The sequence below is a fragment of the Salvelinus namaycush genome, chromosome 22 (genome assembly GCF_016432855.1).
Source record: "Salvelinus namaycush isolate Seneca chromosome 22, SaNama_1.0, whole genome shotgun sequence".
In the NCBI taxonomy this organism is placed as follows: Eukaryota; Metazoa; Chordata; class Actinopteri; order Salmoniformes; family Salmonidae; genus Salvelinus; species Salvelinus namaycush.
Genome location: NC_052328.1, coordinates 16,952 through 89,040, shown reverse-complemented (window position 1 = coordinate 89,040; position 72,089 = coordinate 16,952).

The following is a 72,089-nucleotide window of genomic DNA, read 5'->3' as shown; positions in this document are numbered from 1 at the left end:
TAACTGAACTTTATCTTCAGCTGGCAGCACAACTCCTGACCAGAGATGTGTTCTGACAGACGACGGTCACATTCTAAAGAACGCCTCAGGATTCCATTACCCATAGTTCTATCAGAGAACACAACTCACTGGCAATGTCACTTTGACTGTGTGGAGCTTCACGAAGAGCTGCAGAGATATACCCCTATCTCCTCTACAGCTGGGGCCCTGGGAGTGTCCCGAAATGCACCCTGTTCCCTAGATAGTGCACTACTTTTGACCAGAGCACTATGGGCCCTGGTCAAAAGTAGTGCACAACATATGGAATAGGGTGCCATTTGGGATTCTAACCCTGGCTGCCTAGCTCAGCTGAAATCTCTGCAGTATTCCATTAAGAGTCTGTGCAGAGATGAGACATCTCACTCCTACCTTGTAGGGAATTACTTTATATCACTTGTTTTCTTCATGCTATCTGGCTTGACGGCCGGCAGTGGCTTGACACGGACACTACGTTTGCTGTAAAATCATTCTAACCACACAGTTGAGATCACAATATAAATTGATATTGTTTCTCAATCGGAGAACATATTTTCTCACTCAGGACAATTTACAGCCTAAAAACATGTATGATAGTTTTATTTGGTTGCCAAAACTGGAGTTTATCACACTCTGCCTACAGTTCTACATTTTCTATCAAGTTTTAAAACCCGAAAGTCTCCAGGCTCTGTGTGTTCTGTGTCCGTTTATAAATGGATCTGCTATTGTAATTAGGGAGTTCTCTCCTGTCCAATCAGCTGTCCAGATTGGCGGGAGACAGATATGAAACACCTGAGGCTTCTCCTCACCCACTGATTGGCTGAAATGTTCCTTCCTCCATAATTGGTGAGTTTGAATCAGAGCACTGTTCCGTGAGTTTGGGTCTTTCTGCCGTGCCGTGCCGTGGGTGGTTTTGGAACAGCCCCCAACCATACTTTAGAGAGGGAAACATGAGGGATACTCCAGTGTACATGAGCTCATTCACTCAGTCATTTCTGATTTCATGTGTGTGATGTGAGGCATTGTTTGTCCATCCATGTCAGATCTTGTAACTTTCTGTCCAATTTAGATTCAGCAGCTGGATGCTCATCAAAGCATGCCTTAGTTACCTTAGGGAGTTTCTACTACAGAGTTATTTTTCAATAGCTGGGTGCTCATCAAAGCATGCCTTAGTTACCTTAAGGAGTTTCTACTACAGAGTTATTTTTCAATAGCTGGGTGTTCATCAAAGCATGCCTTAGTTACCTTAGGGAGTTTCTACTACAGAGTTATTTTTCAATAGCTGGGTGCTCATCAAAGCATGCCTTAGTTACCTTAAGGAGTTTCTACTACAGAGTTATTTTTCAATAGCTGGGTGTTCATCAAAGCATGCCTTAGTTACCTTAGGGAGTTTCTACTACAGAGTTATTTTTCAATAGCTGGGTGTTCATCAAAGCATGCCTTAGGGAGTTTCTACTACAGAGTTATGTTTCCACAGTAGAGGATGTGTTTCAGCAAAGACAATAGTATCTCCCTAAATGAAATGATTGGACGTACTGCCAACTGCAGCAATATTATCTTGGAAGAAATATTGTATACCAGCCAGTAAAACAAGGAGTTATTCCAAGGTAAAAACAAATTGCATCTGTAAAAATCAGGTGTCCAACACCACTTTTGAAAAGCGCTTAATTTATTAGTAAAAAGTTAAGTTAGATGTTGGAGACAGACGTTTCCTGTCTTGAGTTGTTGTAGTTCATTTTGTGGCACTGCTGAGAAGGAAATCTCACATTTCTTGGTAAATAGAGGACACACTGTTTAATGGTAGATAGAGGACACGCTGTTTAACGGTAGATAGAGGACACGCTGTTTAACGGTAGATAGAGGACACGCTGTTTAATGGTAGATAGAGGGCACGCTGTTTAACGGTAGATAGAGGACACACTGTTTAACGGTAGATAGAGGACACACTGTTTAATGGTAGATAGAGGACACACTGTTTAATGGTAGATAGAGGACACACTGTTTAACGGTAGATAGAGGGCACACTGTTTAACGGTAGATAGAGGACACACTGTTTAATGGTAGATAGAGGACACACTGTTTAACGGTAGATAGAGGACACGCTGTTTAACGGTAGATAGAGGACACGCTGTTTAACGGTAGATAGAGGGCACGCTGTTTAATGGTAGATAGAGGACACACTGTTTAACGGTAGATAGAGGGCACACTGTTTAACGGTAGATAGAGGACACACTGTTTAATGGTAGATAGAGGACACACTGTTTAACGGTAGATAGAGGACACGCTGTTTAACGGTAGATAGAGGACACGCTGTTTAACGGTAGATAGAGGACACGCTGTTTAACGGTAGATAGAGGACACGCTGTTTAACGGTAGATAGAGGACACGCTGTTTAACGGTAGATAGAGGGCACACTGTTTAACGGTAGATAGAGGACACACTGTTTAACGGTAGATAGAGGACACACTGTTTAATGGTAGATAGAGGACACACTGTTTAACGGTAGATAGAGGGCACACTGTTTAATGGTAGATAGAGGACACGCTGTTTAACGGTAGATAGAGGACACGCTGTTTAACGGTAGATAGAGGACACGCTGTTTAACGGTAGATAGAGGACACGCTGTTTAACGGTAGATAGAGGACACACTGTTTAATGGTAGATAGAGGGCACACTGTTTAACGGTAGATAGAGGACACACTGTTTAATGGTAGATAGAGGGCACACTGTTTAACGGTAGATAGAGGACACACTGTTTAATGGTAGATAGAGGACACACTGTTTAACGGTAGATAGAGGACACACTGTTTAACGGTAGATAGAGGACACACTGTTTAACGGTAGATAGAGGACACACTGTTTAATGGTAGATAGAGGACACACTGTTTAACGGTAGATAGAGGACACACTGTTTAACGGTAGATAGAGGACACACTGTTTAATGGTAGATAGAGGACACACTGTTTAACGGTAGATAGAGGACACACTGTTTAACGGTAGATAGAGGACACACTGTTTAACGGTAGATAGAGGACACACTGTTTAACGGTAGATAGAGGGTCAGAGGACACGCTGTTTAACGGTAGATAGAGGACACACTGTTTAACGGTAGATAGAGGACACACTGTTTAACGGTAGATAGAGGACACACTGTTTAACGGTAGATAGAGGACACACTGTTTAACGGTAGATAGAGGACACACTGTTTAACGGTAGATAGAGGACACGCTGTTTAATGGTAGATAGAGGACACACTGTTTAATGGTAGATAGAGGACACACTGTTTAACGGTAGATAGAGGGCACACTGTTTAATGGTAGATAGAGGACACACTGTTTAATGGTAGATAGAGGACACACTGTTTAATGGTAGATAGAGGACACGCTGTTTAACGGTAGATAGAGGACACGCTGTTTAACGGTAGATAGAGGACACACTGTTTAATGGTAGATAGAGGGCACACTGTTTAATGGTAGATAGAGGGCACACTGTTTAATGGTAGATAGAGGACACACTGTTTAATGGTAGATAGAGGGCACACTGTTTAATGGTAGATAGAGGGCACACTGTTTAATGGTAGATAGAGGACACACTGTTTAACGGTAGATAGAGGACACACTGTTTAACGGTAGATAGAGGACACACTGTTTAACGGTAGATAGAGGACACGCTGTTTAACGGTAGATAGAGGACACGCTGTTTAACGGTAGATAGAGGACACGCTGTTTAACGGTAGATAGAGGACACGCTGTTTAACGGTAGATAGAGGACACGCTGTTTAACGGTAGATAGAGGACACGCTGTTTAATGGTAGATAGAGGACACACTGTGTAATGGTAGATAATCTGTCAGCGGTGTGTACCGGTCTGTCAGTGTGTACCAGTCTGTCAGCGGTGTGTAACGGTCTGTTAGCGGTGTGTACCGGTCCTCCCGGCAGACGAGGAGGAGACAGAAGCAGAGTCAGAATACAGATGGTTCAACAGCAGTTCAGTCTGACATCTTGTGTGTGTGTGTGTGTGTGTGTGTGTGTGTGTGTGTGTGTGTGTGTGCGCGTTCACCAGCAGTTCAGTCTAAGATCCAGTCAGAACCATTTGTCAGATGTTTGTTCTAAGAGTTAGTGTTTGACACACCCTGTCTGTCCTCATCCCGACAGAATGGGTGGTCTGAAATGTCAATCAACTTTAATGTTAATGCATTGCAACCCATCTCAATGTATTTCTAATAACAATATTGATACGTTACATGAATCCAGACTACAAATAACAATACTGATTAATGACATTAATCCAGACTACAAATAACAATACTGATTAATGACATTAATCCAGACTACAAATAACAATACTGATTAATGACATTAATCCAGACTACAAATACCAATATTGATACGTTGCATTAAATCCAGACTATAAGTAACAATTCTGATACATTACATTCCAACCATGTAATCCGTCTGTGTTAGAATGGCCCTGTAGGCACACACACACACACACACACACACACACACACACACACACACACACACACACACACACACACACACACACACACACACACACACACTAATGGGGGCCGCTCTCTAGATCATGAACTCCACACACCCTCCTCCCCTGTGTGCATGTTTTGTTTTTTTCCCTTAGCACTACACAGCTGATTCAAGTAATCACGGTATGTTGATGAGTTCGTTATTTGAATCAGTTGTGTAGTACTAAGGTAAAACAACAAAATGTACACCCAGTGGAGGCTCCAGGACCGAGTATCAGAAACCCTGATCTAGACAACAGTAACAGACACGACCCAGGTGAACCCTGATCTAGATAACAGTAGCAGACACGACCCAGGTGAACCCTGATCTAGATAACAGTAGCAGACACAACCCAGAGAAACCCTGATCTAGATAACAGTAGCAGACACAACCCAGGTGAACCCTGATCTAGATAACAGTAGCAGACACAACACATAGAACCCTGATCTAGATAACAGTAGCAGACACAACCCAGAGAAACCCTGATCTAGATAACAGTAGCAGACACAACCCAGAGAAACCCTGATCTAGATAACAGTAGCAGACACAACCCAGAGAAACCCTGATCTAGATAACAGTAGCAGACACAACCCAGGTGAACCCTGATCTAGATAACAGTAACAGACACAACCCAGGTGAACCCTGATCTAGATAACAGTAGCAGACACAACCCAGAGAAACGCTGATCTAGATAACAGTAGCAGACACAACCCAGGTGAACCCTGATCTAGATAACAGTAGCAGACACAACCCAGGTGAACCCTGATCTAGATAACAGTAGCAGACACAACCCAGGTGAACCCTGATCTAGATAACAGTAGCAGACACAACCCAGGTGAACCCTGATCTAGATAACAGTAGCAGTCACAACCCAGAGAAACCCTGATCTAGATAACAGTAGCAGACACAACCCAGAGAAACCCTGATCTAGATAACAGTAGCAGACACAACCCAGAGAAACCCTGATCTAGATAACAGTAGCAGACACAACCCAGGTGAACCCTGATCTAGGTAACAGTAGCAGACACAACCCAGAGAAACCCTGATCTAGATAACAGTAGCAGACACAACCCAGAGAAACCCTGATCTAGATAACAGTAGCAGACACAACCCAGGTGAACCCTGATCTAGATAACAGTAGCAGACACAACACATAGAACCCTGATCTAGATAACAGTAGCAGACACAACCCAGAGAAACCCTGATCTAGATAACAGTAGCAGACACAACCCAGAGAAACCCTGATCTAGATAACAGTAGCAGACACGACCCAGGTGAACCCTGATCTAGATAACAGTAGCAGACACAACCCAGGTGAACCCTGATCTAGATAACAGTAGCAGACACAACCCAGAGAAACCCTGATCTAGATAACAGTAGCAGACACAACCCAGAGAAACCCTGATCTAGATAACAGTAGCAGACACAACCCAGAGAAACCCTGATCTAGATAACAGTAGCAGACACAACCCAGAGAAACCCTGATCTAGATAACAGTAGCAGACACAACCCAGAGAAACCCTGATCTAGATAACAGTAGCAGACACAACCCAGAGAAACCCTGATCTAGATAACAGTAGCAGACACAACCCAGAGAAACCCTGATCTAGATAACAGTAGCAGACACAACCCAGGTGAACCCTGATCTAGATAACAGTAGCAGACACAACCCAGAGAAACCCTGATCTAGATAACAGTAGCAGACACAACCCAGCCCTAGGCCACCCCTGATAAACTCCAATAACATCTAGTTTAGTGAATCCCATTGGTATTAGGGCACCGCGTCACAATTTAAGTGTCTGTTTCTCCTCCACTATCATACACTCCCCCCCCAAATAGCCATTTCCTACACTGAGGTGGGAGGTTGGCAGTGTTTGTGTTATGTAATGTGTGTGTGTGTGTGTGTGTGTGTGTGTGTGTGTGTGTGTGTGTGTGTGCGCGCGCGCATGTGTGTGCATTCGCGTGTCTGCGTTCGTGTCTGTGATCCTGGATCGGGATGAACCCCATAGTTAAGAAGTATAGTACAGTAGGTTATATATCCCGTTCCCTGGAGGTCCAGCTGTGAGTCCTTCAGTTCTCAGTTACCTCTATATCCCGTCCCCCGGAGGTTCGACTGTGAGTTCTTCAGTTCTCAATTATCTCTATATCCCATCCCCTGGAGGTCCAGCTGTGAGTTCTTCAGTTCTCAGTTATTTCTATATCCCGTCCCCGGAGGTCCAGCTGTGAGTTCTTCAGTTCTCAGATCTCTCTATTTATCATCCCCCGGAAGTTTGTCTGTGAGCTCTTCAGTTCTCAGTTATCTCTATATGCTGCCTCATGTCATATTAGTCATGTGAATAAATATTATTCACAGTGACCTGTATGGTCTTCATGAATAAACCGTGAGACTATTTAATTCTATAGCTCTCTCCTCTCCTCTCTGCTCACTCTGCACTGTTTCTAGGTGTTGTACCACAGACCCCGTTACACAGGGAATCAGCAACGCTACCCTCGAGAGTCCACTATATTAGCAGCAGCAGGAGAGGTTCTATTGCCTGGTGCTGCTGGATGTCACAATGGTTCCGATTCAATCAGCCTTCACCTTCCAGTTAGACTCCCATCAAACACAATCTGCAGCGAGCCTATAGCTCACATAGGATGCACATGGCGTGTCCATTAGACATTAAGTAAAATATATAAACAGGTAATCTAGATGAGATTAGCAATAAACCACACCTGGGTAATTTGGCGTGAAAGTGCGAGAGAGAGAGAGAGGGGGGGGGGAGGGGGGTGTAACCGAGATAATTGGCTGAATGTGATTTGTGAATCCCCATCTGCCATTCCACCTGAAAAACAGAGTTATAGACATCTATTAGCTACTCGTTTTTGGGAGAAAGATAATAACAGCAATATATTTTCCCTGTGACTGTCTGGCTCACTGGCTGCCACTGTGCTCGTTCCCCAAGAACACTTATGGAAGAACAATTTGATTTGGGTGCCATAAAAATGCATCTCGGATAATGTGATGCAATTTTGCATTGTCTCCTAGCCACATTCTCTTTTAGGCAAAACAGCAATGATGGTGGATCCCTCATACACACCTCCCTCTGTTTCTCCACATACCCCCCCCCCCCAAACACACGCACACACAGACACGCACACACAGGCACACTATGCCTCTCTCTCTCTCTCTCTCTCTCTCTCTCTCTGTCTCTCTCTCTCTCTCTCTCTGTCTCTCTCTGTCTCTATCTCTATCTCTCCACGACTGTCAGGGTGTGAGGCAGCACATTAGCTTTAAGTGATTTACATCCAGGGAATGAGGCTGCCTGTCTACCAGTAGAACGTGAAGGAGGAGAAGGTTGTAACCGATAACGATGCTGCTGAGTGTCTGAGGCCCTGTGTCAGCGCAGGACAGGATTGTCTAAGTCATTCCAAGCCTCTAATGAATCTGCCTTGTCAGACACTGAGGCCCTGCTGATTACATATTGAAGGGCTTCAAGTTAATATGGACTCTATGCCATCTCCCTCTCTCTCTCTCTTTCTCCCTTTTCTCTCTCTCTCTACCAATTTCTCTCTCCACATCCCCTCTCTTGCTCTCTTTCTCCCTCTCTCTCCTTTTCCCTTCTCTCTCAGTGAGTCCTCTTTCTCTCTCATCAAAGATGTTCCATATAACTTGCCTGGATAGTGCCAGAGGTATCAAGGGAGAAGAGACAGAACAGACATGACACAGAAATAATGAAGTACAAAATTCAACAACCTTGCTGCTTGGCAAGTCTGTGGTCTGTGTGACATCAGGCGACTAGAATAATGTATTGTATGCATTGTCAGCTATGAATGATCCAAAATAGCTTTTATAAGTCATGGATACAGGCTTCGTGTAAATCAGATGGGTTGTTTTTGATTGACCGTATGTCCACAGAGCACTACTAGTAGATACAATACAAGGGCCCGTCCTTTAAACTGGCTGTCCTCTAATACACAGACATTGATTCCATTAAATCAGCGGTCGTCTTTGTCCATTATTTAATCATCTTTAGTGTTTTGCAGAAGGATGATAAAACTTCTGCAAGATTGAACAGCTTCAGTGCTCTGTCACAATTACTGCTTATGGAGGAACGCATCCTCATTCATCCAAACATTGACAACATGTCTGCCGCTTTCGTTTGGTAGCTAACATTTACAGGATTCAAATACAGCTTGAGACATGACACAATGACAGTTCAGAAAGAGTAAATCTAGCGTGTCATTATTTGTAATCTTGGATTTTAATTAATGCAGGAATCTAGTTAACCTTCCATTACCTATGACGGTTCAAAATAGGAAATCCAGCATGTCCTTTGTAATCATTGATTGAGTTACTAGTTCCTGTTCAGGGACCAAGATAACCATCTGTTTTTTTTAACAGGGAGTAAGTTCTCACCTGATACATGCATCTAATTCCCATCTCTTTTTATTTTACCTTTATTTAACTAGGCAAGTCAGTTAAGAACAAATTCTTATTTACAATGACGGCCTAGGAACAGTGGGCTAACTGCATTGTTCAGGAGCAGAATGACAGATTTTTATCTTGTCAGCTCGGTGATTTGATCTAGCAACCTTTCGGTGACAAGTCCAACGCTCTAACCACTAGGCTACCTGCCGCCTCTACGCTCTAACCACTAGGCTACCTGCCGCCTCTACACTCTAACCACTAGGCTACCTGCCGCCTCTACACTCTAACCACTAGGCTACCTACCGCCTCTACACTCTAACCACTAGGCTACCTGCCGCCTCTACTCTCGAACCACTAGGCTACCTGCCACCTCTACACTCTAACCACTAGGCTACCTGCTGCCTATGTGTATGATAATCAGCATCTTTAAAACCAAACCACACTGTTACACACGTCATGTGACCCAGTGACACAACTTAAAGCTGAGCTGTGATTCCATGAAGGGTCCATATTCAGGAAGTGTCTGATCCTAGATAAGCAGCACTCATTATCAATACGGGTCCCCCAGGTGATGAAGTATCTAATTAGTGTGTCTGTGTCTAATAACCTGCTCATTAGGAAATCTGTAGAATCTCTTGTCTTTTATATATATATATATATATATATATAGATAGATATTATTCTATTCCAGGGAACTGTTATTTTATAGTGTTATACATTGCATCATCATAACATCAGTTGGGGATAACGTGTTTTTCCATTATCTTTCTGCCCATTGTCTTCCCAGCCATTGTCTAGTGTCAGACAGGGCAACGATTCCGCATGCACTGTCGGTTTGAGGGACGAGCGCCACGTAGCAGTGACGCCAACTGTCTGACTCCATTTTCCGGTGTGTTTTATATTCTTGTTCTGTTCCATTGCCTGCTAGACACTTCAGAGTATGTTTGAGTGACAGGTGGACATTAGGTGCAACAGGCCAGTGTACAAGTCTCTGGTATTATATTTCAAGGTCTATTGGGGCCATGTTATCTGGCCGCACAAGGCACCCCCAACACAACTTCTGACCTGCCTATATGCTGTATCCACAGCTCCATTAGTGTATTTTAACTTGCCTATATGCTGTATTCACAGCTCCATTAGTGTATTGTAACCTGCCTATATGCTGTATCCACAGCTCCATTAGTGTATTGTAACCTGCCTATATGCTGTATCTATAGCTCCATTAGTGTATTGTAACCTGCCTATATGCTGTATCCACAGATCCAATAGTGTATTGTAACCTGCCTATATGCTGTATCTACAGCTCCATTAGTGTATTTAACCTGCCTATATGCTGTATCCACAGATCCAATAGTGTATTGTAACCTGCCTATATGCTGTATCTATAGCTCCATTAGTGTATTGTAACCTGCCTATATGCTGTATCCACAGCTCCATTAGTGTATTGTAACCTGCCTATATGCTGTATCTATAGCTCCATTAGTGTATTGTAACCTGCCTATATGCTGTATCCACAGCTCCATTAGTGTATTTTAACCTGCCTATATGCTGTATTCACAGCTCCATTAGTGTATTGTAACCTGCCTATATGCTGTATTCACAGCTCCATTAGTGTATTGTAACCTGCCTATATGCTGTATCTACAGCTCCATTAGTGTATTGTAACCTGCCTATATGCTGTATCTACAGCTCCATTAGTGTATTGTAACCTGCCTATATGCTGTATTCACAGCTCCATTAGTGTATGTTAAATGCTGAGCTGTAGTCGATGAACAGCATTCTTACATAGGTATTCCTCTTGTCCAGATGGGATAGGGCAGTGTGCAGTGTGATTGCGATTGCGTCGTCTGTGGACCTATTGGGGCGGTAAGCAAATTGGAGTGGGTCTAGGGTGTCAGGTAGGGTGGAGGTGATATGATCGTTGACTAGTCTCTCAAAGCACTTCATGCTGACGGAAGTGAGTGCTACGGGGGCGCTAGTCGTTTAGCTCAGTTACCTTGGCTTGAATGAGGCTTGACTGAGCTGTTTTGTCTTGTAGTAATGTCGTGCAGGACAATATTTATTTTATCCTTAATTCTAGTGACACACCTTTTTTTGTGTATCATTGTAACATCCTTCTTGGTCAGTAGATTCCCAACATAACACCAGGTGGTGGTGTGTTGGACACAGTAGCTGAGATACATAGAGCCCGTCTACATTCCTGATTTCTGTAACGGGTAGCTTACCATTGTAATATTGAATAAGGCTCAGAGGCACTTGTGTTTTCAAACATGGTCCTGTTTAATCAATTGATGTGCTGATCAACGGTATATAAAAAAGTATGTGGACACCCCTTCAAATTAGTGGATTCGACTATTTTAGCCACACCCTGGTGCTGACAGGTGTATACAATCAAACACAGCCATGCAATCTCCATAGACAAATGTTGACAGTAGAATAACATTACAGAAGAGCTCCGTGACTTTCAACTTGGTACCGTCATAGGCTGCCACCTTTCCAACAAGTCAGTTCATTTCATTTCTCCCCTGCTAGAGCTGCCCCGGTCAACTGTAAGTGCTGCTATTGTGGAAGTGGAAACATCGAGGAGCAACAACGGTGTCACACCCTGGCCTCTGTTATATTGATTTTCTTTATTAGTTTAGTTAGGTCAGGGTGTGACATGGGGGATGTTTGTGTGTTTTGTCTAGTTTAGGGTGTGTGTATTGTTTAGGGGGTTGTGTGTAGTGTATGGGGTTGTGTTCAGTAGAGAGGTTTAGGAAAGTCTATGGTTGCCTGGTTTGGTTCTCAATCAGAGACAGCTGTTTATTGTTGTCTCTGATTGGGAGCCATATTTAAGGCAGCCATAGGCTTTAGGTGATTGTGGGTAATTGTCTATGTCTAAACGTTAGTAGCTTGTGTGTGCACTTTCGTTTTGTAGCTTCACGGTCGTTTGTTGTTTTGTTTAGTTTGTAAAAGTGTTTCGTTTCGTGTTCATCTTCGTTATAAATAAAAGGGAAGATGTATTCATATCACACTGTGACTTGGTCCACTCTTTCACCAGAAGACGATCGTGACAAACGGCTCAGCAACAATGGCAGGGTCGTGAAGTGGTAGGCCACACAGGCTCACAGAACGAGATTCTGGAGCAGTTCTCTATAGTGATTAATTATGCTTCACCATCTGGCAGTCCGACAGATGAATCTGGGTTTGGGAGATTCCAGGAGAAAGCTAAATGACTGAATGCATAGTGCCAACTGTTAAGTTTGGTGGAGGAATAATGGTCTGGGGCTGTTTATCATGGTTCGGGCCCCTTAGTTCCAATTGGACATGATTTGGAAAGGCACACATCTCTCTATATAAGGTCCCACAGTAGACAATGCGTGTCAGAGCAAAAACCAAGCCATGAGGTTGAAGGAATTGTCCGTAGAGCTCCGAGACAGGATTGTGTCGAGGCACAGATCTGGGGAAGGGTACCAAAACAGTCCTGCAGCACCGGAGGTGACCAAGAACCCGATGCTCAAGAGTTTATCTGTGGAGATGGGAGAACCTTCCAGAAGGACAACCATATCTGGAGCACTCCACCAATCAGGCCTTTATGGTAGAGTGGCCAGATGGAAGCCACTCTTCAGTAAAAGACACATAACAGCCTGCTTGGAGTTTGCCAAAAGGCACCTAAAGGACTCTGACCATGAGAAACTCTGGTCTGATGAAACCAAGATTGAAGTCTTTAGCCTGAATGCCAAGCATCACGTCTGGAGGAAACCTGGCACCATCCCTACGGTGAAGCATGGTGGTGGCAGCATCATGCTGTGGGGATGTTTTTCAGTGGCAGGGACTAGGCGACTAGTCAGGATCGAGGGAAAGATGAACGGAGCAAAGTACAGAGAGATCCTTGATGAAAACCTGCTTCAGAGAGCTCAGGACCTCAGACTGGTTCGAAGATTCACCTTGCAACAGGACAACGACCCCAAGCACACAGCCATGACAATGAAGGAATTGCTTCGGGACAAGTCTCTGAATGTCATTGAGTGGCCCAGCCAGAGCCCGGACATGAACCCGATCTAACATCTCTGGAGAGACCTTAAAATAGCTGTGCAGTGACACTCCCCATCCAACCTGACAGAGCTTGAGAGGATCTGCAGAGAAGGATGGGAGAAACTCCCTAAGTACAGGTGAGCCAAGCTTGTGGCATTATACCCAAGAAGACTTGAGGCTGTAATCGCTGCCAAAGGTTCTTCAACAAAATACTGAGTAAACTGTCAGAATACTTATATAAATGTGATATTTCAGTTTTTTTTGTGAATACATTTGCAAACATTTCTAGAAACCTGTTTCTGTATATCGATATACATTATTTTCTAGAGTTGGACACTGTAAAGTCTATTATCCCTCTGAAGTGTTGGAATTAGGCTGTTTGAGAAGGTTTGAATCCTAATGAACCTGCCTACACATAGTTAGAAGTACAATAGCAACATAGCTACTGTAGTAGGTCAAAGCTGTGTGCTGGAAAACCTTGGTAGAGCATGGGTGGAGTAGGCATTGTGGTGCTGTAAAACCTTGGTAGAGCATGGGTGGAATAGGCATTGTGGTGTTGTAAAACCTTGGTAGAGCATTGGTGGAGTAGGCATTGTGGTCTGTCAAACCTTGGTAGAGCATGGGTGGAGTAGGCATTGTGGTGCTGTAAAACCTTGGTAGAGCATGGGTGGAGTAGGCATTGTGGTGCTGTAAAACCTTGGTAGAGCATGGGTGGAGTAGGCATTGTGGTGCTGTAAAACCTTGGTAGAGCATGGGTGGAGTAGGCATTGTGGTGCTGTAAAACCTTGGTAGAGCATGGGTGGAGTAGGCATTGTGGTGCTGTAAAACCTTGGTAGAGCATTGGTGGAGTAGGCATTGTGGTCTGTCAAACCTTGGTAGAGCATGGGTGGAGTAGGCATTGTGGTGCTGTAAAACCTTGGTAGAGCATGGGTGGAGTAGGCATTGTGGTGCTGTAAAACCTTGGTAGAGCATGGGTGGAGTAGGCATTGTGGTGCTGTAAAACCTTGGTAGAGCATGGGTGGAGTAGGCATTGTGGTGCTGTAAAACCTTGGTAGAGCATGGGTGGAGTAGGCATTGTGGTGCTGTAAAACCTTGGTAGAGCATGGGTGGAGTAGGCATTGTGGTGCTGTAAAACCTTGGTAGAGCATGGGTGGAGTAGGCATTGTGGTGCTGTAAAACCTTGGTAGAGCATGGGTGGAGTAGGCATTGTGGTGCTGTAAAACCTTGGTAGAGCATGGGTGGAGTAGGCATTGTGGTGCTGTAAAACCTTGGTAGAGCATGGGTGGAGTAGGCATTGTGGTGCTGTAAAACCTTGGTAGAGCATGGGTGGAGTAGGCATTGTGGTGCTGTAAAACCTTGGTAGAGCATGGGTGGAGTAGGCATTGTGGTGCTGTAAAACCTTGGTAGAGCATGGGTGGAGTAGGCATTGTGGTGCTGTAAAACCTTGGTAGAGCATGGGTGGAGTAGGCATTGTGGTGCTGGTGAATTTCCTTTTTTCATCTCGAGACCGATGCCTATTTTCACTTAAAATTACGTTTTTTTGTTGTTGTTTTTTAATTTCCACCGGAAGGTGATTATTCAACATTATTATACAACATTATAATCAATATGTACCCATTTAACTATTTACATGAACATGTAAAGATGCATATATAGGGCATAGAGTGCCATTTGGAATGCACACAGCCTTGCAGTGCAGTGTGGCTTTAACCCTGTGTTCTCCTGAAGGAACTGTGTTTAGCCTGGACAATAGGTCAGACTGTCTAGAGAGGCCATGTGTAACTGTGATAGTTCTCCCTATTACGATGGATGGGAATCTCCTATGCCACAGGGAGACAGCAATGGTTACTGCTCTACTGTTCAGAGAAACACCATTAACTCTTACTGTACATTAGGAGGATGTTGTTTACATTGACGTTGTTCATCTGTAACATATAATATGTGCCATTTAATAAACACCTTTATCCAAAGCAACTTAGAGTCATGCATACATTTTTTTCGTACAGGTGGTCCCGGAAATCAAACCCACTATCTCTGGGGTTGCTAGCGATATACTCTACCAACTGAGCTACAGAGGACCAATGCATGATGGAGAGTCAATATTCACTGTTAACAGACACAGTACAGTTTATAGTTACACTATATGTGTATGATACAGTACTATACAATGATTAATAGTCTAAGTATTGATTGAGAAAGAATCCTGCTGAGGCCCCAGCTAGAATTTTCTTTAAATGTTAATTGTATTTTTTTGATCACAAACAATGAGAAAATATGTAAAAAACAAATAATGAGATGTTAATTATATAAAGCAGCTGGTGTAATCATCTGGCAGAGAGCAGATTCCGGCTGAGAGTTGGGGCACTCGGCTGAGAGTCAGACCCGGCCGACGTCATGTGGCACCAGTCTGGGCCGCCTTCGGTAGTATTACTTATGGCTAAAATGCGGGGATTGAGCTCGGTCCAATTCCGGTGAGCGTTATCTGGCCCAAATGTATTACTTGGGGCTCGGACCGATTCCGGTGTGAGTTATCTGGCCCAAATGTGTTACTTGGGGCTCGGACCGATTCCGGTGTGAGTTATCTGGCCCAAATGTGTTACTTGGGGCTCGGGCCGATTGGGGCTGCTTTCTGGCAGATGATTACACCAGCTGCTTTATATAATTAACATCTCATTATTTGTTTTTCCATATTTTCTCATTGTTTCTGTGATCAAAAAATACAATTAACATTTAAAGAAAATTCTTTAAGAGTCCTGTGTAGTATTTTAGTATTTTGATACTTTGTGGAAGGCAATTGATAAGCATTCAAAACGTTGTGGCTGGAGGCTCCTGAGTGGCGCAGCAGTCTAAGACACTGCATTGCTGTGCAAACTGCGTTGCTGCAGATGCTGGTTCGAGACCCGTGCCGGCCGTTACCGGGAGACCCATGAGATGACGCACAATTGGCCCAGAGGGTTTGGCCGGGTGGGATGTCCTTGTCCCAGCCGTAGCGACTCCCGTGGCGGCCCAGGCGCATGCTCCACGGTCACCAGGTGTATGGTGTTTCCTCAGACACAAAATGTTTTTTTGTGGATGGGTATAATTTGTATGTATAAAATGTTAATAGTAATATTTAAAATTACTACATCTGGTAATTTTGTATACATTTATTTAAATTTGCCTCGGGCGCTTCTGGGGAGATTCTGGTAAGATACTGGCAAAGTCGGCTGAATTCCGCCCGGGGGGTGATTCTGGGCAGACATTCATTTTGATTCCGGGCCGAGTCCGACATCCGATTCTGGTCCGATTCAATCAGGGCCGGCCCCTTGAAGAGGGCCGCTTCTGGGCCGATTCCTCATTGCTATCTGGGGCAGAGTCTGCACCTATCCTGATACTCATCAACTTTTCCTGAAAAAAACAGAAGCCATACTTTTTCAAAACCAAGTGGACAATGCAAGGACAGAAACATGAAACGGAAGTGTCCAATAAAATATACTGAATATATCACCATTCCCGATTGGCACCATTGAGGCACATCGCCCACGACAGTCAAGCTTCAACATGGAAACAGGAGAATCATGCAGATTCAGCATCAATAACCCTGTTTTGTGAGATGATGATCAATTATTCAGTCTACTCAAGCAGAATACAAGGTCAAAGTTAACCAGGATTCTACTTTGAATGCAGCGTGCTACAGTTACTGTAAATTCATGTTTATATTAATTAAGCAGGAGTAGTATGCTATACGATCCAAAGGCCTTTATCCTTTATTTGCTAATTGAATATGCCCCTCTTATACATTAACAATCTTCTTACCTTATAAACTCAGCAAAAAAAAGAAACGTCCCTTTTTCAGGACCCTGTCTTTCAAAGATAATTCGTAAAAATCTAAATATCTTCACAGATCTTCATTGTGAAGGGTTTAAACACTGTTTTCCATGCTTGTTCAATGAACCATAAACACTTAATGAACATGCACCTGTGGAACGGTCATTAAGACACTAACAGCTTACAGAGGGTAGGCAAATAAGGTCACAGTTATGAAAACTTAAGACACTAAAGAGGCCTTTCTACTGACTCTGAAAAACACCAAAAGAAAGATGCCCAGGGTTCCTGCTCATCTGCGTGAACGTGACTTAGGCATGCTGCAAGGAGGAATGAGGACTGCAGATGTGGCCAGGTCAATAAATTACAATGTCCGTACTGTGAGATGCCTAAGACAGCGCTACAGGGAGACATGACGGACAGCTGATCGTCCTCGCAGTGGAAAACCACATATAACAACACCTTCACAGGATCGGTACATCCGAACATTACACCTGCGGGACAGGTACAGGATGGCAACAACAACTGCCCGAGTTACACCAGGAACGCACAATCTCTCCATCAGTGCTCAGACTGTCCGCAATAGGCTGAGAGAGGCTGGACTGAGGGCTTGTAGGCCTGTTGCAAGGCAGGTCCTCACCAGACATCACTGGCAACAACGTCGCCTATGGGCACAAACCCACCGTCACTGGATGAGACAGGACTGGCAAAAAGTGCTCTCCTGTCTCACCAGGGGGGATGGTCGGATTTTGTTTTTCATTGAAGGAATGAGCGTTACACCGATGCCTGTACTCTGGAGTGGGATCGATTTGGAGGTGGAGGGTCCATGGTCTGGGGCGGTGTGTCACAGCATCATCGGACTGAGCTTGTTGTCATTGCAGGCAATCTCAACGCTGTGCGTTACAGGGAAGACATCCTCCTCCCTCATGTGGTACCCTTCCTGCAGGCTCATCCTGACATGACCCTCCAGCATGACAATGCCACCAGCCATACTGCTCGTTCTGTGCGTGATTTCCTGCAAGACAGAAATGTCAGTGTTCTGCCACGGCCAGCGAAGAGCCCGGATCTCAATCCCTCTGAAATGCATTGTGCTCATTGTACTTTTTTGGACAATGGAACGGAAAACCAAACAAACATATGACTGTAACTGTTACAATGTTCCCTCTAAAAGAGATAGAGAAGGGGGAGGGGGGGGGGGGGGGGGGGGGGCACCCTTCAAACATGTATACACCCCCATATCATGTGTTCTGAATATAACGGGTTCTGCTCCCACAGTATGTTGCCTTTAAGGATATATGTATGACTGAAAAACAGCAGAATATATAACAACACTCAGTCAAAGTTTAGGTTGACAGGTGGCTGCTGTAAGTACCCCCAGGTGGCTCAATTTACCACGCGCTACAGTGATGTATTCTGAATGCTGGGGAGATTGTGCGTCATTCATGTGATTAGATTGTGTTTCCATGTGACTTGCCACACAGTACCCAAAACCCCTGGTGCCGAGAGAGGAGATGTGGGAAGGACACTATGCTACAGTAGCGCACTGGGTTGCTGCTGTTTAGAGAGGAGTAGTCCAGACTCGACTGTGGTACCGGATGATGCAGAGACAAATAGAGAGCGAGAGAGGTGCGCAGTAGGCTTCTCAGTTCACATTGGAGACGTTTTCCAGTCGCTTAGGAATGTTTTCAGGTTTTGCACTAAAGGAAGTTTTCTGAAACAGGAAAAACTGTGGCTAGTTCAACCGATCCCCTATGACTTGACTGGGGGGACGTGAGTGGAGTAAGCCGTGCCTCTGAGCGGTGCGGTGTTGCGTTCGGTGGGGAAGAGGCTGAAACGGTATCAGGGTGAGAAGAGATTATCCGTGACAGCAAAAGCAAGATCTCCATTGGGCTCGAGCTCCTCTCTCTCTCTTCTGACAAACCATCACTCACCGACCTACCGTCACGGTTAGAAGATGTCCTGCGCTTCATAAACGAACGAGTGACCTCAGTGCCTCCGTTGTAGGCTGGCTATACTGTAGCCTACCTGGCGACAAGGCTGCATGTTTTGGATATTTGGATAGGATAAACAGCGTAGTCATTTTTTGGATTGAAATTACCAACGGAAAATTAATCGATAAATTATGGACGAGCGATGTTAATAGTGGACAACTGAAGGGATTGATAGCCTACAACGCATTATAGGTGAGGTGGAGGATATCTGATCCAATGTGAAGACTGATTTTTAAATTAACTTTCCATCCAAACTTAAATTGTGCCATTCATTCCCATATTTGAATGTCAAACTAAACGCATTTTTATTCTTCTTTACTATGGAGTGATAGGCTTCCTCTCATTGACAGGGTGCATCTGGTGCGGAACAAGGCAGACAACTAAACCCGTGTATTCTTATTGATTTATATTTAAACGCAGATATTTTTGGGGTGGATTATACAATTTTCAAGGACTTTACCAACATGCATCTCCAAGTTGTAGGCTAATTTGATAAAGCTACCAGCTGGTCTCCGTTGTCTTGGTAGCCTTCCCTTACAGTAAAATATGTAAATTAACAGATGTGGGAATCAATCAATCACATTTTTCCTTATTGAAAAAAACGGTACGTCTATTAGACGAGGGGGTTTTCAAACGTCTCCTGGGTGAACCCCAGCCGTTCCAATTATTTGAACGATTACACAGCTTGCATACCTGATTTAATTTGTCAATTAATCATCAAGCCCTTGGAATAGGTGAATCAGGTGAGCTAGTTCGTCTGAGGGTCCCAGAGAAGAGGTTTGAAAACCTGAATATTAAGCGTAGTCCTAATTCAGAGTGCAAATACACGATATACTTAATTAAGCGTCTTTCATAGTCCGAAACGTGTATGTGTCTCCTGTGTTCTAGAATAGTGCACCTTTTGGATGTAATACTTTTCACATTCTCAGCGCAGCTCAATAACAGCCTCTGGAATGCGCTCTCCATAAAACCCGATAGAACCCAATTTACGGTATTCGAGAACACCTGCTAATTGTTGTTATTTTATCACTCTCCCGATCACCCCGCCGACCATGCATGGAATAAATGTGTGCATGGGCTGCCTGCATCGTGGCTTTTTATCAAACCATCTGTCATAAGTCATGTATCATGATGTTTCTTTATATTTCTTGTTTTCATTCATCCCGCCCCTCTAACTACATGTATAGTTATGAGTGATACTGCCTTGTACCTCTCAAAATCACCTCACAAAATCAATACCTACAAGTGCTGTAATTACTTGTTGTGTAGAGTATTTCCAGTGAGTGGTGTGTGTGTGTGTGTCTGCCTAGCTGCTTGTGTGTGTGTGACTGCCTAGCTGTTCGTGCGTGTGTGTGTATATGGGCAGGTGCCTCTCACCAGGTCTCCCATGCTTTATCCTTTATCAACCGGCTTGATAATAATGAAACAATGTCCTCTCTGAAGTCTAGGGTCCCTCCCAGCCTTTCCAGGTGTTGTGTGGTGGTCTAGAATGTAGGGATGATCCCTGTGGGGCGACTGAAGGCTCAGCCACAGCTGTGGCAGATAGAGAGAGATGCCTCTCCATGGCTGTGGATGCTCCCTGGCCCTGGTCCTGCTGCTGCTGCTGCCTCGGGGCTCTGCCGGCTGGGTGCCACTACCGCCCCTGTTGCCGCGTCACACCATCACCACCCCTTCCTGCTCTCCCATCACCACCCTCCTCCGTTGCTCCAAGCCGTCTCCAGCTGGCAGCTTTCCTGTGATCCCTTCCTGCCTCTGACCAGGATACCGACACACACAGCAGCTAACCCTGGCATCAGTCAGTTTCCCCTGCAGAACGTGCAGGTTGGTTGCTATCAGATAAAACTTGATATTTTCAGAATGATGGTTATTATGAATGATAAATAGTGTTTTACTATAAACCTGAAAAACATTCATGTACACTCTGATAGGGGATTACACTCACAGAGACAGACACTCACCTGCACTCGTACACATAGGCAGGCACACAGGTACGCACGCACGGACGCGTGGACATGCACGAACGGATACACTCGTAACCCCGGGTTGGTCTAGTTAGTCTGATGGAAACTGACCTGTACAGCACAGTGTCCTTGTGTTGTTACTATCTGCATACACATTTCAAAAGGATTGCATTATCACTTCAGCTGGGGAGTGTTGCTGAAGAATGAACATGTTTTTTTGGACAACTTATCAACTCCATACCCTGGTGGTTAGTATAATAGGTATGAGCGTATACAAAATCCAAATTACAGATGATTTAGTTGCAGTCAAAACACCTTTTATAAAAGTCTGTCAGTGGTATGAATACTTGGAAGAACTGTAATACAGAATCCAGCTATTCTCTGAATGTACAATCCATTTAGCACACACTGTTATTCAAAGCCACTTCCTGTCATGTGCACGTACATTTTTGTTAATGCATGGGTGGTCCCAGGAATCAAACACCACAATCCTGACATTACAAGCACCACACTCTACCAACTGAGCTACAGAGGACGTTGTCCTTCCTAATGGAAATTGGCCCATGTACCACAATGCCAAGAGTATTTCCATATGCATTGCCCTGAGTGGCCTGTAGTGTAGTGTGACTGCAGTGGGTCTCTGATTGCACCAGCGGTGCTTTAGTGTCCTCTTTGCCTCCTGATGATCAGAGCACATTCTTCCCCCGGTCCTCTGATCCCGCTCACACAGACAAACACGGCGTGACATTTAATCTGAGGAGAGCAGAGAGCGGACTTGATCAAGACAGGTCAGGCATATTGGCACTGATGTAGAACTTGACTTTTTCACACCGTTAACCATCATTCATAGGGAGGATACTGTAGAAGGCACTTACTATCGGTGGCAGGGGGGATAAGAAGAGGAGAAGAAGAGGAGAATGGAACACAGCAACAGACACAGCAGGTGTTTGATGTGATATTTTGCAATGCAAAGCTTTTTCAGAAGAAGCTTGTGATTGATTTTTAATGTGGCGGTTGGTGGGATGAGTCAGCGTATCTCACAGAGAGAAACCAACGTCTTTTGTCAGTCCGGAGCCATGGATAGATGAGTAGATTGGTAGAGTGAGACTGAGTAGACTGAGTAGATTGGTGGAGACTAGATCCATAACTCTATGCTCGGAAAAATCCACCGTGCCATCCTACCAACTACAGTTCATCGTCCACCGTGCCATCCTACCAACTACAGTTCATCGTCCACCGTGCAATCCTACCAACTACAGTTCATCGTCCACCGTGCCATCCTACCAACTACAGTTCATCGTCCACCGTGCAATCCTACCAACTACAGTTCATCGTCCACCGTGCAATCCTACCAACTACAGTTCATCATCCACCGTGCAATCCTACCAACTACAGTTCATCGTCCACCGTGCCATCCTACCAACTACAGTTCATCGTCCACCGTGCAATCCTACCAACTACAGTTCATCGTCCACCGTGCCATCCTACCAACTACAGTTCATCGTCCACGTGCCATCCTACCAACTACAGTTCATCATCCACCATGCCATCCTTCCAACTACAGTTCATCGTCCACCGTGCCATCCTACCAACTACAGTTCATCGTCCACCGTGCCATCCTACCAACTACAGTTCATCGTCCACGTGCCATCCTACCAACTACAGTTCATCATCCACCATGCCATCCTTCCAACTAGAGTTCATCATCCACCATGCCATCCTACCAATTACAGTTCATCGTCCTCTATGCCATCCTACCAACTACAGTTCGTTGTCCACCATACCATCCAACCAACTACCGTTCATCATCCATGACATGGAATGGTGAAGGTTTTATTGGTTAGAGTTCCATCATAAGAGTTTTCAGTTTTGTATAGTCAAGGATCTCCTGGAAAATGATTTTTTAAAAATTATGTCTCAATAACTGGTATAGTTTGTCTTCTTTAATGAGGTAGTGCTTGTTCGCATCTTGTTAGTTTATCTTCTTTAATGAGGTAGTGCTTGTTCGCATCTTGTTCGCATCTTGTTAGTTTATCTTCTTTAATGAGGTAGTGCTTGTTAGCATCTTGTTAGTTTATCTTCTTTAATAAAGTAGTGCTTGTTAGCATCTTGTTAGTTTATCTTCTTTAATGAGCTAGTGCTTGTTAGCATCTTTTTACTTCTTTAATGAGGTAGTGCTTGTTAGCATCTTGTTCGCAACTAGTTAGTTTATCTTCTTTAATGAGGTAGTGCTTGTTAGCATCTTGTTAAGACACCTCTGCCACAAGCAATTCAAGCTACTTCCAGAAATACAGTTTGAATCATACAATGAGATCTCTAAACCTGAATGATGTGTATTTCCTGTCCTCTATTGTTTCATTTCCTCTCAGTGGGAGCTGCCATCTCCACACCACGTGCTGGGATTTCAGCCTTCTGCCAACCTGGAGCTGGTCCCTGTATTCCCCCATCTGTACCGCTCAGTGCTGCCTCCTCACTGTGGCAAAGGATGGGTGGAGAAGCGGGTCCCCGACTACAAGGTAGACAAACCACTACAACCTGGCCTGAGTCACAAATGGCACCCTACTCCCTATATAGAGTCCTATGGGCCCTGGTCACAAGTAGTGCATAGGGTGCCATTTGAGCTGCATCCATGGTCTCAGACTTCAGCTGTATCTGTCACATATCGACTCACTGTAATCCCTGCTGTATCTGTCACAGATAGACTCACTGTAATCCCTGCTGTATCTGTCACATATCGACTCACTGTAATCCCTGCTGTATCGGTCACAGATAGACTCACTGTAATCCCTGCTGTATCTGTCACAGATAGACTCACTGTAATCCCTGCTATATCTGTCACAGATAGACACACTGTAATCCCTGCTGTATCTGTCACAGATAGACTCACTGTAATCCCTGCTGTATCTGTCACAGATCAACTCACTGTAATCACTAATGGTTAAGGACAGGGTTATCACTGTAATGTTCAATGACATTTACCACTGTAATGTTCAAGGACAGTTATCACTGTAATGTTCAAGGACAGTTATCACTGTAATGTTCAAGGACAGTTATCACTGTAATGTTCAAGGACAGTTATCACTGTAATGTTCAATGACAGTTATCACTGTAATGTTCAATGACAGTTATCACTATAATGTTCAAGGACAGTTATCACTGTAATGGTTAAGGGCAGTTATTCCTTTATTGTTGAAGGACTGTTGACTCTGTATGCACTATATATTTTTTATTTAACAAGGCAAATGTCATGCCCTGACCATAGAGAGCTGTTTATTCTATATGTTGGTTGGGGCGTGACAGTGACTAGGGTGGGTTATCTAGGTGATTAATTATCTATGTTGGCCCGGTATGGTTCCCTATCAGAGGCAGCTGTTTATCGTTGTCTCTGATTGGGAATCATATTTAAGCAGCCATTTCCCCATTGTGCTTTGTGGGATGTTGTCTATGTATAGTTGCCTGCGAGCACTACATTAGCTTCACGTTTCGTTTTGCGCTTTATTGTTTTCTTTGAGTTTCACTTCTAAATAAAGAGGATGGGACCATGCCACGCTGCATCTTGGTCCAATCATTATGACGAGCGTGACAGAAGATCCCACCACAAACGGACCAAGCAGCGTGGCCAGGAGGAGCAGACATCCTGGACATGGGAAGATATCTTGGACGGTAAGGGATCCTGGATGTGGGAGGAGATCCTGGCAGGAAAGGATTGCCTTCCATGGGAGCAGACGGAGGCAGCGAGGGAACAACAACGACGACACCGGGGTTCGCGGCCACAACGGAAGCTCGAGAGGCAGCCTCAAAATATTTTTTTTGGGGGGGGGGACACGGGGTGGTTGGCGGAGCCAGGGTTTGAACCAGAGCCAATTCCCCGTACTCACCTTGAGGAGCGTGTGACCGGTCAGGCACCAGGCTTTGCGGTGATACGCACTGTGTCTCCAGTGCGCATTCACAGCCCAGTGCGTCCTGTGCCAGCTTCTCGCACTTGCCGTGCGAAGGTGGTCATTTGTCCAGGACGCGTTGTGCTAGCTCTACGCTCCAGACCTCCAGTGTGCCTCCACAGTCCAGTAAGTCCTGTGCCTCCACCCCGCACTCGCCCTGAGGTGCTTGTCACCAGCCTGGTGCCACCTGTACCGGTCCCACGCATCAGGCCTCCAGTGCGCCTCCACAGTCCAGAGCTTCCGGCGACAGTTCCCAGTCTAGAGCTTCCGGCGACGGTCCGCAGTCCGGAACCTCCGGCGACGGTCCCCAGTCCGGAACCTCCTGAGACGCTCCGCAGTCCGGAACCTCCAGCGACGGTCCGCAGTCCGGAACCTCCAGCGACGGTCCGCAGTCCGGAGCCTCCAGCGACGGTCCGCAGTCCGGAGCCTCCAGCGACGCTCGGTAGACCGGAGCCTCCTGCGAGGTTTCCCACGGTCCGGAGCCTCCGGCGACGATCCACGGTCCGGTGTTCCCGGCGACAATCCACGGTCCGGATTCCCCGGCGACGATCCACGGTCCGGAGTCCCCGGCGACGATCCACGGTCCGGAGTCCCCGGCGACGATCCACAGTCCGGTTTCTCCGGCGACGATCCACTGTCCGTAACATCCGGCGACAATCCCCGCACCAAAGCCGTCACTGAAGATGACGGATCCGCAAGCGGAGTGGGTACTTCGCCCCGCACCGGAGCCGCCCCCGACGGTAGATGCCCACCCAGACCCTCCCCTATTGAGTCAGGTTTTGCGGTCGGAGTCCACACCTTTTGGGGGGGTACTGTCACGCCCTGACCATAGAGAGCTGTTTATTCTATATGTTGGTTGGGGCGTGACAGTGACTAGGGTGGGTTATCTAGGTGATTAATTATCTATGTTGGCCTGGTATGGTTCCCAATCAGAGGCAGCTATTTATCGTTGTCTCTTATTGGGGATCATATTTAGGCACCCATTTTTCCATTGTGCTTTGTGGGATCTTGTCTAATTATAGTTCCCTGCGAGCACTACATTAGCTTCACGTTTCGTTTTGCGTTTTATTGTTTTCTTTCAGTTTCACTTCTAAATAAAGAGTATGGAACCATACCACGCTGCAACTTGGTCCACTCATTATAACGATCGTGACAGCAAGTCATTTAATCAGAATTTGTTCTTAACAATGATGGCCTAGGAACAGTGGGTTAACTGTCTTGTTCAGGGGCAGAACAACATATTTTTACCTTGTCAACTCTGGGATTTGATCTAGCAACCTTTCGGTTACTGGCCCAACACTCTAACCACTAGGCTACCTGCCACCCCGTAATGGTCAAGGACAGGTCAATTTGAAGAGGGTCTCTGTATAAGTCCCCAGTTTTCTTTCCATCATAGTGGAATTGCCTATCGTCTCTGTGTTTCAAGATTTACAACAGCTGTCCTGAACAATATTGTGACCCTCTGTGTCTTTAGTTTTTCCCAGACACTCTTCCTTAACATACACAAGAGTCCAGTTTACCTGGTAACGCTTGCTTCTCTATGTCTCTAGGTTTACCTGACCAACAACTTGTCTCTCTGTCTCTAGGTTTACCTGATCAACAAATTGTCTCTCTGTCTCTAGGTTTACCTGATCAACAAATTGTCTCTCTGTCTCTAGGTTTACCTGATCAACAACTTGTCTCTCTGTCTCTAGGTTTACCTGATCAACAACTTGTCTCACTGTCTCCAGGTTTACCTGACCAACAACTTGTCTCTCTGTCTCTAGGTTTACCTGATCAACAACTTGTCTCTCTGTCTCCAGGTTTACCTGACCAACAACTTGTCTCTCTGTCTCCAGGTTTACCTGATCAACAACTTGTCTCTCTGTCTCTAGGTTTACCTGATCAACAACTTGTCTCTCTGTCTCCAGGTTTACCTGACCAACAACTCGTCTCTCTGTCTCTAGGTTTACCTGATCAACAACGTGTCTCTCTGTCTCTAGGTTTACCTGACCAACAACTTGTCTCTCTGTCTGTAGGTTTACCTGACCAACAACTTGTCTCTCTGTCTCTAGGTTTACCTGACCAACAACTTGTCTCTCTGTCTCTAGGTTTACCTGACCAACAACTTGTCTCTCTGTCTCTAGGTTTACCTGATCAACAACTTGTCCCTCTGTCTCTAGGTTTGCCTGATCAACAACTTGTCTCTCTGTCTCTAGGTTTACCTGACCAACAACTTGTCCCTCTGTCTCTAGGTTTACCTGACCAACAACTTGTCTCTGTGTTTGAAGGTTTACCTGACCAACAACTTGTCCCTCTGTCTCTAGGTTTGCCTGATCAACAACTTGTCTCTCTGTCTCTAGGTTTACCTGACCAACAACTTGTCTCTGTGTTTGAAGGTTTACCTGACCAACAACTTGTCCCTCTGTCTCTAGGTTTGCCTGATCAACAACTTGTCTCTCTGTCTCTAGGTTTACCTGATCAACAACTTGTCCCTCTGTCTCTAGGTTTGCCTGATCAACAACTTGTCTCTCTGTCTCTAGGTTTACCTGACCAACAACTTGTCCCTCTGTCTCTAGGTTTACCTGACCAACAACTTGTCCCTCTGTCTCTAGGTTTGCCTGATCAACAACGTGTCTCTCTGTCTCTAGGTTTGCCTGATCAACAACTTGTCTCTGTGTTTCTAGGTTTATCTAGGTTTATCTGAACAAGAACTTGCCTCTGTCTTTGTTTTTCTATGTGTACCTGACGCTCCTGCCTCCCTTGTGTTTCTAGGCGTACTTGAACAACACTCTGGAGAACACCTGGCTTACTCCGGAGGAAATAGGAATTTTCCAGCGGCATGAAAAACCATTGCTGATGACAAATCAAATGGCAATGAGCATATCTAGGCCAGCTACTGCCTCCGGGAGTCTCAACTCTCTCCTCATGTCACCCAGACCTGCTGCCTCCAGGAGTCTCAACTCTCTCCTCATGTCACCCAGACCTGCTGCCTCCAGGAGTCTCAACTCTCTCCTCATGTCACCCAGACCTGCTGCCTCCAGGAGTCTCAACTCTCTCCTCATGTCACCCAGACCTGCTGCCTCCAGGAGTCTCCACTCTCTCCTCATGTCACCCAGACGTATATCAGGTTAGTGGTGGGTTATATTACCTAGCTACCTGCTCCGTACTTTACAAGCCTGTCCGCTGCATCCTCTCAGCCACAGCCCCGTCTATCAGCTGTTCTCCTCATAATGGTTACCATATTTAATAACTTACTGATCCCAAAGTTTAATCCCCTCTTTTTAAATAGACTGGAGAGATAGCAGAAGTACTCCCACTGTGTCCCAAATGGCACCCTATTCCCTATAGAGTGCACTACTTTTGACCAGGTCCCTATAGCACTACATAGGGAATAGGGTGGAAATTTAGGATGCATCCCACTGTCAATCTGCATTTTACGCTACTTGTTAAAACTTTAGGAGGAGCCGTACCATCTGTGAGTGTGTAGGAGGGAGTTGGGTTGGAAGAGGCATGCGTGAACAGGAACCTCATTAAACACAATTGGTTTCAGATACGTTGGTTTCAGATACATTGGTTTCAGGGCTGCTGAAGTGGAACCGTTTACCAGTCAGTGGGTAGAAGCGTTCTCCTGCTTATCTGACGGAAGCGGACGGAAGACTCCAGAGGGGTTTATTCCCGCAGATAACCTAGTATGGTGATGCAAAACACTGACATATAGGGTTGACTATCAAATGGCACACTGTTCCCTATATAGTGCACTTCTTCTGGATACTCAGAGCATATATTAGGTAGGCATGGAGACTCTATTCCCTGTGAACTAAATCACCTTGGTCAAAAGTAGTGCACTATATAGGAAACAGGGTGCCATTTAGGACTCGGCCTGGGTGTCTGCTCTGCTCTGGATGTTGTTTTTAAGTCACTAATAGTTCTCTGCGACAAGGGCACTTGGTGCTCTGATGAAACAAAATGAAAAAAGGTGGGAACATTGGAGAACAAACCATTAAAGGAAAGACTGAGGTCTCGTTGTAGTTTGTCTGAATCAGGAGTTTAAAGGAGAACACTACCTCCCACTGAGCTGATCCAGGCCGTGTTGCACCCTGGGAAATGTGGATGCGTCTCAAATGGCACGCTGCTGCTTTTAATGCACTCCTTCAGACCAGGGTCCATATGACTCTAGTGCACTATATAGGGAGTAGTGTTCCATTTTGGACAAAGCCTTAGTGCTGCACTTCATAGTGTCCAGGTATCGTACTGTATGAGGAAAGTCATGGTAAAAATCTGTTGTTCCGCGCCTGGCCAAGGCCGTTAACCCACTGTTCCCCGAGCGCCGAAGATGTGAATGTCGATTAAGGCAGCCCCCCGGCACCTCTCTGATTCAGAGGGGTTGGGTTAAATGCGGAAGACACATTTCAGTTGAAGGCATTCAGTTGTACAGCTGACTAGGATTCCCCCTTTCCCTTTCTATATCACATTTACATTATTCTCATCTGACCTCCATCATGTGATGATAAAAAAAAGCCCCAAATGGCACCCTATTCCCTACACCACACACTACTTTTGACCAGAGCCCTACTTTTGACCAGAGTGCACTACATAGGGAATAGGGTGCCATTTTGGATGTAGACAAAAGACTATGTTCACTTTAGGAGATGATCCAATGTGATAATGGAGATGTCTCTATGTGATAATGGAGATGCCTCTATGTGGTAATGGAGATGTCTCTATGTGATAATGGACATGTCTCTATGTGATTATGGACATGTCTCTATGTGATTATGGACATGTCTCTATGTGATTATGGACATGTCTCTATGTGATAATGGACATGTCTCTATGTGATAATGGACATGTCTCTATGTGATAATGGACATGTCTCTATGTGATAATGGACATGTCTCTATGTGATAATGGACATGTCTCTATGTGATAATGGACATGTCTCTATGTGATTATGGAGATGTCTCTATGTGATAATGGACATGTCTCTATGTGATAATGGAGATGTCTCTATGTGATTATGGAGATGTCTCTATGTGATTATGGAGATGTCTCTATGTGATTATGGAGATGTCTCTATGTGATTATGGAGATGTCTCTATGTGATAATGGACATGTCTCTATGTGATTATGGAGATGTCTCTATGTGATAATAGAGATGTCTCTATGTGATTATGGAGATGTCTCTATGTGATAATGGGGTAGTCTCTATATGATAATGGAGATGTCTCTATGTGATAATGGAGATGTATCTATGTGATTATGGAGATGTCTCTATGTGATAATGGAGATGTCTCTATGTGATTATGGAGATGTCTCTATGTGATCCCAAATGGAACCATATTCTTTGAAGCCCCATTTATACCTGGTTCTTACAAGAGTCGTTTGTCCTGATCTTGTCCTCATTCTGATTGTGCCCACATTTGTAGACCGAGTTCCCTGGTCAAAATAAGTGCACTGCATAGGGAATATGGTGCCATTTGGGATGCATACGATATTATGGGATATGATGGGGAGTGATTGCTGGTCATCATATTGGGTCCTGTATATTGGGTCCTGGTCCTGTATATTGGTCCTGTATATTGGTCCTGTATATTGGTCCTGTATATTGGGTCCTGGTCCTGTATATTGGTCCTGTATATTGGGTCCTGTATATTGGTCCTGTATATTGGTCCTGTATATTGGGTCCTGTATATTGGGTCCTGTATATTGGGTCCTGTATATTGGTCCTGTATATTGGGTCCTGTATATTGGGTCCTGTATATTGGGTCCTGTATATTGGGTCCTGTATATTTGTCCTGGACCTGTATATTGGTCCTGTATATTGGTCCTGGTCCTGTATATTGGGTCCTGTATATTGGTCCTGGTCATGTATATTGGTCCTGTATATTGGTCCTGGTCCTGTATTTTGGTCCTGTATTTTGGTCCTTGTCCTGTATTTTGGTCCTTGTCCTGTATTTTGGTCCTGGTCCTGTATATTGGTCCTGTATATTTGGTCCTGGTCCTGTATATTGGTCCTGTATTTTGGTCCTGGTCCTGTATATTGGTCCTGTATATTGGTCCTGTATATTGGTCCTGGTCCTGTATTTTGGTCCTGGTCCTGTATTTTGGACCTGTATATTGGTCCTGGTCCTGTATATTGGTCCTGTATATTGGTCCTGGTCCTTTGTATTGGGTCCAGTATATTGGTCCTGTATATTGGTCCTGTATTTTGGGTCCTGTATATTGGGTCCTGTATATTGGTCCTGGTCCTGTATATTGGGTCCTGTATACTGGTCCTGGTCCTGTATATTGGGTCCTCTGTATTGGGTCCTGTATATTGGTCCTAGTCCTGTATATTGGTCCTGTATTTTGGGTCCTGTATATTGGTCCTGGTCCTGTATATTGGTCCTGTATACTGGTCCTGGTCCTGTATATTGGTCCTGGTCCTATATATTGGGTCCTGTATATTGGTCCTGTATATTGGGTCCTGTATATTGGTCCTGTATTTTGGGTCCTGTATATTGATCCTGGTCCTGTATATTGGGTCCTGTATATTGGGTCCTGTGTATTGGGTCCTGTATATTGGGTCCTGTATATTGGGTCCTGTGTATTGGGTCCTGTATATTGGGTCCGGTATATTGGTCCTAGTCCTGTATATTGGTCCTGTATTTTGGGTCCTGTATATTGGTCCTGGTCCTGTATATTGGTCCTGTATATTGGGTCCTGTATATTGGGTCCTGTATATTGGTCCTGGTCCTGTATGTTGGGTCCTGTATATTGGTCCTGTATATTGGGTCCTGTATTTTGGTCCTGGTCCTGTATATTGGGTCCTGTATATTGGGTCCTGTATATTGGTCCTGGTCCTGTATGTTGGGTCCTGTATATTGGTCCTGTATATTGGGTCCTGTATTTTGGTCCTGGTCCTGTATATTGGTCCTGTATATTGGGTCCTGTATATTGGGTCCTGTATATTGGTCCTGTATATTGGTCCTGGTCCTGTATTTTGGTCCTGTATTTTGGTCCTTGTCCTGTATTTTGGTCCTGGTCCTGTATATTGGTCCTGTATATTTGGTCCTGGTCCTGTATATTGGTCCTGTATTTTGGTCCTGGTCCTGTATATTGGTCCTGTATATTGGTCCTGTATATTGGTCCTGGTCCTGTATTTTGGTCCTGGTCCTGTATTTTGGTCCTGTATATTGGTCCTGTATATTTGGTCCTGGTCCTGTATATTGGTCCTGTATTTTGGTCCTGGTCCTGTATATTGGTCCTGTATATTGGTCCTGTATATTGGTCCTGGTCCTGTATATTGGTCCTGGTCCTGTATATTGGTCCTGTATATTGGTCCTGGTCCTTTGTATTGGGTCCAGTATATTGGTCCTGTATATTTGTCCTGTATATTGGTCCTGTATTTTGGGTCCTGTATATTGGGTCCTGTATATTGGTCCTGGTCCTGTATATTGGGTCCTGTATACTGGTCCTGGTCCTGTATATTGGGTCCTCTGTATTGGGTCCTGTATATTGGTCCTAGTCCTGTATATTGGTCCTGTATTTTGGGTCCTGTATATTGGTCCTGGTCCTGTATATTGGTCCTGTATACTGGTCCTGGTCCTGTATATTGGTCCTGGTCCTATATATTGGGTCCTGTATATTGGTCCTGTATATTGGTCCTGGTCCTGTATATTGGTCCTGTATATTGGGTCCTGTATATTGGTCCTGTATTTTGGGTCCTGTATATTGATCCTGGTCCTGTATATTGGGTCCTGTATATTGGGTCCTGTGTATTGGGTCCTGTATATTGGGTCCTGTATATTGGGTCCTGTGTATTGGGTCCTGTATATTGGGTCCGGTATATTGGTCCTAGTCCTGTATATTGGTCCTGTATATTGGGTCCTGTATATTGGTCCTGGTCCTGTATATTGGGTCCTGTATATTGGTCCTGGTCCTGTATATTGGGTCCTGTATATTGGTCCTGGTCCTGTATATTGGTCCTGGTCCTATATATTGGTCCTGTATATTGGGTCCTGTATATTGGTCCTGGTCCTGTATATTGGTCCTGGTCCTATATATTGGGTCCTGTATATTGGGTCCTGTATATTGGTCCTGGTCCTGTATGTTGGGTCCTGTATATTGGTCCTGTATATTGGGTCCTGTATTTTGGTCCTGGTCCTGTATATTGGGTCCTGTATATTGGTCCTGGTCCTGTATATTGGGTCCTGTATTTTGGTCCTGGTCCTGTATATTGGGTCCTGTATATTGGTCCTGGTCCTGTATATTGGGTCCTGTATATTGGTCCTGTATAATGGTCCTGGTCCTGTATATTGGTCCTGGTCCTGTATATTGGGTCCTGTATATTGGTCCTGTATATTGGTCCTGGTCCTGTATATTGGGTCCTGTATATTGGTCCTGGTCCTGTATATTGGTCCTGGTCCTGTATATTGGTCCTGTATATTGGTCCTGTATATTGGTCCTGGTCCTGTATATTGGTCCTGGTCCTGTATATTGGTCCTGTATATTGGTCCTGTATATTGGTCCTGGTCCTGTATATTGGGTCCTGTATATTGGTCCTGTATATTGGTCCTGGTCCTGTATATTGGTCCTGTATATTGGGTCCTGTATATTGGGTCCTGTATATTGGTCCTGGTCCTGTATATTGGTCCTGTATATTGGTCCTGGTCCTGTATATTGGTCCTGTATATTGGTCCTGTATATTGGGTCCTGTATATTGGTCCTGTATATTGGTCCTGGTCCTGTATTTTGGGTTCTGTATGTTGGGTTCTGTATACTGGGTCTTGTATATAGCTCCTGGGCCTGTATTTTGGGTTCTGTATGTTGGGTCCTGTATATTGGTCCTGTATATAGCTCCTGGGCCTGTATTTTGGGTTCTGTATGTTGGGTCCTGTATATTGGGTCTTGTATATAGCTCCTGGGCCTGTATTTTGGGTTCTGTATGTTGGGTCCTGTATATTGGTCCTGTATATAGCTCCTGGGCCTGTATTTTGGGTTCTGTATATTGGGTCCTGTATATTGGTCCTGTATATTTGGTCCTGGTCCTGTATATTGGGTCCTGTATGTTGGTCCTGTATATTGGTCCTGGTCCTGTATATTGGGTCCTGTATATTGGTCCTGGTCCTGTATATTGGTCCTGTATATTGGTCCTGGTCCTGTCTATTGGTCCTGTATATTGGTCCTGTATATTGGTCCTGTATATTGGTCCTGGTCCTGTATTTTGGGTCCTGTATTTTGGTCCTGGTCCTGTATATTGGTCCTGGTCCTGTATATTGGTCCTGTATATTGGTCCTGTATATTGGACCTGTATATTGGGTCCTGTATATTGGTCCTGGTCCTGTATATTGGGTCCTGTATATTGGTCCTGGTCCTGTATATTGGGTCCTGTATATTGGGTCCTGTATATTGGGTCCTGTATATTGGGTCCTGTATATTGGGTCCTGTATATTGGTCCTGGTCCTGTATATTGGTCCTGTATATTGGTCCTGGTCCTGTATATTGGTCCTGTATATTGGTCCTGTATATTGGGTCCTGTATATTGGGTCCTGTATATTGGGTCCTGTATATTGGGTCCTGTATATTGGTCCTGGTCCTGTATATTGGGTCCTGTATATTGGTCCTGTATATTGGGTCCTGTATATTGGGTCCTGTATATTGGGTCCTGTATATTGGGTCCTGTATATTGGTCCTGTATATTGGTCCTGGTCCTGTATATTGGTCCTGTATATTGGTCCTGGTCCTGTATATTGGTCATGTATATTGGGTCCTGTATATTGGTCCTGGTCCTGTATATTGGGTCCTGTATATTGGTCCTGGTCCTGTATATTGGTCCTGTATATTGGGTCCTGTATATTGGTCCTGGTCCTGTATATTGGTCCTGTATATTGGTCCTGGTCCTGTATATTGGTCATGTATATTGGGTCCTGTATATTGGTCCTGGTCCTGTATATTGGGTCCTGTATATTGGTCCTGGTCCTGTATATTGGTCCTGTATATTGGGTCCTGTATATTGGGTCCTGTATATTGGGTCCTGTATATTGGGTCCTGTATATTGGTCCTGTATATTGGTCCTGTATATTGGTCCTGGTCCTGTATATTGGTCCTGTATATTGTGTCCTGTATATTGGTCCTGTATATTGGTCCTGGTCCTGTATATTGGGTCCTGTATATTGGTCCTGTATATTGGTCCTGGTCCTGTATATTGGGTCCTGTATATTGGTCCTGTATATTGGGTCCTGTATATTGGTCCTGTATATTGGTCCTGGTCCTGTATATTGGGTCCTGTATATTGGTCCTGTATATTGGTCCTGGTCCTGTATATTGGGTCCTGTATATTGGTCCTGTATATTGGTCCTGTATATTGGTCCTGGTCCTGTATATTGGGTCCTGTATATTGGTCCTGGTCCTGTATATTGGGTCCTGTATATTGGGTCCTGTATATTGGTCCTGTATATTGGTCCTGTATATTAGTCCTGTATATTGGTCCTGGTCCTGTATATTGGGTCCTGTATATTGGGTCCTGTATATTGGTCCTGGTCCTGTATATTGGTCCTGGTCCTGTATATTGGTCCTGTATATTGGTCCTGGTCCTGTATATTGGGTCCTGTATATTGGTCCTGTATATTGGTCCTGTATATTGGTCCTGTATATTGGTCCTGGTCCTGTATATTGGGTCCTGTATATTGGGTCCTGTATATTGGTCCTGGTCCTGTATATTGGTCCTGGTCCTGTATATTGGTCCTGTATATTGGTCCTGTATATTGGGTCCTGTATATTGGTCCTGGTCATGTATATTGGGTCCTGTATATTGGTCCTGGTCCTGTATATTGGTCCTGTATATTGGTCCTGGTCCTGTATATTGGGTCCTGTATATTGGTCCTGTATATTGGTCCTGTATATTGGTCCTGTATATTGGTCCTGGTCCTGTATATTGGGTCCTGTATATTGGGTCCTGTATATTGGTCCTGGTCCTGTATATTGGTCCTGTATATTGGTCCTGTATATTGGGTCCTGTATATTGGTCCTGGTCATGTATATTGGGTCCTGTATATTGGTCCTGGTCCTGTATATTGGTCCTGTATATTGGGTCCTGTATATTGGGTCCTGTATATTGGGTCCTGTATATTGGGTCCTGTATATTGGTCCTGGTCATGTATATTGGGTCCTGTATATTGGTCCTGGTCATGTATATTGGGTCCTGTATATTGGTCCTGGTCCTGTATATTGGTCCTGGTCCTGTATATTGGTCCTGTATATTGGGTCCTGTATATTGGGTCCTGTATATTGGTCCTGTATATTGGTCCTGTATATTGGTCCTGTATATTGGTCCTGTATATTGGGTCCTGTATATTGGGTCCTGGTCCTGTATATTGGGTCCTGTATATTGGTCCTGTATATTGGTCCTGGTCCTGTATATTGGGTCCTGGTCCTGTATATTGGGTCCTGTATATTGGGTCCTGGTCCTGTATATTGGGTCCTGTATATTGGTCCTGTATATTGGTCCTGTATATTGGTCCTGTATATTGGGTCCTGTATATTGGGTCCTGGTCCTGTATATTGGGTCCTGTATATTGGTCCTGTATATTGGTCCTGGTCCTGTATATTGGGTCCTGTATATTGGTCCTGTATATTGGGTCCTGTATATTGGGTCCTGTATATTGGGTCCTGTATATTGGGTCCTGTATATTGGGTCCTGTATATTGGTCCTGTATATTGGTCCTGTATATTGGTCCTGTATATTGGTCCTGTATATTGGTCCTGTATATTGGGTCCTGTATATTGGGTCCTGGTCCTGTATATTGGGTCCTGTATATTGGTCCTGTATATTGGTCCTGGTCCTGTATATTGGTCCTGTATATTGGGTCCTGTATATTGGGTCCTGTATATTGGTCCTGTATATTGGGTCCTGTATATTGGGTCCTGTATATTGGTCCTGTATATTGGTCCTGTATATTGGGTCCTGTATATTGGGTCCTGTATATTGGGTCCTGTATATTGGTCCTGGTCCTGTATATTGGGTCCTGTATATTGGGTCCTGGTCCTGTATATTGGTCCTGTATATTGGTCCTGTATATTGGTCCTGTATATTGGTCCTGTATATTGGTCCTGTATATTGGTCCTGGTCCTGTATATTGGTCCTGTATATTGGTCCTGTATATTGGTCCTGTATATTGGTCCTGTATATTGGTCCTGGTCCTGTATATTGGTCCTGTATATTGGTCCTGTATATTGGTCCTGTATATTGGGTCCTGTATATTGGTCCTGTATATTGGTCCTGGTCCTGTATATTGGTCCTGTATATTGGGCCTGTATATTGGTCCTGTATATTGGTCCTGTATATTGGTCCTGGTCCTGTATATTGGTCCTGTATATTGGTCCTGTATATTGGGTCCTGTATATTGGGTCCTGTATATTGGTCCTGTATATTGGTCCTGTATATTGGTCCTGTATATTGGTCCTGTATATTGGTCCTGTATATTGGTCCTGTATATTGGTCCTGGTCCTGTATATTGGTCCTGTATATTGGGTCCTGTATATTGGGTCCTGTATATTGGGTCCTGTATATTGGTCCTGTATATTGGTCCTGGTCCTGTATATTGGTCCTGTATATTGGTCCTGGTCCTGTATATTGGTCCTGTATATTGGTCCTGGTCCTGTATATTGGTCCTGTATATTGGTCCTGTATATTGGGTCCTGTATATTGGTCCTGTATATTGGTCCTGTATATTGGTCCTGGTCCTGTATATTGGTCCTGTATATTGGTCCTGGTCCTGTATATTGGGTCCTGTATATTGGTCCTGTATATTGGGTCCTGTATATTGGTCCTGTATATTGGTCCTGTATATTGGTCCTGGTCCTGTATATTGGTCCTGTATATTGGTCCTGGTCCTGTATATTGGGTCCTGTATATTGGTCCTGTATATTGGTCCTGTATATTGGGTCCTGTATATTGGTCCTGTATATTGGTCCTGTATATTGGGTCCTGTATATTGGTCCTGGTCCTGTATATTGGTCCTGTATATTGGGTCCTGTATATTGGTCCTGTATATTGGTCCTGGTCCTGTATATTGGTCCTGTATATTGGTCCTGTATATTTGTCCTGGTCCTGTGTATTGGTACTGTATATTGGGTCCTGTATATTGGTCCTGGTCCTGTATATTGGGTCCTGTATATTGGGTCCTGGTCCTGTATATTGGGTCCTGTATATTGGGTCCTGGTCCTGTATATTGGGTCCTGTATATTGGGTCCTGGTCCTGTATATTGGGTCCTGTATATTGGGTCCTGTATATTGGTCCTGGTCCTGTATATTGGTCCTGGTCCTGTATATTGGGTCCTGTATATTGGGTCCTGGTCCTGTATATTGGGTCCTGTATATTGGGTCCTGTATATTGGTCCTGGTCCTGTATATTGGGTCCTGTATATTGGGTCCTGGTCCTGTATATTGGGTCCTGTATATTGGGTCCTGGTCCTGTATATTGGGTCCTGTATATTGGGTCCTGTATATTGGGTCCTGGTCCTGTATATTGGTCCTGTATATTGGTCCTGGTCCTGTATATTGGACCTGTATATTGGGTCCTGTATATTGGGTCCTGGTCCTGTATATTGGGTCCTGTATATTGGTCCTGGTCCTGTATATTGGTCATGTATATTGGGTCCTGGTCCTGTATATTGGGTCCTGGTCCTGTATATTGGGTCCTGTATATTGGTCCTGTATATTTGTCCTGGTCCTGTATATTGGTCCTGGTCCTGTATATTTGGTCCTGGTCCTGTATATTGGTCCTGTATATTGGGTCCTGTATATTGGGTCCTGTATATTGGGTCCTGTATTTTGGGTCCTGTATATTGGTCCTGGTCCTGTATATTGGTCCTGTATATTGGTCCTGGTCCTGTATATTGGTCCTGGTCCTGTATATTTGGTCCTGGTCCTGTATATTGGTCCTGTATATTGGTCCTGGTCCTGTATATTGGTCCTGGTCCTGTATATTGGGTCCTGTATTTTGGGTCCTGTATATTGGTCCTGGTCCTGTATGTTGGGTCCTGTATATCTGTACTGTATATTGGTCCTGTATATTGGTCCTGTATATTGGTCCTGTATATTGGTCCTGGTCCTGTATATTGGGTCCTGTATATTGGGTCCTGTATATTGGTCCTGTATATTGGGTCCTGTATATTGGTCCTGTATATTGGTCCTGTATATTGGTCCTGGTCCTGTATATTGGGTCCTGTATATTGGTCCTGGTCCTGTATATTGGTCCTGGTCCTGTATATTGGTCCTGTATATTGGTCCTGTATTTTGGTATATGGGTGTTTTTTATTGGCGCTTCACTTGAATGATTTTCTACACCTGCACAGGTGTTTAAATGATTTCCCACACTTTTCTAAACACCTTAGTTCTTTTGTAAGCTTGTTGATATGTCGTCAATGTTGAGAAGCTGCATACGCCCTCAGAACAAGCACAACATGCTATAAGAGTTAGTAGTCTGTAAGGTATTGAAATGAATATCTCAGAAGTAATGAATGGCTCAGGGTTTCTCTATAATTAGGACCTCAGGGACATCTTGAGGATAATCAATTTCATATTTTATCTCCAGCTTTACATCATAAAACGCTTCACAGTGGGTCATATACAGTATGTATCCTCTATACAGTGGATCATATACAGTATGTATCCTCTATACAGTGGGTCATATAGTATGTATCCTCTTCAGTGGGTCATATACAGTATGTATCCTCTATACAGTGGGTCATATATAGTATGCATCCTCTTCAGTGGGTCATATACAGTATGTATCCTCTTCAGTGGGTCATATACAGTATCTATCCTCTATACAGTGGGTCATATACAGTATGTATCCTCTATACAGTGGGTCATATACAGTATGTATCTTCTTCAGTGGGTCATGTACAGTATGTATTCTGTTGACAGTATGTATTCTATTTAAATGAACAAACTCACAGCTGTGTGATTTTTAGTTCTTCCTAAATGCTTTCCTAACAGCAGCATCATGAAAAAACAACTTCACTCCAGAGACTTTTCCTTCTAAGATACTTGACAGGAAGTTGTTTTTAAGTCCCTAATAGTGCATTTCTCCAGCCAGCCCATGACAGTCCATCCATCACTTTCACCCACCCATTGCATTTTTTCAGCTGCGCTAGCCTTCAGTTTGTAAAAGCCTCCAGGCTGGAAACTGAAATCCCTTGGACAGTGTCGACCGTCTGACAGACGGGTGGGCATGCGGTGCAGTGTTGTGTTGTAATTATACAATCAATTACTTGTCTGGATGATTGAATACTTGTCTGTTCTGTGGCTAGCACCTCGCTGTGGATCACAGGCTTATGGGAGGGATCTTCCTCTTTAATGAGACCATGTCTCTCAGCAGACTGCTGACAAGGTGAAGTCCTGCGTCTGCATCCCCAATGCTACCCTATACCCTACATACTGCACTGCTTATAAACAGAGCCCTATGGACCCTGGTCAAAAGTAGTGCACTATTAAAGGGACTAGGGTGCCATTTTGGGTCACAGCCCTACTCGACCTTATCAAACTGCTGCGGTCCTTGTTCCTTAGTTACCATCAGCTTCACTTGTTGAGTTAAGGATGCGTTGTCAGACTGACTGGAGAGAAAGGGAGAAACAGCCTTTGGTTGGTCCCTGACTGCATTTCACAAGGCACCATATTCTCTGTATTTTCATTTGATTTTAACCCTTATTCTACCAGGTAAGTTGACTGAGAACACATTCTCATTTACAGCAACGACCTGGGGAATAGTTACAGGGGAGAGGAGGGGGATGAAAGAGCCAATTGTAAGCTGGGGATGATTAGGTGACCGTGAGGTATGAGGGACAGCTTGGGAATTTAGCCAGGACACCCGGGGATAACACCTCTACTCTTACAATACGTCCCATGGGATCTTTAGTGACCACAGAGAGTCAGGACACCCGTTTAACGTCCCATCCGAAATACGGATATATAGTAGGCTACCTTTGACTAAAGCCCTATTGGCATCGGTCAAAAGTAGTGCACTATATAGGGAATAGGGTGCCATTTGAGAAGGCGACCATCACTGTTTGATTGTTGAACAATCCTCCGTCCAGCAGCTCATATCTCCCATCCCTCTGCTCCCTCTGTCTGCCACAGATCAGACTGCACTGTGTTTAAGACTGTGCTCTTCGTGTGATGTGATAATATGTCATATAATATGTTATAATATGTTATGAAAGCATCACGTGAAGCTAGAATATGTTATGAAAGTATCATACAAGCACAGGTAATTCTGTTGTTGTGTTTCTGTACATTTATATCCAGTGGGTTCCTCCTCAGCCCTTATACAGTCTACTATAGACATGAGACCACATAAATATAATCTATACAGTCTACTATAGACATGAGACCATATAAATATAATATATACAGTCTACTATAGACATGAGACCATATAAATATAATCTATACAGTCTACTATAGACATGAGACCATATAAATATAATCTATACCGTCTACTATAGACATGAGACCATATAACTATAATATATACAGTCTACTATAGACATGAGACCATATAAATATCATATATACAGTCTACTATAGACATGAGACCATATAAATATAATATATACAGTCTACTATAGACATGAGACCATATAACTATAATATATACAGTCTACTATAGACATGAGACCATATAACTATAATATATACAGTCTACTATAGACATGAGACCATATAAATATAATCTATACCGTCTACTATAGACATGAGACCACATAAATATAATCTATACCGTCTACTATAGACATGAGACCATATAAATATCATATATACCGTCTACTATAGACATGAGACCACATAAATATAATCTATACCGTCTACTATAGACATGAGACCATATAAATATAATCCATACCGTCTACTATAGACATGAGACCACATAAATATAATCTATACAGTCTATTTGGATGGATGAGAGGGCTTTATTTTCATTATGATGGTGAAGGTGGTCCTCCTCTGTTTTTTCCAGTAGGTTCCTCCTCAGCCCTCCTCCTCCTCCTCAGCCCTCCTCCTCCTCCTCAGCCCCTTCACAGTATACTGTAGACACAGACACAACTTTTTTTTTCATTTGGTGCTTAAAGTAGGTTTGTTTTTGATTGATCTCACCTCTCATCTCCTCCTCCCCTCTCGTCCCATCTCTCCTCCTCCTTTCATCCCCTCTCCTCTCCTCTTCTCCCCTCTACCTCTCCTCCCCTCTACTCCCCTCTACCTCTCCTCTCTCCTCCCCGCTCACCTCACATTTCTCCTCTCTCCTCCCCTCTTCTCCTCTCTCCTCCCCGCTCACCTCACATTTCTCCCTCTCCTCCACTCTTATCCTCTCTTCTCCCCTCTCCTCCACTCTCCTACTCTCTCCTCTTCTCTTCTCCCCTCTCCTCCACTCTTATCCTCTCTTCTCCCCTCTCCTCCACTCTCCTACTCTCTCCTCTTCTCTTCTCCCCTCTCCTCCACTCTTATCCTCTCTTCTCCCCTCTCCTCCACTCTCCTACTCTCTCCTCTTCTCTTCTCCCCTCTCCTCCACTCTTATCCTCTCTTCTCCCCTCTCCTCCACTCTTATCCTCTCTTCTCCCCTCTCCTCCACTCTTATCCTTTCTTCTCCCCTCTCCTCCACTCTTATCCTCTCTTCTCTTCTCCCCTCTCCTCCACTCTTATCCTCTCTTCTCTTCTCCCCTCTCCTCCACTCTCCTACTCTCTCCTTCTCCCCTCTCCTCCACTCTTATCCTCTCTTCTCTTCTCCCCTCTCCTCCACTCTTATCCTCTCTTCTCTTCTCCCCTCTCCTCCACTCTTATCCTCTCTTCTCCCCTCTCCTCCACTCTCCTAATCTCTCCTTCTCCCCTCTCCTCCACTCTTATCCTCTCTTCTCTTCTCCCCTCTCCTCCACTCTTATCCTCTCTTCTCCACTCTCCTAATCTCTCCTTCTCCCCTCTCCTACACTCGTATCCTCTCTTCTCTTCTCTCCTCCACTCTTCTCCTCTCTCCTCCTCTCTTCTCCCCTCTCCTCCACTCTTACCCTCTCTTCTCCTCTCTCCTCCACTCTTATCCTCTCTTCTCTTCTCCCCTCTTCTCCTCTCTCCTCCACTCTTCTCTTCTCCCCTCTCCTCCACCATCCCCCCCAGGCTCTGTTGTGTTTTATGGATGAACACAGAAACAAGATGGTTCCTGCTGTGTTGCGCTGCATTGTGGAAAGTGTTTAACTTTCAAATGAAATGTTCACGATGGGTGTCCTACTGTAATACCGGAGCAGTCAGCATCAGGCAGTCTCTCATTGAGAGACTCGGTGTGTGTAATGACATGTTAAACCCCTTAAGGTCGATGTCCTCGCCCCCGTGAAAATCGAATTAGCATAATACATAAATATGTCAGTTTATGCTAGAGACCCCTCTATGGAAAGATGAGACTCTCACGAACACGATGGTGTTCTCCGTTTTGCTCTACGACCCCCATAAGCGTCTTAGGACTCGTCTGAAGTCGGTACAGCCGATCTGCCAACTTCTGTCTGCAGCATTCAACCAGTTTGGGCTACTCATTAATATGACCCCTCTGTGTAAAGGTGAGACTCTCAGGAACACGTACATGTTGTCTGGCTATAGGACGCCCACAGACCTCACAAGACTCATCTGAAGGTCCCCCGGAAAAAATTGATGGAAGTACTGTATATATGGAGACTGTTTAATGACAAATCTCTCAGATGAAAAATGATGTTTGGCCTTAATTAATGCTATTATCCCATACAAATGCATTGAATAACATATTTACTACATGGAACAACAGATTGTCCTTACTGCTATTAACCAATAGAAACACAATGAATAACAGATAGTCCTTACTGCAATTAGCCAATAGAAACACATTGAATAACAGATAGTCCTTACTGCTATTAACCAATAGAAACACAATGAATAACAGATAGTCCTTACTGCTATTTGCCAATAGAAACACATTGAATAACAGATAGTCCTTACTGCTATTAGCCAATAGAAACACAATGAATAACAGATAGTCCTTACTGCAATTAGCCAATAGAAACACAATGAATAACAGATAGTCCTTACTACTATTAGCCAATAGAAACACAATGAATAACAGATAGTCCTTACTGCAATTAGCCAATAGAAACACATTGAATAACAGATAGTCCTTACTGCTATTAGCCAATAGAAACACAATGAATAACAGATAGTCCTTACTGCTATTAGCCAATAGAAACACATTGAATAACAGATAGTCCCCCCCCAAACATCTAAAGGAAGTGTGTTCTGAAGTGTCTGTCCTATATCTGAGAGATAGAAGAAAGACCAGGAAACTATTTATATATATATTTTTACATGTATTTAACTCCTTATTTTATGCATTAAACTCTCTCCATATATACTTCCATAGATTTTTTAAAAACTAGTTCCGGGGACCTGGGGACCTTCAGACAAGTCTTGTGAGGCTTGTGGACGTTCTAGAGCAGAGCATCCGACATGTACAGAACGGTATTCGCCAGAGACCTTTATATTAGTCTCTAGCCCAAACTGTTCAGCCGCTACAGACAGAAGTTTTCAGAAGAGGTTGTACCGACTTCAGACCGAAGAACACCATTGTGTTTGTGAGAGTCTCATCTTTCCATGGTCTGATAAACACCGCTCTATCTCTGCCACCTTTCACCGCAGATGAGGAGTTGCGATATCGGTGGATGTGGTGGATTGAGGTACAGCCCATGCAAAACAACAGGTATCTTTTAGCCTAAACAGACGGATTTTGAGGGGGACCCAAGAAATTGCAGGAGAAGGGTTAATTTACTTGCCTAGTTAAATAAAGGTTGAATAAAATGATACAATAAAATTATGATGTGGTGATGATGAGGATGATGATGAGGATTATGGTGGTGGTGAGGATGAGGGTGATGATGGTGATGATGATTATGAAGATGCAGTTTTGGATTCAGGTGTTGATGGATGGATCCTAGTAAAAGATGAATATGAAATGTAAAGTGATCTGTTATGTGAGTCAGCCAGCTGTCGTACTCTGTATATTCGATATACCCCTAACAAGTAGGCCTCCTCAGTTCAATATCTAGCAGAGCGTTCTTAGAAGCAACAACAGAAGATAAAGTGATTTAAAACCTTAAAAAGACTTGAATGGAAAGAAACTTCACTAACCTTCCTTAGCTAACTTGGTTCTGGGGAGATTCAGGGCTGATGCAGCAACATCACATTTCATTCATCTTCCAGAGTACTTCAGAAAACCTTTTGTCTTTATACTGTGTGTATTCCTACCATTGTACATTCAAGGTCATGGAGAACAAATGGACCGGTTTTTCATGTTTTGGGGTGGCAGGTAGCCTAGTGGTTAGAGCGTTGGGCCAGTAACCGAAAGGTTGCTGGATCGAATCCCCGAGCTGACAAGGTAAAAATCTGTCATTTTACCCCTAAATAAGGCAGTTAACCCACTGTTCCCCTGTAGGCCGTCATTGTAAATAAGAATTTGTTCTTAACTGACTTGCCTAGTTAAATAAAGGATACATAAAATGTTTTAAATGTTTATATATTTCCCAGAATGCTTTAGATCAAACACTGGGAACAATCTAGCAACCTTTCATGACAATGAAAAATATTGTTTGACATCTTAAAATCAAACTAATATTTGAAATCTGGTGTATATTGCTTATTAATAAGTGGAAGATCATTTTGAGAAAAGGTTTGTCACATTAATGTCGGAGTTAAATAAAAAAGGTTCTTATTAGCTTTTGATGATATTTTATTCAACTTCAGAAGTTATGTGGGATCAATATACGGTTGATTCCTACCGCAGGGGAAACGTGTTCATGTTAAAGAACTAGTGGAAATGACATTCAGATTTCATCCTTAATCCAGTTCCATAGCAGGGTGTTATTTAGCATTTTATAATTGGCAGTCATTAATCTCCACATATTGAACTGTCTTTCATAGAATATGTAATACAAATATGATCCTTTGAAGAGGACAATGTCCTTTTTTGCCATTTGGCCAATTTAAAGTGTAATAATTCCACTATGTAATTATCTCCAGCATAATACCAGTGTCTATATACACTACATGAAACAGTATGTGGACACCTGCTGTCTAACATCTCATTCCAACATCATGCCCATTAATATGGAGTTGGTCCCCTCTTTGCTGCTATAACAGCCTCCACTCTTCTGGGAAGGCTTTCCACCTAGATGTTGGAACATTGCTGCTATAACAGCCTCAGCTCTTCTGGCAAGGCGTTCCACTAGATGTTGGAACATTGCTGCGGGGACTTGCTTCCATTCAGCCACAAGAGCATTAGTGAGGTCGGGGGCACTGATGTTGGGCGATTAGGCCTGGCTCACAGTCTGCGTTCCAATTCATCCCAAAGGTGTTCGACTGGGTTGAGATCAGGGCTCTGTGCAGGCCAGTCAAGTTCTTCCACACAGATCTCGATAAACCATTTCTGTATGGACCATTATCGTCTAGAATGTCATTGTGTTCCTCCTCCACAAACTGTACAATTGGCACTATGCATTGGGGCAGGTAGCGTTTCTCTAGCATCCGCCAACCCAGATTCATCCGTCGGACTGCCAGATGGTGAAGCTACAGAGAACACGTTTCCACTGCTCCAGTATCCAATGGCGGGGAGCTTTACACCACTCCAGCCGAAGCTTGGCATTGCGCATGGTGATCTTAGGCTTGTGTGCGGCTGCTTGGCCGTGGAAACCCATTTCATGAAGCTCCCGACAAACAGTTATTGTGCTGACGTTACTTCCAGAAGCAGTTTGGAAGTCAGTAGTGAGTATTGCAACCGAGGAGCAGACAATTTTTACACCCTACGCGCTTCATCACTCTGTGATCCCATTCTGTGAGCTTGTGTGGCTTACCACTTCGCGGCTGAGCCGTTGATGCTCCTAGACATTTTCACTTCACGATAACAACACTTACAGTTGACCAGGGCAGCTCTAGCAGGGCAGATATTTGACGAACTGACTAAATTTGGCATCCTGGCATCCTATGTCGGTGCCATGTTGAAAGTCACTGAGCTCTTCAGTACGGGCCATTCTACAGCCAATGTTTGTCTATGGAGATTGCATGGCGGTGTGCTCGATTTTATACACCTGTCAGCAACAGGTGTGGCTGAAATAGCCGAATCCACTAATTTGAAGGGGGGGGGTGGGGGGTCACATACTTTTGGCCATGAAGTGTATGTGAAAACGCCAAATTTCTATGTTTTTTTTTAGAAACAATTATAAAGTTACAAAGTTCTTCCCGATTACATCATCAAAAGTAAAAACATTTTAAAAATAGATTCACAGTTACATGCGGAGCAAGAAAATACCCCGCCTCTGGCAAATACCCTCCCTCTGGCTAGAAACCCATAGCATGTTTTGAAAATCAAACTTTTTCTTGGTTTTCACACGACAAATGGGTGTGATCATTCTACAGTGGTCCCTGCAGCGTACGCTCAAACTGGTGTGATTAGAACGCTTATTTAGAACGTCCAATTTTGATTCCCGCGACAGTCAGCATTTGAGCTAGCCACACAGTTCTTTTTTCACAGAAATATTTTACACAAAGTCCTTACGAATGCAGTGGCGGTCAGTGCCATTTAACATGAGGGAGGATGATTTATTTTAATGAGCATGGCCTTATTTCTATTATCGAAATGCATTATTTGTCACCAGACCTTCAAAACATGTGAATAAAACTATAAAATACATAATGCTCCGTTTGTACATACATACATACTTCATGCTACAGTAGAAACAACAACACGATATACAGAAAATACTGTAAGGCACTTACTTTGATAGGAACGCACACATGTCCAAAGTACATTTTTGTAAGGAAATCAACAATGAAAGCAATGCGAGCGCCAGCCAGAAAATGTGCCAGTTCGTGCAAGACTGTGCAAATGTCTGCATACTTGATGTGCGGAACAAATGGGGAAGGGGTCTCCTCGAAGAGGGAAGTTTGACCGGCTCAGGAAAGACTCAAACATACAGTTGAAGTCAGAAGTTTACATACACCTTAGCCAAATACATTTATGCTGAGTTTTTCACAATTCCTGACATTTAATCCTAGTAAAAAATCCCTATTTTAGGTCAGTTAGGATCACCACGTTATTTTAAGAATGTGAAATGTCAGAATAATAGTAGAGAGAATGATTTATTTCAGCTTTTATTTCTTTCATCATATTCCCAGTGGGTCAGAAGTTTACATACACTCAATTCGTTTTTGGTAGCATTGCCTTTAAATTGTTTAACTTGGGTCAAACGTTTTGGGTAGCCTTCCACAAGCTCCCCACAATAAGTTGGGTGAATTTTGGCCCAATCCTCCTGACAGAGCTGGTGTAACTGAGTCAGGTTTGTAGGCCTCCTTGCTCGCACATGCTTTTTCAGTTCTGTCCACACATTTTCTATAGGATTCAGGTCAGGGCTTGTGATGGCCACTCCAATACCTTGACTTTGTTGTCCTTAACCTGTTTGGGCTAGGGGGCAGCATTTTCACGTTCGGATGAAAAGCGTGCCCAGTGTAAACTTCCTGCTACTCAGGCCCAGATGCTAATATATGCTAATTATTAGTAGTATTGCATAGAGAACACTCTGAAGTTTCTAAAACTGTTTGAATGATGTCTGTGAGTATAACAGAACTCATATGGCAGGCAAAAACCTGAGAAAAATCCAACCAGGAAGTGGGAAATCTGAGGTTTGTAGTTTTTCAACTCATTGCCTATCGAATATACAGTGTCTGTGGGGTCATATTACACTTCCTTAGGCTTACAATAGATGTCAACAGTCTTTAGAACTGTTGTTTGAGGCTTCTACTGTGAAGTGGGGCGAATGAGAGCTGAATGAGTCAGAGGTCTGGCAGAATGGCATGAGCTGGTCACGCGATCTCACGTGAGAGCAACCTGCGTTCCATTGCAATTCTAAAGACAAAGGAATTCTCCGGTTGGAACATTATTGAAGATTTATGTTAAAAACATCCTAAAGATTGATTCTATACTTCGTTTGACTTTTTGACTTTTCGTCTGGACCTAGCGTCATGAATTTGGATTTGTGAACTCAAGGCGCGAACAACAAGGAGGTATATGGTGCTGGAGATAATGAATATGAGGTTGAAAAGTGGCGGAATTGCCCTTTAATGACACCTGTGAAAATGATTTGATAACTTATTATTTTATAAGTATTTTTGGATACCAAGGGCTGGATTCAATCCATAAGTATCGCGTAAGACCCACGTTATAGCTCGAATGAAATTTAAAGGCAATGTTCCTGTGTTCGCGGAGACTGCATTCATGGTAAACAATGCATATGTTGGCTCAATCGGAAATTACCTTTACATTTTAACACAGGTCTTCTACAAAACAAACAAAGGTTCCCCGTGGAACCAAAAAGTATTCTCCTACAGGGACAAGCCGAAGAACCCTTTGTGGTTCTAGGTATCACTTCTACGCTCTTCGCTTACTTCATTCCCATGTGTTTTATCAGTGCATCAGGGATAGCATACACAGCCTTCAACAGTGTAGGAGCCTGAAGCAGCAGCCTAACTGTCTGTATATAACGTTAATACAGGCTTTAAGAAAGCCAAATGGCTCTGTTATTGTCCCATCAGGCTAACGGGTGTCTGCTACAGTCCTCCCTTCCAGGTTAATGTGCAGCGTACAGCTATTCCCATCCCCCTGGAATCAGCAGAGGGCTTTTCGAAGGTGACCTCCTATATTTCTGGGTAAAACGCAGAGTATTGATCTGTTTTCCACACACACTGTGACACTGCTACAGTAGTTACAGTAGTAGGAGTAGTTAGTTACAGTTACATCATGTTAGTGTTACATTAGTTACAGTAGTAGGAGTAGTTAGTTACAGTTACATCCTGTTACAGTGTTACATTAGTAGTAGTAGTAGTAGTTACAGTTACATACTGTGACAGTGCTATAGTAGTTACAGAAGTAGCAGTCACAGTTACATACTGTGACAGTGTTACAGTAGTTACAGTAGTAGTAGTCACAGTTACATAGTGTTACAGTAGTAGTAATAGTCACAGTTACATACTGTGACAGTGCTACAGTAGTAGTAGTCACAGTTACCTACTGTGACAGTGCTATGGTAGTTACAGTAGTAGTAGTTACTGTTACATACTGTGACAGTGTTACAGTAGTTACAGTAGTAGTAGTCACAGTTACATACTGTTACCATGCTACAGTAGTTACAGTAGTAGTAGTAGGAGTCACAGGTACATACTGTGACAGTGCTACGGTAGTTACAGTAGTAGTAGTCACAGTTACATACTGTGACAGTGCTAGAGTAGTTACAGTAGTAGTAGTAGTAGTCACAGTTACATACTGTGACAGTGCTACAGTAGTTACAGTAGTAGTAGTAGTAGTCAGTTACTTACAGTTACCATGCTACAGTAGTTGTAGTTAGTTACATACTGTGACAGTGCTACAGTAGTTACAGTAGTAGTAGTAGTAGTCAGTTACTTACAGTTACCATGCTACAGTAGTTGTAGTTAGTTACATACTGTTACAGTGTTACAGTAGTTACAGTAGTAGTAGTTACAGTTACATACTGTTACAGTAGTTACAGTAGTAGTAGTCACAGTTACATACTGTTACAGTGTTACAGTAGTTACAGTAGTAGTAGTTACAGTTACATACTGTTACAGTGTTACAGTAGTTACAGTAGTAGTAGTAGTCACAGTTACATACTGTTACAGTGTTACAGTAGTAGTAGTAGTAGTAGTCACAGTTACATACTGTTACAGTGTTACAGTAGTTACAGTAGTAGTAGTCACAGTTACATACTGTAACAGTGTTACAGTAGTTACAGTAGTAGTAGTCACAGTAACATACTGTAACAGTGATACAGTATGTTACAGTAGTAGTAGTCACAGTTACATACTGTTACAGTGTTACAGTAGTTACAGTAGTAGTAGTCACAGTTACATACTGTTACAGTGTTACAGTAGTTACAGTAGTAGTAGTCACAGTTACATACTGTCACAGTGTTACAGTAGTTACAGTAGTAGTAGTCACAGTAACATACTGTCACAGTGTTACAGTAGTTACTGTGACAGTGTTACAGTAGTTACAGTAGTAGTAGTTACAGTTACATACTGTTACAGTGTTACAGTAGTTACAGTAGTAGTAGTCACAGTTACATACTGTTACAGTGTTACAGTAGTTACAGTAGTAGTAGTCACAGTTACATACTGTTACAGTGTTACAGTAGTTACAGTAGTAGTAGTCACAGTAACATACTGTCACAGTGTTACAGTAGTTACAGTAGTAGTAGTCACAGTTACATACTGTTACAGTGTTACAGTAGTTACAGTAGTAGTAGTCACAGTAACATACTGTGACAGTGTTACAGTAGAAGTAGTAGTAGTCACAGTAACATACTGTGACAGTGTTACAGTGTTACAGTAGTTACTGTGACAGTGTTACAGTAGTTACAGTAGTAGTAGTTACAGTAACATACTGTGACAGTGTTACAGTAGTAGTAGTAGTAGTAGTCACAGTAACATACTGTGACAGTGTTACAGTGTTACAGTAGTTACTGTGACAGTGTTACAGTAGTTACAGTAGTAGTAGTCACAGTTACATACTGTTACAGTGTTACAGTAGTTACAGTAGTAGTAGTTACAGTAACATACTGTGACAGTGTTACAGTATCTTTTGGAGTTTAGTTTCAGCCTGCTACATCAATACAGCTCGATGAAGCAGGGGAGGAGTTATTATGCTCAATATCCATATCAAAGTATGTGTTCTTAAATGGCACCTTATTCCCTATAGGGCCCAATGGGCTCTGGTCAAATGTAGTGCACTAGATAGGGAATAGGGTACAATGTGAGACTGTACCCCTGCTCTATATCACGTTCCTCTAACATTTACAGGCAGCCAATCACAGTTTGGCATTTAATAAACAATATAGGTTCATTAGAGTGTTGGAGGGTGGTGGGTGTCTCTTCTCAGCCTGACTCTATAGCTCTATTTATAGAGGAGCTGTCTGTATCCAGGACTGATTAGATGTTATTAAATGAAATCATCGCAGGTGCAGCAAAATGCTCATGTTTCTAACTCCAACAGTGCATTAATAACTAGCTAAATATTCATGTTTCTAGTTCCAGCAGTGCATTAATACGTAGCTAAATATTCATGTTTCTAGCTCCAGCAGTGCATTAATACGTAGCTAAATATTCATGTTTCTAGTTCCCGCAGTGCATTAATACGTAGCTAAATATTCATGTTTCTAGCTCCAACAGTGCATTAATACCTAGCTAAATATTAATGTTTCTAAGTGCATTAATACCTAGCTAAATATTCATGTTTCTAGCTCCAGCAGTGCATTAATACCTAGCTAAATATTCATGTTTCTAGTTCCAACAGTGTATTAATACGTAGCTAAATGTTCATGTTTCTAGCTCCAACAGTGCATTAATAACTAATTAAATATTCATGTTTCTAACTCTCAGACCTTCTCCTTATACGCTGTCTCGTCATTGTCGGTGACCAGGCCTACCGCTGTTATGTTGTCGGCAAACTTAATGACGGTGTTGGAGTCGTGCTTGGCCATGCAGTCATGGGTAAACAGGGAGTACAGGAGGGGACTGAGCATGCACCCCTGAGGGGCCCACGTGTTGAGGATCAGCGTGGCAGATGTATTGTTACCTACCCTTACCACCTGGGGGCGGCCCGACAGGAAATACAGAATCCAGTTGCAGAGGGAGGTGTTTAGTCCCAGGGTGACTAAGTTCAGGGCAGAGTACTGGGCAGAGGCTGGCTAGTGGTGCTGTTTAACAGTCTGATGGCCTGGAGATAGAAGCTGTTTTTCAGTCTCTCTGTCCTAGCTTTGATGCACCTGTACTGTCTCAGCCTTCTAGATGTTAGCACGGTGAACAGGCCATGGCTCGGGTGGCTGAGGTCCTTGATGATATTTTTGGCCTTCCTGTGATACCGGGTGCTGTAGATGTATTGGAGGACAAGCTGACCGCACCATAGTGATGGCAATGAAGGAGAGGTTATTTTCCTTGCACCACTCTGCCAAGGCCCTCACTTCTTATCTGTAGGCTGTCACGTCTTTGTTGGTAATCAGGCGTACCACTGTTGTGTTGTCTGCAAACTTGATGATTGAGTTGGTGACATGTATGGCCACGCGGTCATGGGTGAACAGGGAGTACAGGCATGGGCTGAGCACGCACCCTTGTGGGGCCCCCGTGATGAGGATCAGTGTAGTGGAGGTGTTGTTGCCTACCTTCACCACCTGGAGTTGGCTCGTCAGGATGTCTAGCACCAAGTTGCACAGGGCAGGGTTTTAGACCCAGGGCCCCGAGCTTATTGTTAAGCTTGGAGGGCACAATGGTGTTGAAGGCTGAGCTGTAGTCGATGAACAGCGTTCTTACATAGGTATTCCTCTTGTCCAGATGATGTAGGGGAGTGTGCAGTGCAATGGTCGATTGCGTCATCTGTGAAGCTGTTGGGGAGGTATGCAAATCGAAGTGGGTCTAGGGTGTCGGGTAATGAGTAGGTGATCTGATCGTTAACTAGCTTCTCAAAGCACTTCATGAAGACAGAAGTGAGTGCTACGGGGCAAAGTCCAGTGTAGTCCATTGAGAGCCATCACAGTGTCAGCTTGGGTAGGAATATACACGTCCGTGACGATGACCAAAGATAATTACTGGAGATATTAAGCATGTATCCAGGACTGATTAGATATTATTACTAGAGGTGTAAACCATGTATCCAGGACTGATTAGATATTATTACTGTAGGTGTAAAGCATGTATCCAGGACTGATTAGATATTATTACTGTAGGTGTAAAGCATGTATCCAGGACTGATTAGATATTATTACTGGAGGTGTAAAGCATGTATCCAGGACTGATTAGATATTATAACTGGAGGTGTAAAGCATGTATCCAGGACTGATTATATATTATTACTGGAGGTGTAAACCATGTATCCAGGACTGATTAGATATTATTACTGGAGGTGTAAAGCATGTATCCAGGACTGATTATATATTATTACTGGAGGTGTAAAGCATGTATCCAGGACTGATTAGATATTATTACTGGAGGTGTAAAGCATGTATCCAGGACTGATTAGATATTATTACTGTAGGTGTAAAGCATGTATCCAGGACTGATTAGATATTATTACTGGAGGTGTAAAGCATGTATCCAGGACTGATTAGATATTATTACTGTAGGTGTAAAGCATGTATCCAGGACTGATTAGATATTATTACTGGAGGTGTAAAGCATGTATCCAGGACTGATTAGATATTATTACTGGAGGTGTAAAGCATGTATCCAGGACTGATTAGATATTATTACTGGAGGTGTAAACCATGTATCCAGGACTGATTAGATATTATTACTGGAGGTGTAAAGCATGTATCCAGGACTGATTAGATATTATTACTGGAGGTGTAAACCATGTATCCAGGACTGATTAGATATTATTACTGGAGGTGTAAAGCATGTATCCAGGACTGATTAGATATTATTACTGGAGGTGTAAAGCATGTATCCAGGACTGATTAGATATTATTACTGTAGGTGTAAAGCATGTATCCAGGACTGATTAGATATTATTACTGGAAGTGGAAAGCTTTGGTTGTTCTCATTTCTGGTACAATAATCCAGATGGACTCTGAGAAAAACTCAAGCTAGAGGTTTTCATCACACTAGAGGTGTTGCATCTGTAAAGACACACATACAGTACATGTCACTCAAGCACACGTATGTATATCGTCCGACTAGGCGGAGTCACATGCCTTCCAACCAGGTGGAGTCACAACCTTGTATTTCTATGATAAACAATCATTATCTGTTGCTGGGCAACAACTGAGTCCATTCCTTCTGTTGGTTTAATTGTGGCCCAGCCTGAGTCCGGAAACGTCGTGCTCCTCCGTGCCTTTCACAGGGCTTCTTATCAGTCATGAGAGACCTTGAGTTATTGGTAGTACACAGTCCTACCGTCTACTGTAGTACACAACACATTTACACTTCTCATACACAAAGAGCTTAAACCTGACACCAAGTTCAATCACTAAGAATTTATCAAAACAATATATTCATACTAGGAGTGTATACTGATTGAAAACAGTTAAGATATTGGACAGGGTTATAGAACAGTAGTTATTCGATCTATCAGCTCTAAGTCCTATTCAACCCTTATGGAATCATTATCGCACTCAGAGACAGACCCCCTTCGTACTTTCCCTCTGCCCAAATACAATGCACATAGACCAGCTAACCCATAACACAACCATTACTACTGCTAGGCTAATTACACAATTATAAACAGACTTCATCGGGCTCAAGTCAAATAGTGTCTAACAGCATGTATCCAGGACTGATTAGATATTATTACTGGAGGTGAAAGGCATGTATCCAGGACTGATTAGATATTATTACTGGAGGTGTAAAGCATGTATCCATGACTGATTAGATATTATTACTGGAGGTGTAAAGCATGTATCCAGGACTGATTAGATATTATTACTGGCGGTATAAAGCATGTATCCAGGTCTGATTAGATATTATTACTGGAGGTGTAAAGCATGTATCCAGGACTGATTAGATATTATTACTGGAGGTGTAAAGCATGTCTCCAGGACTGATTAGATATTATTACTGGAGGTGTAAAGCATGTATCCAGGACTGATTAGATATTATTACTGGAGGTGTAAACCATGTATCCAGGACTGATTAGATATTATTACTGGAGGTGTAAAGCATGTATCCAGGACTGATTAGATATTATTACTGGAGGTGTAAACCATGTATCCAGGACTGATTAGATATTATTACTGGAGGTGTAAAGCATGTATCCAGGACTGATTAGATATTATTACTAGAGGTGTAAACCATGTATCCAGGACTGATTAGATATTATTACTGGAGGTGTAAAGCATGTATCCAGGACTGATTAGATATTATTACTAGAGGTGTAAAGCATGTATCCAGGACTGATTAGATATTATTACTGGAGGTGTAAAGCATGTATCCAGGACTGATTAGATATTATTACTGGAGGTGTAAAGCATGTATCCAGGACTGATTAGATATTATTACTGTAGGTGTAAAGCATGTATCCAGGACTGATTAGATATTATTACTGTAGGTGTAAAGCATGTATCCAGGACTGATTATATATTATTACTGGAGGTGTAAAGCATGTATCCAGGACTGATTAGATATTATTACTGGAGGTGTAAAACATGTATCCAGGACTGATTAGATATTATTACTGGAGGTGTAAACCATGTATCCAGGACCGATTAGATATTATTACTGGAAGTGGAAAGCTTTGGTTGTTCTCATTTCTGGTACAATAATCCAGATTGACTCTGAGAAAAACTCAAGCTAGAGGTTTTCATCACACTAGAGGTGTTGCATCTGTAAAGACACACATACAGTACATGTCACTCAAGCACACGTATGTATATCGTCCGACTAGGCGGAGTCACATGCCTTCCAACCAGGTGGAGTCACAACCTTGTATTTCTATGATAAACAATCATTATCTGTTGCTGGGCAACAACTGAGTCCATTCCTTCTGTTGGTTTAATTGTGGCCCAGCCTGAGTCCGGAAACGTCGTGCTCCTCCGTGCCTTTCACAGGGCTTCTTATCAGTCATGAGAGACCTTGAGTTATTGGTAGTACACAGTCCTACCGTCTACTGTAGTACACAACACATTTACACTTCTCATACACAAAGAGCTTAAACCTGACACCACGTTCAATCACTAAGAATTTATAAAAACAATATATTCATACTAGGAGTGTATACTGATTGAAAACAGTTAAGGTATTGGACAGGGTTATAGAACCGTAGTTATTAGATCTATCAGCTCTAAGTCCTATTCAACCCTTATGGAATCATTATCGCACTCAGAGACAGACCCCCTTCGTACTTTCCCTCTGCCCAAATACAATGCACATAGACCAGCTAACCCATAACACAACCATTACTACTGCTAGGCTAATTACACAATTATAAACAGACTTCATCGGGCTCAAGTCAAATAGTGTCTAACAGCATGTATCCAGGGCTGATTAGATATTATTACTGGAGGTGTAAAGCATGTTTCCAGGACTGATTAGATATTATTACTGGAGGTGTAAAGCATGTATCCAGGACTGATTAGATATTATTACTGGAGGTGTAAAGCATGTATCCAGGACTGATTAGATATTATTACTGGAGGTGTAAAGCATGTATCCAGGACTTATTAGATATTATTACTGGAGGTGTAAAGCATGTATCCAGGACTGATTAGATATTATTACTGGAGGTGTAAAGCATGTATCCAGGACTGATTAGATATTATTACTGGAGGTGTAAAGCATGTATCCAGGACTGATTAGATATTATTACTGGAGGTGTAAACCATGTATCCAGGCCTGATTAGATATTATTATTGGAGGTGTGAAGGTTATTCAGTAGCCCTTTAACCAGCCGTTTACTGTAGGAGACATAGGCTTGCATCCCACATGGCACCCTATTCCCTATATAGTGCACTACTTTTTGACCAGCGCACCTATGTACAAAAGCAGTGCACTAAATAGAGATTAGGGTACCATTTGGGACGTCAAACAACCCTACTCTGCTCTGCAGTTACATTGCTCACAATGTAGTGGTTAATTGGTCGTGGATTGGCCTTGAGTTCCTTTGTTTGTCTTCTACCACGACCTTTTCGATTGAGAAGTTCACGTATTTGTGCTGTTCTGGGATTATCTGCAGTGAGAAGAAGAATGTTTTGTGAGTCTCAGTCGGTAGAGTGTGGTGTTTGACACATCAGGGTTTTAGGTTAAACTTTCCACTGGGGTTGTCACCCTTATGAAAATGAATGCTCGCATTACTGTAAAAATAACTTTATTCATGCTACACAGCGTGTACACAACCGAGATAGGGTTGGGATGCAGTACTTTAAAGTTCAAAGCTGTATACACAACCGAGATAGGGTTGGGATGCAGTACTTTACAGTTCAAAGCTGTATACACAACCAATATAGGGTTGGAATGCAGTACTTTACAGTTCAAAGCTGTATACACAACCAATATAGGGTTGGAATGCAGTACTTTACAGTTCAAAGCTGTATACACAACCAATATAGGGTTGGGATGCAGTACTTTACAGTTCAAAGCTGTATACACAACCGAGAAAAGCTGTATACACAACCGAGATAGGGTTGGGATGCAGTACTTTACAGTTCAAAGCTGTATACACAACCGAGAAAAGCTGTGTACACAACCGAGATAGGGTTGGGATGCAGTACTTTACAGTTCAAAGCTGTATACACAACCAATATAGGGTTGGGATGCAGTACTTTACAGTTCAAAGCTGTATACACAACCAATATCGGGTTGGGATGCAGTACTTTACAGTTCAAAGCTGTATACACAACCGAGGTAGGGTTGGGATGCAGTACTTTACAGTTCAAAGCTGTATACACAACCAATATAGGGTTGGAATGCAGTACTTTACAGTTCAAAGCTGTATACACAACCAATATAGGGTTGGGATGCAATACTTTACAGTTCAAAGCTGTATACACAACCAATATAGGGTTGGGATGCAGTACTTTACAGTTCAAAGCTGTATACACAACCAATATAGGGTTGGGATGCAATACTTTACAGTTCAAAGCTGTATACACAACCAATATAGGGTTGGGATGCAATACTTTACAGTTCAAAGCTGTATACACAACCAATATAGGGTTGGGATGCAGTACTTTACAGTTCAAAGCTGTATACACAACCAATATAGGGTTGGGATGCAATACTTTACAGTTCAAAGCTGTATACACAACCAATATAGGGTTGGGATGCAATACTTTACAGTTCAAAGCTGTATACACAACCAATATAGGGTTGGGATGCAGTACTTTACAGTTCAAAGCTGTATACACAACCAATATAGGGTTGGGATGCAATACTTTACAGTTCAAAGCTGTATACACAACCAATATAGGGTTGGGATGCAGTACTTTACAGTTCAAAGCTGTATACACAACCAATATAGGGTTGGGATGCAGTACTTTACAGTTCAAAGCTGTATACACAACCAATATAGGGTTGGGATGCAGTACTTTACAGTTCAAAGCTGTAAACACAACCTAGATAGGGTTGGAATGCAGTGTGTTCCATTTCATGCATCAACAAGCAGCAGCAACAGTGTGTAATAACTAGAGCTGCCTTCCTGCCTAAAAGCCTATTCTATGTATAGCTCTATAATGAACTATTCATGGACATGAAAAACATATTTTGTTTTTTGTTTTTTTGCCATGTTATTTCCTCCTTTCCCTATTATGTGTTCTGAGGCTCGCATAAACAAATCATAATAATGTTTTCGTAAAAAGGTACGTCACAGTTTAGAAAGTGAATAGGGCAGATACGTCAACCCTCATCTAAAATGGTCTGTTTCCAACTGTGGCCCAAACTCTTTATTTTCCTTTACAGGAATCTGAAAGTAAACTGGTCTTGTTGATAGACAGTGACCTAATGGAATGGGAAATGTTCCCCCTGGAGTCCTGGTCCGGACACAAAGTGACATCCTATTCCCTAGTGCACTACTTTGGACCAGGACCCATAGTGCACTATCACAGATGCTGGAAAACAGAATGTCGATTTGATTGGTCTATTTAGACCTATAGCAGTGAAGCAAGCAGAGGGAGCGGCTCCTCTCACGTGAAGACCAGAGTTGTGTCTCAAATGGCTCTCTCTTCATATTCATACATCTTTATAGTATACTGCTTTTTACTAGGGCCCATAGGAAGCTAGTCAGAAGCAGTGCACTATAAAGGTGAAAAGGGTGCCATTTGTGACTCAGCCCAGGTTTATAGGCCTGCTGGTTTATAGGCCTGCTGGTTTATAGGCCTGCTGGTTTATAGGCCTGCTGGTTTATAGGCCTCTTGGGCTTCATAATTGGACAACTAGATGGCCCAAATGTCTTCACATGTATCCCTTTCAGACTGTAAAATTGTCCCAGAGAAAATGGAATATACAAAGTGTGATTGATTCTAATAGAGCAAGAGCAAGAATGTTATTCAATCGATAGGAGAATATATATATTACTGTATATATAGTGCTGAATAAAGAGAAAAGGGAGTCATACATAAATAAATAGATAAAGTGTGAAGAAGCTAGACGAGAATATTGTTACTGTCTCCTCTAGTCTTTCGCCCCACGACAGCAGACACCTGTGGTTTAGATACTAACAAGATGTGAATATTGTTACCTTCCCCTCTAGTCTGTCCCCCACGACAGCAGACACCTGTGGTTTAGATACTAACAAGATGTGAATATTGTTACCTTCCCCTCTAGTCTGTCCCCCACGACAGCAGACACCTGTGGTTTAGATACTAACAAGATGTGAATATTGTTACCTTCCCCTCTAGTCTGTCCCCCACGGCACGACAGCAGACACCTGTGGTTTAGATACCAGCAAGATGTGAATATTGTTACCTTCCCCTCTAGTCTGTCCCCCACGACAGCAGACACCTGTGGTTTAGATACCAACAAGATGTGAATATTGTTACCTTCCCCTCTAGTCTGTCCTCCACGGCACGACAGCAGACACCTGTGGTTTAGATACTAACAAGATGTGAATATTGTTACCTTCCCCTCTAGTCTGTCCCCCACGGCACGACAGCAGACACCTGTGGTTTAGATACTAACAAGATGTGAATATTGTTACCTTCCCCTCTAGTCTGTCCCCCACGGCACGACAGCAGACACCTGTGGTTTAGATACCAGCAAGATGTGAATATTGTTACCTTCCCTTCTAGTCTGTCCCCCACGGCACGACAGCAGACACCTGTGGTTTAGATACTAACAAGATGTGAATATTGTTACCTTCCCCTCTAGTCTGTCCCCCACGGCACGAGAGCAGATACCTGTGGTTTAGATACCAGCAAGATGTGAATATTGTTACCTTCCCCTCTAGTCTGTCCTCCACGGCACGACAGCAGACACCTGTGGTTTAGATACTAACAAGATGTGAATATTGTTACCTTCCCCTCTAGTCTGTCCCCCACGGCACGACAGCAGACACCTGTGGTTTAGATACTAACAAGATGTGAATATTGTTACCTTCCCCTCTAGTCTGTCCCCCACGGCACGACAGCAGACACCTGTGGTTTAGATACCAGCAAGATGTGAATATTGTTACCTTCCCTTCTAGTCTGTCCCCCACGGCACGACAGCAGACACCTGTGGTTTAGATACTAACAAGATGTGAATATTGTTACCTTCCCCTCTAGTCTGTCCCCCACGGCACGAGAGCAGACACCTGTGGTTTAGATACCAGCAAGATGTGAATATTGTTACCTTCCCCTCTAGTCTGTCCTCCACGGCACGACAGCAGACACCTGTGGTTTAGATACTAACAAGATGTGAATAATGTTACCTTCCCCTCTAGTCTGTCCCCCACGGCACGACAGCAGACACCTGTGGTTTAGATACCAGCAAGATGTGAATATTGTTACCTTCCCCTCTAGTCTGTCCCCCACGACAGCAGACACCTGTGGTTTAGATACTAACAAGATGTGAATATTGTTACCTTCCCCTCTAGTCTGTCCCCCACGGCACGACAGCAGACACCTGTGGTTTAGATACCAGCAAGATGTGAATAATGTTACCTTCCCCTCTAGTCTGTCCCCCACGACAGCAGACACCTGTGGTTTAGATACTAACAAGATGTGAATAATGTTACCTTCCCCTCTAGTCTGTCCTCTACGGCACGACAGCAGACACCTGTGGTTTAGATACTAACAAGATGTGAATATTGTTACCTTCCCCTCTAGTCTGTCCCCCACGGCACGACAGCAGACACCTGTTGTTTAGATACCAGCAAGATGTGAATATTGTTACCTTCCCCTCTAGTCTGTCCCCCACGGCACGACAGCAGACACCTGTGGTTTAGATACCAGCAGGATGTGAATATTGTTACCTTCCCCTCTAGTCTGTCCCCCACGACAGCAGACACCTGTGGTTTAGATACTAACAAGATGTGAATATTGTTACCTTCCCCTCTAGTCTGTCCCCCACGACAGCAGACACCTGTGGTTTAGATACTAACAAGATGTGAATATTGTTACCTTCCCCTCTAGTCTGTCCCCCACGGCACGACAGCAGACACCTGTGGTTTAGATACTAACAAGATGTGAATATTGTTACCTTCCCCTCTAGTCTGTCCCCCACGGCACGGCAGCAGACACCTGTGGTTTAGATACTAACAAGATGTGAATATTGTTACCTTCCCCTCTAGTCTGTCCCCCACGGCACGACAGCAGACACCTGTGGTTTAGATACTAACAAGATGTGAATATTGTTACTGTAGCTTAAGGTTTATTCTCCACTGAATCAGACAGTGAAGGAACTAGGCCTCGTGTATGATGATGTGTTGCAGCAGACAATGTTACATTAAACCCCATCCACCGCTTCCACAACACTCGGCAATATTTCTGTTTACTTTGGCTCATCTTCATCTGGTGTTTGCCTGGGTATTCTCCCAATGAAGCACATGGCTCACATATGGTAAGTGCCAGTTAGTTCAAACGGAATTAGTTTCCAATTCAACAGAAAAGTGTTAATTAAACGTGTTCTCTTTGACGCCTGTCGTGTGTTGCTCATTGATTGGGAACATATACATTTGCCTTGTTTTGTGGATTACCCCCTAGAAGACCAACTGTGTGGAGTGTGTGGGGGGGGGGGGGGGGGGATGGTTTGATGAGATGGTTGTGGCCTAGTATGTCTGACAAACCACGTACAGGAAGTGTTATCCCCCCCACCCTGCCCCCCCCCCCCCCCTCAAGGCAAGCTTTTAGTTCTCCCATATATTAGTGAGAGAGAAGGGGAGGAGAGAGACTCATCCCTCAGTAGGCTATTTGTGCTGATCCATTTCTACTGAACAAACAAAGGCTCTCAGCATTATTATCCCCGGTTTGTTTAGGCAGAAATATTCCACTACAGGCGGATAGCAGTGAAGAGAGTCAATAATTCAGCAAAACAAAGCTTTAGATTTCCCTGAAGAAAGTGTGAACCATTCTGGACTAGCCACTTTATTAGGCTGTGTAAATATGAGGGGCAGAGGAGGTGGATAGTGGCAGGGGATTGCATGCCAAATTGCACACTATTCATATAGGGCTCTGGTCGAAAGTAGTGCACTATATAAGGAATAGGGTGTATTTTTATGATGCAGATATGGTTGACTTGAAAAGGAAGGAGCTCTATGTGTTGTAAAACGTGTTTGGACTGTTTGTCTGGCTTGTTGTTTCAGCACCACAACACAGTGGACAGCTCCATGTTTGTTACAGCACCACAACACAGTGGACAGCTCCATGTAGTTGTTTCAGCACCACAACACTGTGGACAGCTCCATGTTGTTTGTTTCAGCACCATAACACTGTGGACAGCTCCATGTTTGTTTCAGTGCCTCAACACAGTGGACAGCTCCAACGCTTTCATTCAGCACCACAACACAATGGACAGCTCCACATATTTAATTCAGCACCACAATCCAGTGGCAGGCTCCATATAACACGTTAAGCACCACAGCATAAAGGACAGCTCCATATAAAACATACAGCACCACAAGACAGCTCCATATAAAACATACAGCACCACAACACAGCTCCATATAAAACATTCAGCACCACAACAGAATGGACAGCTCCATATATAACATTCAGCACCACAACACAGCTCCATATAAAACATACAGCACAAAGGACAGCGGCATAGTGTTCTGATTCTGTTCTAGATCTGTACGATTCCATTTTGAATTTAATTTCCTGATGCGTAACGGACTTCACACTAAAACACTACTGAAATTAAGTGAGTTTTAGATTCTCATTCTGTTATTGTACTGTACAGCCAAAGTTACGAGCTAGACAGCTGCAGATCAGTAGAGAGATAGTTAATGAGTTGAGATACTCACTTACAGGCTTTTCTACTGGTAGCTTCAGATCTTCTTCTCTCCTGGATTTCTGAGCACACTTCTGAAAGAGGGAGAGTGAGAGACATCCTGGTTGTGGAGTCAAGTGGAGGCCATTGGCTGCGTGAGTTATATCAGTCAGGAAGTAGAGATCAAATAGACAGGAAGACAGAGGTTCACGTTGTGAATGTCTTTGTTGAAGATGTTCCTTTGAAGATGGAAGTTGTGATATGAAATCATCCTTGTCTAGTTTCATGTGTTGAATAACACATTTTATGAGCGTTTTTTTTTCTTCAAGATACGGAGGCCTTGTCCCCAAAACAAACGGCGGTGTCACATTGTTTATGCATTCAGAGCATCGGGCTGTTGAAGATGTTACAGAGAAATGTTCTCCTTAAATTTTTCATCAGTGCATATCATGAACAGTCACCCCCCTTTGATTTCTTGACATTGTATTGTGTTACAAAATAAGACGTTAAAATGTATTTAATTTTCTTATTTTTTTTGTCAGTGATCTATGCAAAATACTTTCTAATGTAAAAGTGGAAGAAATATATCTATATTTTTTTAAGATCAATGCAAAAATGAAATACTAATATACCTTGATTCCCCTCCCCCCCATGAGTCAATACCTGTTAGAAACACCTTTCTCAGCAGTCTTCTTGGCTTAGTCTCATAAGAGCTTTGCACACCTTTATTGATGAAATATTTGCCCATTATTCTATTCAAAATTCTTCAAGCTCTGTCAATGTGTTGGGGATCATGGCTATACAGCCATGTTCAAGTCTTGCCATAGAGTTTTTACCAGATTTAAAAGTCAAAACTGTAATTTGACCACTCAGGATCATTCACTGTCTTCTTCGTAAACAACTCTAGTGTGTAGTTGGCCTTGTGTTGTAGGTTATTGTTGATGACAAGCATACCCATACTATGATGCAGCCACCACCATGCTTGAAAATCAGGAGGCAGTTACTCAATGATGTGTTGTGTTGGATTTGCCCCAAACATAAGGCTTTCCATTTAGGACAAAGAAAGTGTGTTGTTTTGCAGTATTACTTTAGTGCCTTGTTGCATACAGGATGCATGTTTTGGTATCATTTTATTCTGTATATTTGTCTTCTTTTCTCCATGTTTTTTTTCTTCTTCAGTATTACTTTAGTGCCTTGTTGCGTACAGGATGCATGTTTTGGTATCATTTTATTCTGTATATTTGTCTTCTTTTCTCCATGTTTTTTTTCTTCTTCAGTATTACTTTAGTGCCTTGTTGCGTCCAAATGCATATTTTGGAATAGTTTTATTCTGTATATTTTAATTATTATTTTCTCTCTGTCATTTAGGTCATTATTGTGGAGTCACTACAATGTTGTTGATTCATTCTCAGTTTTCTCCCATCACAGCCATTGCACTCTGTAGCTGTTTTAAAATCCCCATTGGCCTTAGGGTGACATCCCTTAACAGTTTCCTTCCTGTCATGCAGCTCAGTTCAGAAGGACGACTGTATCTTTGATGTGTCTGGTTTGTTTAATACATCATCCACAGCATAATTATTAACTTGACCTTGCTGAAAGAGATTTTCAATGTCTGAGTTGTTATTGTTACCTACCCATCTACCAATCACTGCCCTTCTTTATGAGGCTTTCAAAAAAGCTCCCTTTGTAGTTGAATCTGTGCCTGGAATTCAATATTTGACTGAGGCCCCTTACATGCAACTTATAATGTGATTTGTTAAGCCAAATTGTATTCCTGAACTAATTTAGGCTTGCTGTAACAAGCGGGGTGAAGACTATATTTTAGTTTAGAAATTTTTTGAAATTTATAAACATTTGTAGAATTTTCTTTTCACTTTTCTCTTATCAGTATGTTGTGTAGATCAATGACACACACAAAAAAAAATCACAGTTAAATATATTTCAATCTCATTTTGTAACACAACATCCAAGGGCGGTGAATAGTGTAACAGTTTGTGAAGTTGAATTGTAGTCCCAGCTGCCTTTCTCTTCCCAAAGGGTATTTTACTCTCCTCTACATCACTGTCTGTCTGCTGGTCTGTTCCTGTTCTGACTGGAATTATTCCTGTGGTAGATTTCCCAGGTGGCCTGATTGGGCGGATGCGTGCTCTGCTCTCTTCTCTATGCTACAGTAGATAACTTCACCTCCCTCAGATCTTCCCTCTCACAGCCATTAGATAAAGTGCTATTCGTTTTTGCGGCGTAGTGATACGTTAACTGGGATGAATTCACGAGTGCGATTTGTTTTAAAAATGTCCTCAGGACTTATCTTCACAGTGAGATTCAGCGTCTGTGGTTTCTCTGTTTCGACTGATGCAGCCAGGATGATAATGAATGTGATGACTCCTGTGTTTTTTGAGTTGGAGAATAGAGATGTTTTTACCCCTCCATTCCTCTCTCTGACATTTCCCTGGGTCAGGAAAGATGCTCAGAGAGCAGCAAACCTTTGATCAAGTGCCCTTGCATTGAAACACAGAGAGTGTAAAGACATACAGCCGCTATGCTTTTACGGGAAATATGTTTATCTTTCATAGAAAGTGAGTGAGAGAAACACAATAACATCATTATACAGTAACCCAACTGTCCAGGTAGAAACACAATAACATCATTATACAGTAACCCAACTGTCCAGGTAGTAACACAATAAGATCATTATACAGTAACCAGTAACCCAACTGTCCAGGTAGAAACACAATAACATCATTATACAGTAACCCAACTGTCCAGGTAGAAACACAATAAGATCATTATACAGTAACCCAACTGTCCAGGTAGAAACACAATAAGATCATTATACAGTAACCAGTAACCCAACTGTCCAGGTAGAAACACAATAATATCATTATACAGTAACCCAACTGTCCAGGTAGAAATACAATAATATCATTATACAGTAACCCAACTGTCCAGGTAGAAACACAATAACATCATTATACAGTAAACCAACTGTCCAGGTAGAAACACAATAACATCATTATACAGTAACCAGTAACCCAACTGTCCAGGTAGAAACACAATAATATCATTATACAGTAACCAGTAACCCAACTGTCCAGGTAGAAACACAATAATATCATTATACAGTAACCCAACTGTCCAGGTAGAAACACAATAACATCATTATACAGTAACCCAACTGTCCAGGTAGAAACACAATAATATCATTATACAGTAACCAGTAACCCAACTGTCCAGGTAGAAACACAATAAGATCATTATACAGTAACCAGTAACCCAACTGTCCAGGTAGAAACACAATAATATCATTATACAGTAACCAGTAACCCAACTGTCCAGGTAGAAACACAATAATATCATTATACAGTAACCCAACTGTCCAGGTAGAAACACAATAACATCATTATACAGTAACCAGTAACCCAACTGTCCAGGTAGAAACACAATAACATCATTATACAGTAACCCAACTGTCCAGGTAGAAACACAATAATATCATTATACAGTAACCCAACTGTCCAGGTAGAAACACAATAACATCATTATACAGTAACCCAACTGTCCAGGTAGTAACACAATAAGATCATTATACAGTAACCCAACTGTCCAGGTAGAAACACAATAACATCATTATACAGTAACCCAACTGTCCAGGTAGAAACACAATAATATCATTATACAGTAACCCAACTGTCCAGGTAGAAACACAATAACATCATTATACAGTAACCCAACTGTCCAGGTAGAAACACAATAAGATCATTATACAGTAACCCAACTGTCCAGGTAGAAACACAATAATATCATTATACAGTAACCCAACTGTCCAGGTAGAAACACAATAATATCATTATACAGTAACCCAACTGTCCAGGTAGTAACACAATAAGATCATTATACAGTAACCAGTAACCCAACTGTCCAGGTAGAAACACAATAACATCATTATACAGTAACCAGTAACCCAACTGTCCAGGTAGAAACACAATAAGATCATTATACAGTAACCCAACTGTCCAGGTAGAAACACAATAAGATCATTATACAGTAACCCAACTGTCCAGGTAGTAACACAATAACATCATTATACAGTAACCCAACTGTCCAGGTAGTAACACAATGACATCATTATACAGTAACCCAACTGTCCAGGTAGAAACACAATGAGATCATCATACAGTAACCCAACTGTCCAGGTAGTAACACAATAACATCATTATACAGTAACCAGTAACCCAACTGTCCAGGTAGAAACACAATAATATCATTATACAGTAACCAGTAACCCAACTGTCCAGGTAGAAACACAATAACATCATTATACAGTAACCCAACTGTCCAGGTAGAAACACAATAACATCATTATACAGTAACCAGTAACCCAACTGTCCAGGTAGAAACACAATAACATCATTATACAGTAACCCAACTGTCCAGGTAGAAACACAATAACATCATTATACAGTAACCAGTAACCCAACTGTCCAGGTAGAAACACAATAACATCATTATACAGTAACCAGTAACCCAACTGTCCAGGTAGAAACACAATAACATCATTATACAGTAACCCAACTGTCCAGGTAGAAACACAATGAGATCATTATACAGTAACCCAACTGTCCAGGTAGAAACACAATGAGATCATTATACAGTAACCCAACTGTCCAGGTAGTAACACAATGACATCATTATACAGTAACCAGTAACCCAACTGTCCAGGTAGAAACACAATAACATCATTATACAGTAACCCAACTGTCCAGGTAGTAACACAATGACATCATTATACAGTAACCCAACTGTCCAGGTAGTAACACAATAAGATCATTATACAGTAACCCAACTGTCCAGGTAGAAACACAATAACATCATTATACAGTAACCCAACTGTCCAGGTAGAAACACAATAATATCATTATACAGTAACCAGTAACCCAACTGTCCAGGTAGAAACACAATAAGATCATTATACAGTAACCCAACTGTCCAGGTAGTAACACAATGACATCATTATACAGTAAACCAACTGTCCAGGTAGTAACACAATAAGATCATTATACAGTAATCAGTAACCCAACTGTCCAGGTAGTAACACAATAACATCATTATACAGTAACCAGTAACCCAACTATCCAGGTAGTAACACAATGAGATCATTATACAGTAACCCAACTGTCCAGGTAGAAACACAATAATATCATTATACAGTAACCCAACTGTCCAGGTAGAAACACAATGAGATCATCATACAGTAACCAGTAACCCAACTGTCCAGGTAGAAACACAATAACATCATTATACAGTAACCCAACTGTCCAGGTAGTAACACAATGACATCATTATACAGTAAACCAACTGTCCAGGTAGTAACACAATAAGATCATTATACAGTAACCCAACTGTCCAGGTAGTAACACAATAACATCATTATACAGTAACCCAACTGTCCAGGTAGTAACACAATAACATCATTATACAGTAACCCAACTGTCCAGGTAGAAACACAATAAGATAATTATACAGTAACCAGTAACCCAACTGTCCAGTGAGAGAAGGACTTGGCCGTACTGCAGCGCCATGCATAACATTTGACCCGTAGCTGTGAATGTCTTAAACTGAACTAATGGTGGATTAGAAATGCAGCACGTCATGGTGGCTCTATTGGGTTTGAAGCCTAGGTTAACCTAATCTGGTTTTCAAATTAAAATACATTTAGCATTTGATGTAAATGTATGTGTTATCTTGATAATCCTGATGTTTGAGCAGCTGCCTGCATTCACATGGCTGTTGAGAGAGAGATAGCAGAGATGAGAGAGATGAAAGACAGATTGAGAGAGAGAGAGAGAGAGAGAGAGAGAGAGATGAGAGAGATGAGGGCGAGAGAGATGAGAGATGAGATGCTGCTGCTGCTGGTGGATTTAACACCCTTCCTACAGGACACAGATTCCATGAGAGAGCGAAAGAGAGAGAAAGAGAGAGAGAGATGCGAGAGAGAGAGAGAGAGAGAGAGAGAGAGAGAGAGATGCTGCTGCTGGATTTAACACCCTTCCTACAGGACACAGATTCCATGTGTGCATAGGCTTAGTTGTGATTATCTTCCTCCGTTGGCTCCAGTTGTAAGCTCCACCACATCAGGCTAGGGCGCTAGGCGCTAGCTGCTGTCTGATACACCCTGACTAGGTCTCAAATGGCACCCTATTCCCTATATAGTGCACTACTTTTGACCAGAGCCCCATAGGGAATAGGGTTCCATTTGGGACGGTCCTCCAGCATAACGCTATGAGCCTGGTGATGAAAAGCCACAGTGTTGGCATGGCAGCCATCTAAATCAACATACAAAGATAGAGTCATGCTTCATCCAGGAGAAGGATTCCTTCAGTAGTACTGAGACAGTGTTTGTGTCCTAAATGGCTACCTGTTCCCTATGTAGTCCATAGGGCTCTGGTGATAGGGCATAGGGTGCTATTTGGGAAACACACCGTTTAATGCCTTTTAATATGCAGACAGATCCATGATGATTTATCCAGGTTTTTTTTCTCACAAATTGTACCCTATTCCCTATTATAGTGCACTACGTTTGACCTGAACCCTATGAACCATGGTCAAAAGTAGTGCACTAAATTGATAATAGAGCATCATTTGGAAAGCAGACCCAGAACAGAAATATGACGTGTTGATATCATACGGGTTATTTTCGGTAGTATTCTGTCAAGCTACACCAACCCCATGACTGACTATATAAATATACCAACTCATTAACTTATACTTATTAACTAAACCTCTACTGTCACTAGCTTGTTTTGGCACTGCCTCTCTCTGAAATTATCCCCTGCTCATAGGTCGAACCCTCATCATTATTCTGGGACCAAACCTTTCTCCCTTTGATGGTGGGAACAGAGAGAGACAGAGAAGAAGAGAGTAGAGAAGGGGTCAATTAGTAATTCTCTGTTCTCTGTTCTCTGTTCTCTGTTCTCTCTCTCTCTCTCTTTCTCTCTGTCTGTCACTGTCTCTCTGTCTGTCTCTCTGTCTCTCGCCTTCTTCCTGTCTCACTCTCTCTCTCTTTCTCCAGGTTGTCCTGTGGCTATCAAGAGAGTGGGCAGGAACAAGAGGATCTCTCTGGCAGCTGCCGCCATGACAGCCATGGAATCAGACCCCTCCAGACTCCAAGGGCCTTCGCCCTCCTCCTGCTCTCCCTCGTTCATCCATCCCCTCCGCCTGTTCCAACTGTCACCAATCAAGATCCCCTTTCGCCTATCTCCACCTGGCCCAGGTAAACAAACTCCTGTGATGCCTGGCTGAAATGCACCCTATTTCTTGTATAGTGTACTACGTTTAACCACGGCCCATCGAGCTCTGGTCTAAAGTAATGCACTAAATAGGGAATTGGGGTCCACGTTATACGTTGAGCACTAAGTAGGGTATAGGGGGCCATTTCAGACACGACCTCTGTTTAGCCAATCCAGGATGTGTGTCTGCAGTCTGTTGATGTGTTTTAGGTTGTGTTGTTTAAGGTCTGTGTCTATTGTCCTAGCTGCAGGGTTTTTTGGTATCATTAATACCAGCGGGTCTTTCACTAAGGCTGTTATGACCTAACTGCAGGGTTTTTTGGCATCATTAATACCAGCGGGTCTTTCACTAAGGCTGTTATGACCTAACTGCAGGGTTTTTTGGTATCATTAATACCAGCGGGTCTTTCACTAAGGCTGTTGCTGTATGTCCTAATTGGTGAATTGTAATTGCAAATATGTGGCATTATGCGAATGGTAACATTGAACAGCTTTGTTTTTATTGTATTTAATGCAGAATCTTTCTTTGAACTACAACAGGCTTCTTTCTACGTTGCATTTTATAGAAGTTCATGTGAGAAAGGTTTTATTTTGGCCAGCAGTATTAGCGTCATGGTTGACATGAAGCATCCTCACCTTCAAATGCAGACTGTGGTGTATTCTGTGAGACTTTAGAACGTAAAAGAGATTACTACAGTATTCCTAACTGCTGGTTTGTATTCCAAGTAGCAATTAGCTAGCTGGGTGGTTGGGTTACTGTATAATGATCTCATTGTTCTGTGTTTCTACCTGGACAGTTGGGTTACTGGTTACTGTATAATGATGTTATTGTGTTTCTACCTGGACAGTTGGGTTACTGGTTACTGTATAATGATCTTATTGTGTTTCTACCTGGACAGTTGGGTTACTGTATAATGATCTCATTGTGTTACTACCTGGACAGTTGGGTTACTGTATAATGATCTTATTGTGTTACTACCAGGACAGTTGGGTTACTGTATAATGATGTTATTGTGTTTCTACCTGGACAGTTGGGTTACTGTATAATGATGTTATTGTGTTTCTACCTGGACAGTTGGGTTACTGTATAATGATCTTATTGTGTTACTACCTGGACAGTTGGGTTACTGTATAATGATCTTATTGTGTTTCTACCTGGACAGTTGGGTTACTGTATAATGATGTTATTGTGTTTCTACCTGGACAGTTGGGTTACTGGTTACTGTA